The 72,089-nt window shown below is 41.8% G+C and overlaps 1 protein-coding gene across 1 annotated transcript; it reads right to left on the reverse strand.

Annotated features, from left to right (window-relative positions):
- Nucleotides 1-34,186: 34,186 nt before the first annotated feature.
- LOC128111613 (keratin-associated protein 11-1) lies at nucleotides 34,187-34,708 on the reverse strand. The gene has a single exon (XM_052739867.1). The coding sequence runs from the start codon at nucleotides 34,706-34,708 to the stop codon at nucleotides 34,187-34,189; it is 522 nt and encodes a 173-aa protein (XP_052595827.1).
- Between the last annotated feature and the right edge of the window lie 37,381 nt (nucleotides 34,709-72,089).

The raw sequence follows: 72,089 nt of genomic DNA on the forward strand, positions 1-72,089 counted from the left end.
TTACATATACAGCCACACTTACTTCTGAACTGGTGGGTTAATTTACTTCAATAAGCATACACATGCATTATAAGACTCCTAAAACAGCTGGGCGGTGGTGGCGCACGCCTTTAATCCCAGCACTCGGGAGGCAGAGGCAGGCGAATCTCTGTGAGTTCGAGGCCAGCCTGGGCTACCAAGTGAATCCCAGGAAAGGCGCAAGGCTACACAGAGAAACCTTGTCTCGAAAAACCAAAATAATAATAATAATAATAATAAGACTCCTAAAACATAATTTTGAAAGCAAGAGGTATGGAAATCAGTAAACTGATGATAACAGATTCCTGAAGCCAAGTTCCTGGGTAGTAAGCACAAAATTGAGCTTCCTGGCAGGTTCTTTTTAAACTTGACTATAGTTTTAGATGAGAGAGGTGAAATCTAAAAGGAGTATAGAATCCAATTGATTTATCAGTTGTGGTTTAGTCAAAACTGGAGACTATGAAAAGAACTCATACTGTGCTTCAGTCAAAACAGTTTGTCTTAATCTGCTTTAAATGGGGGTGTGTGGGTATTGCAAACTCAAACAAATGAAAAAAAAAAACCTTATTATAAACACTCAATATAGTATTGACTCCAAAATCTCCATTTAAAGTAAGTGGCCATGAAGTCCACCACATTACAGAGGCTGTTGATGGTGCTCAGTGACCTACATGTAAATGAATATTGATGACCTCTTACATTTGGATCTACTGACCATAAAACATGTACATAAGATTTTGACACAAACACAATAATAAGAGCCTCCTTCACCAGGACCTCTGGCAGCTCTTGAAATGTATGCTAAGCAAGTGTTTGCCTAAAAGGGAAACCATTGCTGCCTGTATCCGTCTGGGGAGTGTCAACTCCATATACTGATAGGAAAACCCAAGTCTGAATTGGTACCTAAGACAAGCCATCGTTCATCATTGTCTTCCTTGGGCCTGTAGCAAAAATTGCAGGTGGTTCTATTCCTTGTACAACAGTTCCAGATAGAATCAGACATTGAGTCATCTTACCTAATCTGGCTATGGCAACAGTCTTAAACTTATATAGACCCACTGAAGTCTTCTCAAAGGTCAGAGAGAGCCTGAGCACATGATCATGGTCATAGCTGGAAATTGTTTCTCCTTATCATGTATTTTACTCTCTCTTTATTAAAACTGACCTGAAATGTGCTGAGTAGGGACAATAAAAAAAAATTAAGTGTGCATGGTCACCTCAGGATATGCAGTGACATGACCACAAAGTCACAGCACTTAAGAAGGAAGAACCACAGAAATAATTAAGGTGACACCCTCAGGATTTCCTTCTACAAAAGTGAACTCATTCATCAAAATAAATGAAGCTCAACCTCAACAAATAAAGAAATTTTGACAGCTGCAGATGGTGATTTTTGCATTGAAAGGAACAAGAAAACAATTTGTCATTTATGGAAGCCTAGGAAAATATAAAACAACAGTGCCAATCTCCATAAAGCAGTAATCCTTGGAATCTACAATGTGCATTTGGTGGACACTGTGAGCTCAGATTCAAATGATGATTCAATAACTGCCATGTCAGAGCCAAATCCCCAGCCAGACAATCCCCTTGTTAGCACTTCTATGTCTTCTTTTTTCTTTCCCCTAGAATTATGATTGACTGAGCCAAGGCCACACACCATTAGAACTAAAGCCATCAGATCCAAAACTACATACAGCTTGTGAAAAATAATTCAAAAACCCATAGTTAGAAAAACACAAGAAGTCCCACGCATTAAGACTAAATACAGAAGAATCAAAGAAAGAACATATCCTAGACACCAGAATAGACTCTCCCAGAAGAGGTTTGGGTTATCATGTTGAAAGCATTAGATGAACCCTTTGAAGATGCAAATTACCAGAGGTTCATACTTGTAAGAATGGTTTATGTGAATATACAGTATGTTAGAAGTCAAATCACTTGTGATAAATTAGGACTGTCCCTTTAAGGAGTGATATGTACTAACCGAAAGGTACAGATCTTTGGGGACTTAGTCAGTTTTCCATTCTTGGGAACATGCTGGGAGTATGCGCTATATGGATGTGTCTGTGGGGAAATTGTGTTGCTGTACCCATGTGCACAATCTTGTTTTTTGTGTTCTATTTCAGTAAAATTTGCATTTTAAAAGCCAAAGGGCAGATGCAAACTTGCAATTCATTCCTCACTGGAGTAATTTCAGAACATTAAAGCATTCTTATTCATTAACTCCTATTAGCATTTATTTAATATGTTTGGCATATATCTCACTCTACTTAAGTCTTCCCCTATCACTAATAATTTCAAATTAACATCTGACTGCAACATATGGTAAAATGGCGCCTGGCTGCACATATTTCTTATCTATATAAGCCAGATACCATAAAGCATTGCACAAATAATAAACAATGCATCCAAGTGGCTGCTAACTTGGGCTCTGGCATTAGAGTTTCTGAATTGAAACTTTCTACTCCACTCACTGTGCTACGTTAATTGGGGCAGTTATTTGTCCTCTTTGTAAATTTATATCTTTGCAGTAGTGATAATAATAGTATTACTTTCTCTATAGGATTGTGGTGGAGATTAGTTAATTTACAGACTGAAGGTCAGAGGTTTAGAGCTTGCCTGGCATGCACAAGGCTCTTGGTTCTATCCCCAGCACTACAAAAATAATTATAATAATAATTAGTTATAATTAATAAATCTGTAAAAACCTCTTAGAACAGTACCAACTCATGTTAAATTCTACAAGCACCAGCCACTGTCACTCATGTAAATAGCATTGTTATATATCTTAGTATCACCATTTTGCTAGTGAATTTCATAGATAGGGAGTCAATTTTTCAGTTACTAGAACAGGGCCAGACAGAATGATACCAGAAACATAGATGGTAAAGGCCTTTTATATGGTCCTATGTCACTGGACAATGAAAAAAAAAGGCTATTAAGTGACAAAATTTAACTGAATTTTGTTCATGCTCCAGTGTTCTATGGAAGATAGATAATTCTTATGAACAATGAAATTAGAAATCTAGCTGATGTTATTGCTAATCAAAGTTATAAAGTATAGCTTGGCTCCTCCTGACTAGTCATGGCAAAATATGATAAAAAAGAGAAATTACATAAGAACCAGATTGTTATTCCAAAGAGAAGCCAATCAGATTCTGAAAAAATGCTAATCTTAATCACACTACAGAGTGAGAGAGAGAGAGAGAGAGAGAGAGAGAGAGAGAGAGAGAGAAGCATGTTCTAGAAAGATCACTAAGGATATAGTTATGTTCCTTTCATAGAGAAATTAGTACGAATATGAATCATGGCCTTAATCAGTCATGGCAGCTGGATGCCAGTTTTAAGGGAAGGGGAACAAAGCTCTAGCTGGCTGAGACTGTGTGCTGATCCTCAAGAAATGAGGAACCTCAGACTTGACTCTGAATCTTCAGGGTTGATTCCTAATTCTCAAAAGGGGGATTGATGCCTTGCTTTCAACATGCTAGAATGTCTCTGACCAAAGCCGTCAAGGTAGAGTCATTTGCATGGAGTGACTCACCAGAACCCTGGACACATAACCCCTTTCAGGTAGTACTGTAAGACTGAGGCCTTCACAGAGCATCTAGAAGATGAAACCCTGCCCCAGTGAACCCCCATAAGTCTGGTTCACAGAACTAGGTCTCAACCAATGCAATTTTCCTTGCAGTTTGAGTGGGACTGTCAATCTCATACTTGTGTTTTGGAAGTATAACTTATGTGGATACACAAAGTCACACCTGGAGAGTAATCTGCCTCAGAATTAGCTGAATATTGAGTCTCACTCACATCCAGCTTACTGATATTTAGATGCAAGTTTAGACATTAGCCTTCAGAGTTGATGCTGAAATGCATTAAGACTTTCAGAATATTGAGATGCAATCCATTTATTAAGCATGTGAGGACAGAAATTAGAGAACAATGATAAATACTATGTTTATGTCTGTCCAAAATACATATGCTGAATTCCAGACTCGCAGTGTGAAGGTACTAGAAGGGGGTTCTTTGGGAGATAATTTTAAATTTGATTATCATTATTATTAATGACAGGACTGTTTTATTAATGGAGTTGTTATTATGAATGGGATTATTTTATAAATGGGATTACTGCCATTATGAGAAAAGTGTAGTGGTTTGAATGAGAATGGCCCAATAGGCTCAAATATTTGAATGTTTGGTCACCAGGGAGTGGCACTATTTGAAAAGATTAGGAGGTGTGGCCTTGTTGGAGGAAGTGTGTCACTGGGGGTGAGCTTTGAGGTTTCAAAAGCTAATGCCAAGGCCAAAATCTCACTCTCTTCTTGCTGTTTACAGATCCAGATGTAGAACTCTCAGCTACCTCTCCAGCATCTCGTCTGCCTGCATGCCACCATGCTTCCTGCCATGAGGACAATGGACTGATCCTCTGAAACAGTAAACAAGCTCCAATTAAATGATTTCTTTTAAAAGAGCTGCTTGGATCATGTTGTCTCTTTACAGCATTAGAACAGTGACTAGGACAAAAGACCACAGAGAATACAAGCAACACCTTACACTGTGTGAGAGCTCAGTGAGAAGGCCCCATTGGTGGTCTAGAAAGTGAGCCCACACCAGTCACGACTTCTGGTGGTGCTGCAATCAGAAGTATGAGAAATAAATGATTCTCATTAAAACCCCATAGCCTGTAGCACTGTGTTATAACAGTCCAGGCCAACTATACCAACATCACAGAGCAGCTCAAAGACAGCAAACTTGGAAAGAAAATGGAAAATGTTTCTTCACATGTTAAAACAAAATAGAAAAGCATCAAATCTGTGAAAGAAATTAGGACATGATAGAAGAGGAATCCAGGGCCATTCAAAGTATCATGTTATTGTAAACAGGTAATAACATGATGTAGTTTATCAAAGATGTAAAAGAATTTCCCAAAATGGAGTGAAGAAAAAAGAAAAAGAAGACATGAAAGATGATTCCAGAATATTCTGACCTAACTGACCCATCAAATGTTATGAATGGTGGATAAGAAAAAAATGTTAACTTGTTATTTCAGTGATCTGTTGCTACATCAGATCCTAACAGTTGGTGATGTAAAACTACAATCACCGCACTGTGTTTCTAAGCTGACAAGAAGTCACAGTCCAGTTTCACTCAAAAAAAACAGGACATGGATTTCTCCCCTCAGTAAGAGAAGTAATGATCTTGGCAGCCATGTTACAGAACTGAAACTCCTATATACACACTGTGGAATTTCATATCAACGATAAAAGGAGTACCTAGACGCTTCCAGGAAAGAAGGGGAAAATGATCACCTACAAAGACACAAAGAGAGAGCAAAATTGTCCTCATTGTGATACAGAATTACTTTGAACTTAGTGTTCTATATCTTCCATTCAGATACGAATGCATAAGATGCATCCACCTAAGAGTTCACAAATTTTATGCCCTGTGTATCCTTAGGGATTACTCTGAGAATTGTTCCAACAAAACAAACTATTGAGCAAACGAGGAAATGGTGTGGGATCAATCAAACTACAAGACCAACCAGGAAGAGTAATAGAGTGGAATCTGAGAGTGACAGCTGAAAATAGAAATTAAACCAGTTTACTGTGAGGAGAAATTAGAAAACAAAAAGGAGGAGGGTTACTGGGACCCAGGGCAGTTTCTCATAAAAAGGGAAACAAAAAACAAGACATGATAAAGGCAAAAAATATAAGTCGCATATAATGAAATGAGGAAAGGTAGAAAACAGTTAAAGCATGTAGGCTACTTTAGTACTTGGCTCTTCAAAACATCTGTATAGTCTTAAAGACAGATGCTAATTAAAATATGAATTAAATAATAAATAACAAAAGATTTTTGCCACTTAGGGTGAGTCACACCAGTAGGATAGACAGAAGAGGAGCAGGCAGGAAGATCATAAAATAGGAACTTTGTTGATGTGGTCACATAAGAGACCAAATCTTTATTGTCAAAGTAAAGAGTCAATAGATAATAGGATATAAAAGTGGGGGGATGTCATATCAGTTAGAGATCTAGCTGCAACTCAGCATAAACTACCTAAACTACATCAGTGGCATAGCTCCTGGGAGAAAAGGTCTGAGAACAAGGGGGAAATGGGACATTTACTGTTGGTTTAAAGTCATTCGACTCAGCTTAATGTGTTAACTAGTTTAAAATCTTCATATTTATATTGGAATTACAATATTAGAATGATGGAAATCAAAGGAAGGCATTGAAAGGATTGTGACTTCATGGAACTTTATAAGTTTTAAAATACAGATACACTGCCATTTATTTATGAGTTTGATATACAACAAATGGGAAATTACTAATACACAGAGGAGAGCAAAGCATGACTGAAATAAATGGTGCCGAGATAATGAATTTACATTTTGAGGGCAGGAAAAGACATCATTTTAGATCATAAACTGTTGTGTTGTTAATTGACTTGAAGAAAAATAAAAAAAATTTCAAAACTTAAAAAGCTTAGAAAATAAAGGAAAATAACATGAGTGCCTTCTTATTAGATAAAAATCAGCTGAAATGTCTTAAAAGCCAAATTTGATTTGATTACATGAAATCATAATTATCTTGAAAGGACAAAATGAGATGGAATAGATGTTTGCAACATAAGAAAAATATTTAATTCATCTGATGTCTTCTCAAATTTCTTATACACCACATGAGAGTAGAAAATGAAATATTTCAATAAGGAAAATTGATAAACTAATTTAACACATCAGAAAAATTGATGTTATCATTGCACTGCTCCATATTTCTCAAAAACTATTTACTCAGGGTCTACATTATGCATAGTATTTTTAGGAAAAAGTGAAAATTGCATGCCTTTTTGAGGAAAACACAGATCTAGTATAAGAAAGTGCACTTTGTGGATATTTTATTTCTGCCATTGATGAGGGTTGATTCCTGAATATTGAGCAACCATTTTCCTTTCTGTGTCTTTAGAGATGTTGATAAAGAGCTAAATGATTGAGTCTAGAAATGGCGAGTTATTTCTGGTTGTCATGTCTTTCCTGTTCTATGAAACAATTATGATGACCAAAAATTATTCCAATCATGAAAATCTGCTGCAAAATAAATAAAGGTGGCACACGCCTTTAATCCCAGCACTCGGGAGGCAGAGCCAGGCGGATCTCTGTGAGTTCGAGGCCAGCCTGGTCTCCAAAGCGAGTTCCAGGAAAGGCGCAAAGCTACACAGAGAAACCCTGTCTCGAAAAAAAAAAAAAAAAAATTATCAATATATGTGTTTTATTTGACACAGAGTAATTATACATATGTATACATATACATGAGCTCTGGGATACCTTAATCCACATGTGTAATATGTAATGAGTAGATCAAGATAACAGATGTCACTATCACTTCAGATATACATGAATTCACTCTGTTGGGAACAACTGCAGTACTTTCTAATAGCTCTTTGAAGTGATTAATTATTACCTATCATAATTATCTCACTTTGCATTAGGAATTATTTCTCCTACAAGAACTATATCCCATAGCATACATTAACTATCTTCTCTCCATACCTCCCTACGGGATAACCTTCCCAGAGTCTCATAACCACTATTACATTATCCATTTCCTTAAGACAAACTTAACTTCTTCATTGACATGAGAACAACTGGTATTTTTCTGCAGGTGCCTCATCTGTTCCATTTTACATGATTGCTTCTGGGCCCTTCACTGTTGCTGCAAATAGAAGACATTCTGTCTTTTTTATGATTTTAATCAAATCTATAGTTGTGATTGCTTACTTTGGGTTTCTCTTTGCATGCTATACAGTTTTCCATTGTTCTCTCTCTTTCTCTATATGTAGGTGTTAGATGAGTAAGTTTCTCGCAGGTATCTCTGTTCAGAACAACTGCAATACTTTCTAATAGCTCTTTGAAGTGATTAATTATTACCTATCATAATTATCTCACTTTACATTAGGAATTATTTCCTACATCACTGGGTCTACTTTTTTTTTTTTTAGTTTATTCAGCAAGTATATGACTTCTAACTTGGAAATTTTATCCCTTTAGATTCAAAATTACTATTGATAAATACTCATCATTTTGTTAATTTTTTAATTTGTTAATTCTGATTGTTCTATGTGCCTTTTATTCATTTGTCCCTCACTTGTTGACGATCTTTATTTTGACTCTCTCTTGAAAGCCTGCTCTATTATTGAGTTTTGGATTTTCACATATCTTCATGATGTTTCTTATCAAAAATATTGTTGTGGGATATTTGATCACACTCTGACACTCCCAAGACTGACACAGTTTACCTTGAATCAGAGGGAAGAGCCAGCTACTAGCTGACCAGAATTAGCCATAGAGGTTTTGGAGAACCAAGGACATATAGACAGACACAAAAAAGTAGTAGGAAGGGGTTTAGAAAGACTTGTGGGGCCGCTTTTGGATCAAGGAAAGAGAGAGAAGGTCACTGGTCACTTCGCCAAACTGTATTTATTAATAGAACAATATAAGTATTTGCCTCGTCTGGTGTCCAGTGTAGGCAAAGGCTCACAAGGCAGCCGTTTGCCCCCAGCTTTGCAGCCTCCAGAATCACCACTGGAAGCCAGTTCTGTCATCTAGGTGTCTCTGTGCTCTTAATTCCTGCCGTGCGGGTTTCTCCTGTATGTCCCCGTGTCCACTTTTCAGGCGACACCCTTCGTATCCCTGCAGGTTGTGGGGCTTTCCTGGACACCATCCGGGGCCGCCATAGTGTCAGCCCACCACCTCAACACCCACTTGCACCTGCTTAGTCTTCTACGGCTACTGCCACTGGCACACATCCTCAGTGCCCCCCCACCCAGGCTACATGGGGAGCAGCTGCAGGTGCCCTCAGCCTAGCCAGCAGAGTAACCGCTGTGATCACGGGACCCACTGTGCTAGCCTGGCTGCCTGGGCACCCTGCCACCCTCACACACACACACACACACACACACACACACACACACACACACACACACACACACACACACAGAGCCAAGCACTGCCATCACAGCTGGCTAAGCTCACACAGCTTGGCCTTCTCTGTCGTCCTCAGCAGATCTCATGAAAGACCTGGGAATTCTTAAGGGGGGAAATTAGGTTTTTTTTAAAGTTTTTCCCCAACATTAAGAATGGGGAACAATATTATGATACAGGGAGTTAGGACTCCATATGGTTCCACAATGGATGGTTTGGAAATGGAAAAATTAAATGAAGGGATAATCAACTAAGTTGGGATTGACATAACATCAATTATAATTATTATCAGTTTGGTAATTCGTGTTTTATCCTTAAAAAAGTGGTTTGATATTCATGCCAAATGTGAAAAAATGACTGATAAGATAAAATACTTAGAAAGACCTACTAATGAAACTAAGAAAAACAGAGAGAGAGGAAGAGAGAGAGAGAGAGAAATTTAGAGCAGAACCTACTGCACCATTGCATTATGAAACTGAAAAGAAGCAGCCCAAGGTTATTAGACAACCAATCTTAATGTATCCAGTTACCATACAAGAATGACCACTAGATGATAAGCACCCCCAAGGCTATGCAGACATTAACTGGTGCTCTGAAACTGCAGTAGACCTAGGCCCTCTGCATGTGTGTGACATTTGTATAGCTTGGTATGTTTGTAAGGCTCCTAGCAGTGAGATCAGGACCTGTCCCTAGTGCTTAGCTGGCTTTTGGGAACCTCTTCCCCATGCTGGATTATTTCAACCAGCCTTTATGCAGGAGGATGAGCTCGATCCTACCTCAACTTGATGTTCCATGCTTTGTTAGGCCTATGGAAGACCTTCCCTTTCTGAATGGAGATGAAGGAGGAGAGGATGGGGATGGGGAGTAGATGGGAGTCAGGGGGCAGAAATGGGAGAAGAGAAAAAAATAAATTGAAAAAAGAAAGAAAGAAAAGAAAAGGGATTGTCGGCAAGTCATTCCTAGAAATAATATTTTTTTTCTGGAGATAATCCAAACAGAAGGCCCCAGCTTTCTGGAATATGCAAAAGGTGTGGCAAAGGCCAGTATTGGACTAATGAATGCAAATCAACATGGGACAGGCGGGCTGGAGAGATGGTTCAGAGGTTAAGAGTACTAGCTGCTCTTCCGGAGGTCCCGAGTTCAGTTCCCAGCTACCACTTTATGACTCACAAACATCTGTAATGAGATCTGGCGCCCTCTTCTGGCCCTCAGGGATAAGTCCAGGTAGAACACTGTATACATAATAAATAAATAAATCTTAAAAAAAAAAAAAAAAAAAAAAAAGCCGGGCGGTGGTGGCGCACGCCTTTAATCCCAGCACTCGGGAGGCAGAGCCAGGTGGATCTCTGTGAGTTCGAGGCCAGCCTGGGCTACCAAGCGAGTCCCAGGAAAGGCGCAAAGCTACACAGAGAAACCCTGTCTCGAAAAACAAAAAAAAAAAAAAAAAAAAAACATGGGACAGGCAAGGTAACCCTTTTCCATTGGGAAACACCTTAGGGTGCCTCTCACAACCCCATTGTCAAATTTGGTTCAATCATTCCCTGTCACCATTGGGGAAATTCCTCCACAGAGCAATTAAAATACTTAATGCCTGTTATTAAAAATCACACTACTCCAGATGACAGAACAGCTTCAGTAGATAAAATAGTATTTTCAGGAGAGACCATAAAACAAGTATTTTGTCAAACTTCTATAAATGACCAAAGACCAAAGCTGAAAACACAAATAAATGGCATTATAATTGAAGGTTTACTAGACACAGGTATGAATGGAATAATAATTTCACCAACATCTTGGCATCCAGATTGGCCTATTCAGGAGGTAAATATTCAGCTTCTAGGGATTGGAATTTTATCTTAGGTAAAACAAAGTACAAGGTAGGTCAAGGACAGATAAGGAAATTAAGGTCATTTGTGGCTAACATAGCAATGCATTTATGGGGATGTGATCTGTTACAACAATGGAAAACCCAGATTAACATTCCTCCCATCTCAGAAACAAACTATAAAATAAAGAATGCTTCTGAGAGAAATATTAAAAGGTATTATCAAGAACACTCACAGACCATTAAGTTTGTACATAAGCAGGACACAACAGCCATTGATCTTTCAGAGGTACCAACAGCCATACCTTTAAAATGATTAACTGACAAACCTGTCTAGGGGAACAATGACCTTTGACACCAGAAAAATTGCATATATTAGAACAGCTGGTACATGAGCAACTAAATGTTCAACATATTAAAGAATTGACCAGTCCTTGGATTCTCCTATATTTGCAATGTAAAAGAAATCTGGAAAATAGAGAAGAGGAACAGATTTAAGAGCTATTAATAGGGTGATCTAGCCAACAGGCTCTTTACAGCCTGGAACTCCCCTGCCTTCTCTATTTCCTAAAGGATGGTTTATTACATTTTTTTATTTAAAAGACTACTTTTTCACTATACCTTTACAAAAACAGGATAGAGAAAAATATTGCCTTCACAGTGCCTTCTTATAATTCCCAGCCTGTTAAAAGATATCAGTGGAAAGTACTTCCACAAGGGATGTTAAACAGCCCCACCTTGTATCAATATTTTCTACAACAGCCATTGGAAATAATTTATAAACAGTTTCCTCAACCTATAATTTACTGTTGTATGGATTATTTCTTACTAGCTGATTCAGACACAGATATCTTAGAAAAAATGTTTGAAGAAATAAAGAAGTTTGCCTTGTTGGGGATTGCTCCTGAAAAATACAAAGAAGATATTCTTAATTTCCTGGGATATAAGATAAGTTTACTAAAAATTCAACCACAGAAAGTATAAATCACGAGAGATCAATTATGAACCCTTCATGCTTTTCAAAAATTCTTGGGAGATATTAACTGGTTATGACCCACAATCAGAATAATTACTCAAAAACTAAGTTATTTCAAATTGTGTAATGTGATAATGACTTAAATACTCCAAGAAAATTATTAGCTGAAGATGAGAAAGAATTGGTTTTGGTAGAAGAGAAATTTCAGGATGTACATGTGGAACAGTTGGATCTAGAGCTTGATTGCATCCTGGTCATACTACCTTTTACTCATTCTCCTACAGGAATTCTTATGCAAAGAAAAGATAATATCTTATAATGGATATTTTTAACACACAGAGTGAAAAAATTAAAGACCTATGTAGAGAGGTTTCTGAGTTGATTCTGGAAGGAAAACTGAGACTTCATCAATTATCAGGAATAGATCCAACAGAAATTGTGGAACCTTTTACTGATGCTGAAATTGCCTCATTTTGGGCAGGAAATGAACACTGGTAAAGAGCCTGCAATAATTTCTTGGGAGAGACTAGCAATCAATATCCAAAAAGCAAGAGACTTCAGTTTATAAAAAGAACTAATTAGATCTCCCCTCACATAAGTAAGAGGAACACCAATTTCTGGAGCCCTATATTCTATAATGATACAAATAAATCAGAAATGTCAGGCTATAAGTCAGGAAATTTAAGTAAAGCAGATTAAAGAACTCATGATTCTGTTCAAAATTCAGAATTACATGCTATTCTCAAGGTATTTTTAGATTTTCCAGAACCTCATAATATTGTTACTGACTCTCAATATGCAGAAAGATTTGTTATTTTTATAGGTCTTTCTTTGCCTTGGGGTGTGTGTGTGTGTGTGTGTGTGTGTGTGTGTGTGTGTGTGTGTGTGTGTGTGTGTGCATTTTCTCTTATATTCTATATTGTCAATAGTACAAATGTGGGCTTGCCTAATGGTACCCCACAAACTTCAAATGTGCTCCTCATCCTTTTAACATGTTTCTTTTCACTCTTATCTGACTTAGTTATTACAAAATACTTGTTTACAAGATTTATCCTCCTTAATCTAGAATGCTGTTAAGGCTCTTATGTGGATTTTTTGTTTGTTTGTTTCATTTATTGAGTTGTTTTGCTCCAAGATTTCTGATTTATGACCTCTATGTCTTTGCTGATTTTCTCATCTATATCATGAGTCATCTTCTTAATTTTCCTACACTGTCCATATTCTCTTTATTCTTGTTATGTTCCCTTAAAATCATTCTTCTGTCTGAGCCAGTTGAGAGCTGGGGGTTGGTTTCCAAGCCTCAGGAAGTGGCAGGGGTCTTGGACAGATGGGCATTGGGGCAGGGCATGTAGCTTGCAGGGTCTGCTGGGAGTTCTTGGAGAAGAGGAACCTTCCCACAGGAACCCTGCCAGCTGGCCGGCAACTGGGGCTGAGTTGGGCAGATGTTCCCCGAGGAATGGCTGGCGCCCAGGGATGGGTCCTAGGGGCAGGCCTCCCTGGGTGGGAATAGGAAGAAGCAGAGCACTAGAGAGGTCCCCAGAAATCCACAAAGATACCTCCACTATAGACTACTGGCAATGGTTGAGAGAAAGGCCCGAGCTGACCTACTCTGGTGAATGGATGGCCGAACATCCTAACTGTCATGATAGAACTCTCATCCAGTGTCTGATGGAAGCAGATGCAAAGATCCACAGCCAAGTCCCAGGTGGAGCTCCAGGAGTCCAATCATCGAGACAGAGGAGGGATTATATGAGCAAAAGATATTGAGACCATGATTGGAAAAAGCACAGGGACAAATAGCCAAACTAGTGGAAACACATGAACTGTGAACCAATAACTGAGAAGCCCCCATGGAATGGGATCAGGCCCTCTGGATAAGTGAGGCAATTGATTATCTTGTACTATTTAGGAGGTCCCCAGGCAGTGGGACTGGGACCTGTCCTTAGTGTATGAGCCGGCTTTTTGGAATCTAGGGCCTATGCTGAGACATTTTGCTCAGCCTTGGTGCAGAGGGGAGGGGACTGGACCTGCCTCAACTGAATCTACCAGGCTGAGCTGAATCCCCAGGGGAGGCCTTGCCTTGGAGGAGGTGGGAATGGGGGTGGGAATGGGGGAAGGCTGGGGGTGGGAGGAGGGAGGACATGGGAATCCATGGCTGATATGTAAAATTAAATTAATTATAAAATAAAAATATTTTTAAAAAATCATTCTTCTGTATTCTTTTTCAAGCACTTTGTCAATTTCCTTTTCTCTGCAGTCTATTGATACATACTTTTCAGGTCCCTTTAAAGATATCCTGTTACCTTGCTTTTTAATTCCTGTTCCCCTACATTGATATTCTTTGTTTGCAGTTTTTGAAGGGAGTTATAGTAAAGAACTTCCTGCTGGGTTTGTTCCCCTGGCTGTTGGTTGGCTAAGCTATACTGGTTTGGTTCCAAATGATTATAATATTCATGTAACTTCTCCAGTTGTAAGGAACATACATGAGCGATGTCTGTGGACATCTCAGTGTAATCTGTACAGGCTGAGAGACCACAAACCAGAAGGGAGCCATCTCCATGAAATTAATCCATTGGCAGTCCTTGAGTGCAGCATGCTCTGGTGTAGTCATGAGGCTCCATCATATTCTAAGTGTTGTACCTGATCTGGTAAGCTCAGGTGATACTCATCAACAAATAGTGTGTTGAGGTTAATACCATTGTATGAGGGCTTCACTGGAGCTGGGTCACTCCAAATGGTCACCCATCAATATGTGAGTACTACATGATGCAACTTGCTCAGAGTGCTGTCTAGATGCTTCCCATAGCTGGGTATGGGGTTGTGGGGTGGTCTCATTCTCAGGGGTTCATAGACTAGTCTTATGATGAAAAACTACTGAATCAGTTTGAGGGTTCATACAAAGTTAGCTGAATTGCCTACTTTCTTCCAGAAGGCCTGTCAGCAGCCTGAGATATTCAAGAAAGGCCACTAAGATGCTTCATAGGGTCAAAAGTTGGGGGACAGATTCTGATTATTAGAGCTTTGAAAAATGAACAAGGCAAGCTGGCTGTAGAGCAGTAGAACTACTCTTTTAATACTCCTATGGAGGCATGCCACTTAGAATGAGACATCCAGGAGATTTCTGGGATATGAGAGGTCTGTCAGGGCCTCCTAGATCACAGGTCTTAGTTGGTTGAACTGGTGGAGGGACTGAAAATTGTTCCACGGGACCCTGTGTTAGAGGGCAAGGTCTTAAGATGGCCCTGTGCAATAAGAGCCTTTGTTGGAGAGGACAAAGTATGGGCTCTTTCTACAGGGCAATGTAACTAGAGTTTTTCTCTCTGGGTCCCGCCAAGTCCCGGCAGTTCTGTAGCCCACTTATAAAATAAACATACAGACACTTATATTATTTAAACTGCTGGGCCATTAGCTCAGGCCTACCACTTTCTAGCTCTTACTCTTATACTCAGCCCATTTCTGTTCATCTATATATCGCCACATGTTCCATAGCTTTACCTGCTGCCTTTACATGATGCTCCCTGGATGGCAGGCTGGCATCTCCTCCTCTCCGCCTTCCTGTTCTCTCAGTTCTCCTCTCTGCTAGTCCCGCCTATACTTCCTGCCTAGATACTGGCCAATCGGTGTTTTATTTATCAATCAATCATCCACAGCAGGGCAATACAGCAATGTTAGTACACTGGTAGCCCCTCCCCCCAAACTGGGCTTAGGTGGTATGAAGGCTGCGGAGTTCTCAAGCAGTAATTGATGTGTCTGTAACATAAGTGGTAGACTTCCAAGGCCCTCCTGCTTACCCTGTTCCTAATGAGTAACGTCCCTCTTGGTGTAAGGTTTACCTCGAGGCATGGAAGTGTAGAAGCTGACTGCTCATTCCTTTCTTTATAAAGCAATCATATTTCCACATTGTACATGTGTCTGTCACATCCGCTTCATTTAACTACCTCACACATTACACTAGACAATTTCTGTTTCTTTTGTTTTTTGTTTTGTTTCATTCTGTGTTGATATGAAGTCTTGCTATACAGCACTCACTAGCCTGGAACTTGATGGGTATACCAGGCTTGTGTTGAAATCATAAATATTCTCCTGCCTCTTCCATCCAAGTGCCAAGATACAAGTGTGTGCCACAATTCCTGACTAAGCTGTTGTCTTTTCCTTACCATGTTCCTTTGTTGAAATAGGAAGCAGACTCCACTCAGTTGTCTTTTGATATTGCCTTGAGATCTCTCTTTATAAAATTAAATTCATAACATAAAAAGGAAGACTAATTTTCCCCCTTCAAGAGCACAAAATACCACACTCCTCTAGGAACAGGGAGTTCAAAAGCAGGAACATACAATAGCATGTTGGTCAGATTGACAATCTCATCGGTGAGAATATTAGGAAGAGCATTAAGAAGTATGATGAAGAATATACTCGCTGTCTTCAGTGTTATCTAACTTGAATGTTACAAATACTTTCATCTTGAACTTGTATTACCTTCTCTGTCATTTGTATCCACACTTTTCTTTATTATAAGCATCATCTGGGGGCTGGAGATAGGGCTCAGCAATTAAGAGTTCTTGCTGTTTAATCACGAGGACTGGAGTTCAGATTATAGTATCTAGATAATAAAATGGGAATCTCAAAAATGTTTGTATCACCAGTTCCAAGTAATCTAGTGCCCTCTACTGACCTACATATTTGCACATGTATTTACACACACACACACACACACACACACACACACACACACACACACACAACGTGCACACACAAATAAATATACAAATACATGTATGAATAAATCTTTATGAAAATAAAAACAGATAAATAAAAGCATCCTCTCTTCTAATTAAAATGGTCTTTGATATTTTGAACGCTCATTGTAGTTTTAGTATTTAAGGATTCTATGAAGAAACTGAGATTGTCTCTGTTTCTTGTTCCTTAATTGATTGTTGGTGTCTCCTACTAAGTTTCATCTCTCCAAGAAAATATCTGTGACACCTTGTCTTGCCATTTCCTGAATACTAGCATTCTCCAATACTCTGGAAAACTTAGCTACATTTCATTTTTTTCATCCAACAATGAACTGACACATGTTTGAATCAAAAACCTACAGCTGAGCTGGCATACAGATGGCTCAAACTTAACATACTCATCCCTTATACAAAATCCTTGTGGCCGAAAGAATCCCATTTCTCTGGTAGTCTAAGAATTTATACAACCATAACAAGGTACCTTGGATCTGAACCCAAGTCTAAGTGCAAAATCAACTCATACTTCACACAGCCTGGAGGTGATGTGATGGACTGGGCACAGAAAGGTAAAACTAGTCAGGGAAAGCTGGGTGTAAATGTTTCCCCTTATGGCATCGTGTTAGGTGCCAAAGAATTTTTGGATTTTGGAGTATTTAGAATTTTGAATGTTTGGGTTAGAATGTTCAGCTCATTAATATGTTGCTGTTGAGACATGTCAGTAAAAACTCTAGAAACCACCCTTTACCCTTGTCACAGACTCAGTGTGGCTTTAGAGTGACTGGACGAGGAAAAACTCCCCCTCCTTCAGCAGTTCACACACTTCTCTTTAACCATCAACTGACACAAACCACACCTTAAACCTGAAACAACAACCCCTCCTCTCCCTGTCACCTTATCATGTCCACACCTCCAGCCAAAGCCCCCTGTTCCACCAGAGGCCACTCTAGCACCCAGGTCCACAGAGCCCACACAGGCACCAGAACCCCAGAGGACCCCCAACTAGACCAGAGGTCACTCTGGCTGCCAGATCTCCAGCACCCAATTCGGAATACTAAATTTTAATTGTTCAATTTTAAAGAATTGGGAGCCAAATGCTGAGGTGAAAACCTGTTAGTTCAAAGAGACAGAGCAAGTACCTGGCTAACCTTCCTCCTCTGCCAACATCCCAGGAAGAGAACTTTGTCCTATGCTGTCTCAAACAAAACATTAAAGGCTACCAGGTCCACATGTCAACAAAAGCCATTCAAGTAAAATTGAGAATATAGAGCCTTAATGCAAGCTCTTAGAGAATGTATTTAATAGGTCTCCTATATTGCAACTTACTTTAGGAGGAAAAACAAATTTTATAAATTATATGTATATTATAGTTTTATATATACGTTATACATTTCATTCCATACTTAAGACGTGTATATGTTAGATAACTTAGAGTTGTTTATTCTCTTGCTTCCAGAGAACCAATGCTCATGTGACACCGTTCGGATATTTTGTCACCTGGCCCTCCATGATAAGGACTTGAAAGAAAATGCCTTTCTCCGAGCAAGTGGCAGTCATTGGGCACGCCGTACGAGACAGTGCAAATAGATGATAGTATGTGACAACCACATCAACTTAACGGAAGCCAGGGCTTTCATCGAGAGAGACAGTATTATGCACAGGAGCTAGGAAGCCCACGAAATGGAAGGGAAAGGGGGGAAATGCTGGCAATTGTTAAATCTGTAGGATCACCTTCCAATATTATGCAAACTGTGTGCTATGTGACTAGCACCGGGATTCTTAGCACAGTGAAGGAAAGACTGTGGAACAACAGTGTAGGGATCTAGATTTGAAGAGACAAGGAAGAGTGTGAAGGTTGGTGCTGGCATGGTTTTCAATAGCTGTCAATTTCAGAAAACAATATGGAGGCAGAGACACAATCGCCATGCTTTCCTACTTAAACATCTTAAACCTGTAGGTCTCAGAAGTAAGAAAGGTCCCCACAGAAAAGCGTGTCCATCTATTCACTCACGTTCCCATTTACTCTCATGGTGCATATTTATGCTCCCATAAATAAAGCAAGTTTATAAACCCCAAACTCCGAGCAAGTTATAGGGTCCAAGAACAAGTCTCCATGTTGGAAGAGAAAAACAGGGGTGAAGAGAACCAATTCCTTGTTTCTGTGTCATTTTCCCCAGACACAGGCATAATCTTTTCTTCATTAAAAAGTTTGACTCTCAGCCAAAGGAGAAGGTTTGGGGTGTTCTCAGAAGAAAGGTACAATTCCCCTCCCTTCTTTTTTTCTGTTTTTGATCTCTTTCTTTTGGATTATAGCCAGAATCTAAGTATGAAATTTCTGATACTTTAGGCTTCTTGACTCTTTTTCTAAACCCTGTTCCTGTCTGTGTGACTGTTTGCACCCCATGTGTCTGCCTTCCATGCCAACTTAAACAGCAGAGCTATTTTTTTTCCCTTCTGTACATTCTCTCCCTTGGGCAACTGCTGAGATTTATAGCTCACCTACCCCAGGGTGTTTTTCTTGTAAACACTATTAAAATTGTCCTCAGGCTTCAAAAAAATGTTTATTTCTGTTGCTTTAACTTTGGCACAGTGGCTGCTCCTGATCTACTGCTATTTCAGCCAGCAATGGCAACTCTACCGTTACTGACCTGTTTCTCTAGCAGTGGCCTGGCTTCTCAGGCCACGGCCTGGTGGGAATTCTGTTCCTGCAGGTACCAGCTCTGTCACTGCTGTTAAAGGTAGCTTTAACTAAATTTCTATCATTCTATTTATAAATAAGACTCGAGATTCAAAGGCTGGGGTGAAAACCTGTGAGCTCAGAGAGGCTTGGTAGTAAAAAAGCTAACCTTCTCTCCTTGTTGGCATCTCTGAAAGACCTCTGTGTCTGCTCTGCCAAACCAGAAAAAGCTGTGCCACTCCAAATCCCTCATAACTACTTCCTGTGTCTCTCTGTCTCTCCTGGATGCCCTCCGATGCTCTATGATTTCTTTCAGTCAACTAATTGCTCACTCAGCCTCCTGACCCAAGGTTAATTTTATTTAATCAACACAAATGGAAACTCAGGGTTCACAGTGGGATCAAATATCCCCCAACACATTCCAAGTACTCTGATTTGATTATGATTCCATGCATAGATACACCAAAACATTACACTACAGCTTATATACAATACAATACAATACAATACAATACAATACAATACAATACAATACAATACAAAATACAATTATTGTGTGACAATAAAAATAAAACAAACAACAAAAAAAAACCACACAAGTGCTTAATCACCTAGGAACCTTAACTGTCAAGGAGAATACTAAGTGATTAGAAAAAAACTTTTTTTCCAGAGAGGCTAAGGAACAAGAAGAGCTCAAGGGGGGGATACATGAATATCCCTGGGAAGGAGGAATAGAATAGATAACATGGGTGGACTTGGGGTAGGTGGAGACAGGAACAAAAGGGACCAGTGAGAGAAGGATGGAGGGAGAGAGTACTGGGAGAGACAACTGGACTTGGGGGCATTTGGGGGACTAGCTAGAAACCTAGTGCAATGGAATCTCCCAGGAATCTATGAGGGTTACTCAAGCTAAGTAAGACTTGTGGTAATGAGGGATTTGGAGTCTGAACAGACCATCTCCTGTAACTGGGCAAGGCTTCCAGTGGAGGGACTGGGACATCAACCCAGCCACTAAACCTTCGACCTACAATTCCTCTTGTCTACAAGATGTGCTGAAGTAAAAGTGGCATAGAAATTGTGGGAATGGCCAACCAATGAATGGTCCAGCTTGAGACCCATCCCATGAGAGTAAGCCCAGCCCTAACATGGCCTGGAGGTCCAGGAACCAGAAACTGGATAGCCTAGAGACCTAGGATAGAACCAAACATGACCGGCCTGATTCCTGATGATATTCTGCTATATTCATAGACAGGAGCCTAGCATAATCATCATCAAAGAGGCTTCATCCAGCAACTGATAGACACAGATGCAGAGACCCACAACCAAACATTTGACAGAGCTCCTGCAGAAGACAGGGAGGGAGGACTGTAGGAGCCAGAGAGATCAAGTTCACAGAATCAACTAGCCAGGGCTCACAGGGGCTCATAGAAACTGAACTTACAATCAGGAAGCCTGCATGGAACTGGCCTAGGCTCAACTGACTGGTTGAGGAGCTTGCTTTTCTTGTGGGACTCCTAACAGTGGGAGCAGGGGCTGTCTCTGACTCTTCTGCCTGCTTTGGGGACTCCTTTTCTCCTACTAGGTTGCCTCAATCAACCTTAATATGAAGGGAGGTGCCTAGTCTTATTTGCAATTTGATCTGCCATATTTGGTTGATATCCCAGGAAGACCTCCTCTTTTCTGAAGGGAAACGGAGGAAGAGTGGATGGGAGAGGCTGGAAGGGGAAGAGGGAGGAGAAACTGTGGTTGGGATGTAATATATGACAGAAGAATAAAAATACATTTTAAAAAAAGAAACTTTTCTTTGACTTCAAGTAGTAATGCTTTCTAGCTATTAAAATTTTCACTTAATTTTGCACAGAAATTGAAATATTCCCAGAAACGGTAGATACGGCTAAGCTATGAAACTCATACACTTTGACATTTCTCAAAGGAATATGCTTTGTGTGTCATTGCTGAACCACTGTCAACCTAATGTCTTATATTCCCCATAGTATACAAAACTTACTTGACTTTGAGAGGAGAATCACGTAAATTTCTTTCTAAATACTGCAAGTGATCAACAGATACAGAACCAGCCCTCCCAAGCAGTTAAGTTCCAACACCAGACAAAAATATCAAAGATAAAATTAAAATGCCCCCTTAAGGAGCATGTATCATATTTCATGAAAAATATAATGCTGTTTCTGTTGGAGGTGGGGGACTGGAAGGAGAGGGGGAAGGGGAAACTGTGCCCAGGGAGTAAGTTAATTATTTTTTAAGTACACTGAAATTGAAGTAAGATTGTCCACAGCATTAGACTGTAGTCTGCCCCATGTTCTCAGGTCTTCAGATCCCAGCTCCAGCAGAATAGATGTGCACAGGTTGGCTGAAAAGCTGTCACATCTAGAATTTGGAGCTAAATTTTCAGTCCAAGGGAATGTGCCCTCTTTTGTCTCCCCTCCCTCTAATCCACACAAAACCACTCTCCTTCACACACACTAAAAGAACCTTGTGATTTCATGTTTGTTTTCTTCCCTTTTTTCTATGTATGTGTGTACACTATACATATATATTTCATATATAGATTACCCACATACAAATAAATGCAAACTATTCAGTCTGTACAATGTTACTGATATATATTGTTTGCATATTTTCAGGGTTTATCATTCTTTCTTTTTTTCAAAACAGAACCTTACTATATATTTGAGGCTGGTCTCCTGTCCCAGCTTGCCAGATGCTGGAAAAACAGATATGCCTCATCTTCCCCAGATCCTGTGACATTAAGAAGCAATCTGAAAGAGCTGACTGGAAACAAGGGGTGCATTTCAGGGTCAGGTAGAAATCTAATGCAAGGGAAACTCCCAGGAATCTACAAGGATGACCCTAGCTAAGACTCCTAGCAATAGTGGACATGCAGCCTGAACTGGCCACCTCCTGTGACCAGGTAAGACTTCCAGTGGAGGGACTGGGGCACCAACCCAGCCGCATAACCTTTGACCTACACTCTGTCCTGCCTATGGGATGTACTGGGGTAAGGGTAGCACAGCGACTGGGAGAGTGGCCAACCAATGACTGGTCCAGCTTCAGACCCATGCCATGAGAGTGAGCCTACCCCTGATACTGCCTGGAGTGCCAGGACCAAGAGGCTGGATGGCCCAGAGACTTAGGACAGAACCAAACAGGATTGGAGAAAGAAAAAAAATGCCAGCACAATGATACCTAAGTATAATCTGCTATACTCATAGATTGGTACCTAGCCCAAAAGTCATTAAAGAGGCTTCATTCAGCAACTGATAGAAACAAATGCAAAGACCCACAGTCAAACAGTAGGCCAAGCTTGAGGAATCCTGTTGAAAATAAGGAGGAAGAATTGTATGAACCAGAGGGGTCAAAGACATCCCAAGAAAACCCACAGAAACAACTAATCTGGCCTTATAGGAGCTCACAGAGTTTGAACTGACAACCAGGGAGCCTGCATGGGACTGACACAGGCTCTCTCCATGTACGTGACAGTTGCGTAGCTTGGTCTACTTGTGAGATTCCTAACAATGAGAATAGGGGCTGTTCCTAATGCTTTGGCTGGCTTTGGGGAACCTATTCCTTATACTCAGGTGCCCAGCCTTAATACAAGGGGAGGAGCTTAGTCCTACCAAAACAGGATATGCTGTGCTTTGTTGATACCCATGGGAGGCTTCCCCCTTTCTGAACAGAAACAGCGGAGGAAAGGATGGGTGGGCAGGGGAAGGTAGGGGAAGGGAATGGGGGGAAAAGAGAGAGAAAAAACTGCAGTCGAGATGCAACATCAATAATTTTTCTAAAAACAGAAGCAATTCAAATATTTCCCTGAGAACCCCTCCCATATGTCTCATGAGGAAACAAAGTGATCCTACAAATCCCATGGACCCACTTCCATCTATAAATGCATGTCCACATCAGCATCTCTAGAGTGGGCTTTCATGTTATCAGGTTATTTTTATGGCTGCTTTTCCACTGTATTAGAATCTTTAGAAGAGGGGAAAGGCTAGTTAGTATCAGATGTTCAATACGTATTCTTTGAATGAAGAAATCCCTGAAGAACCAATATGCTGCAAAGTCATCTGAATGTCCCCTAATTTCCAATGTGTCAAGCCACCTCAGAGTTCACAGAAGATCCCTTTTGATGTGTCTTCTGAGGTAATCTGATGCATCTTATCAGGACAGGTATGCAAAGTTAAGAGATAAAATGAGAAAGCAGAGCCTTCTGTTAAGAAATGAAAGAACGGGAAGAGGAGGAAGGGGATTTGATCTAATTCTAAACATCAATCTCCCCATGACCCTGAACAGACCAGTCAGCAGCTTCAGAACATCACTCACTCGATAACATCTACCCAGAAATACATTTTCCAAGGAAGGAAACAAGAAAAAGGTCATAAACCAGTCTAAAAGTCAAAGACTTCGCCATTGGCGTCCACGGCATGTGAATGTTACAAATCACCTGGTGACGTCCAGGTTTCTCATCTGAACATTACAAAGCTTGGTCAGCTGCATTTCTTCACAAATTAATCTTTCATTTCCAATTGCTATGGTACCAGAGATATGTGCGAATGATGGATGACACTGAATGGCACTTGTATAAAGCACATAAGGACACTGGAGCTTGGCAGCCTTGATCCTGAACCAGAGTCTGATCCCCTAGCCTGCTTGACTGATTGTGGCACTGGATACATGTGATAAGCTGATTCAATGACTCTTGGAGATCTCACCATGCTGGGACCTGTGGAAGTCATGACATTTCTACTATGGCTCCTAAGAATCATGTGACTTACTCTCCTCATCCTTATCTCACAGAAGAGATAGAACAGAAGCTGTTGTCTGGGTTGGCATCTGACAGACTCTTTTTCTGGTCTTTTCTGAAGTGGCAGATTTGACAAGATCCGGTGGATAGGTCCACAACCATACACATATAGGCAACACTAACTGGAGTAGTGAGCTACCATAAATAATAATGAATTTAGGGAACATGAAGTTAGAGGGGGTTCTGTTGAGAGAAACTTGTAGATGAGTTTGAGGTAGGAAAAGGAAGAGGATATGACCATGTTTTGTTATATACATATGTGAAATTCTCAAAGATGAAGAAAAACTAATGTTTAAAAAATAAAAAGGTTTTCACAGGTTAATAGTCTGTGATAAAACTGCCTCATGGTTAAATACACACAAGATGCACACAACTAGGTGATGTGTTCCTCTAGCAGAGATTCCTAGTCCATAACAATAATGTTAAAATGTGAGAAAAAAAGGAAACAAATCACGTTAAATGAACTGGATCTGAGTTTCCTAAGAATCTGCTCTTTGGAACCTGCTTTTCAGTGCTACTGTTGACATCACACCAAACAAGACTTTAACAGGTAAACTACAGGAACCCAGTTACATTTGCATTTTGATACACACCAAAATCTGTCCCAAATACTTATTCCAAATGGGGTATATCAATACTTAAAGACACAGAGCAAGACTAAGCCATCAATAGTGAGAATGTGATGTGGTGGGGGGCAGGGAGGGAAGATCGTGTGAGGATGCACTGAGGGGTAAAAAGAGCAGGTGAAAGAGGGCAAGACGGTGACAGGCTGACTCCTCAGCCAGGACTGTTTGCAGGTGTTCATTTGTGTGGCAGCTCAGCCTTACTGCTCCACCATCTACCTTGAGAGGTAATATAATCATGTCAAACAGGGTGGAGAAGGTACCAGGAGGAGGTGATCAGACCATTGTAGTTAACCATGCACTATATCCTCTGGAATAACAGCAGTTCCTTCAGTATGCCCTACCAAGGATGGCCAGAAAAAGCCAATGTCAGGAGAGAACTCAACCACATCTGAATTTCAAGAAAGGAAGACACAGAATCCTGCAGGCCAGCTGCTCCACTACCACTGCCACCCATTGGACACTGCAACCTATAAGACACACTCCTCCTCCCAAACCCACCATCATCCTCCTTGTGGCCAACCATCCCCCACAACATCATCAGCCCCTAGAGGCACAAGTGCCACTTGCACCAGTTGGAAAGACAGGCCCCACAGGCACAACTGATACCAGTTGGAAAGACAGGCCCCACAGGCACAAGTAAAGCCCACATCAGCCAGAACTGGATGATACTCTGGATCTAGGCACCCAAACCCCCATAAACCTCAGCTGCGACAACCCTATTCAACCTGACAACCAGACAATCACCAGAACTCTTGGCCATTCAGGCCAAAAGACAATAAAGGAAACAGACAATAAAGGGACAAAAGACCCATCCAACAAAGACATCAGAAGAATCAACACCTGAACCTATAATTATCTCAAACCCAGATGGGTAAAAGACAGTGTAAGAATACATTCAACAATATAAAGAGCAGTGTGGCACCACCAGAACCCAGTGGTTTTACAACAGCAAGACCTGAACATCCTAATGCAGAGGAAGCAGAAGAAAATGACCTTAAAAATAACTTTATGAAGATGATAGAGGCCCATAAAGAGGAAATGAAAAATTCTCTTAAAGAAAACAAGGAGCAGGGCAGTGGTGGTGCATGCCTTTAATCCCAGCACTCAGGAGGCAGAGCCAGGTGGATCTCTGTGAGTTCAAGGCCAGCCTGGTCTACAGAGCAAGATCCAGGACAGGCACCAAAACTACACAGAGAAACCCTGTCTCGAAAAACAAAAAAGAAATCAAGGAAAACAAACAAACAAAAAATCGGAAGAAATCAAGAAATTCAGACAAAAACAATGATGACAGCTTATGTTGGAGAGGATGTGGAATAAGGGGAACACTCCTCCACTGCTGGTGGGAATGCAAACTTGTACAGCCACTTTGGAAATCAGTATGGCGATTTCTCAGAAAAACTGAGAATCAATCTACCTCAATTGCCACTCTTGGGCATATACCCAAAGGATGCTCAATCATACCACAAGAATACTTGCTCAACTATGTTCATAGCAGCATTATTCATAATAACCAGAACTTGGAAACATCCTAGATGCCCCTCAACTGAAGAATGGATAAAGAAAATGTGGTACATTTGCACAATGGAGTGTTAGTCAGTGGAAAAACACACACACAGCAACATCATGAAATTTGCAGGGAAATTGATAGAACTAGAAAAAAATCATCCTGAGTAAGGCAATCCAGACCCAGAAAGACAAATACAAACCGTCGTCTAGTAACTGGTGGAAGCAGAAGCAGAGATCCACAACCAAGCACTGGGTCAAGCTCCAGAAGTCCAGTTGAAGAGAGAGAAGAGGGATTATATGAGCAAGGGGGGTTAAGATCACTACAGGGAAACCCACAGAGACAGCTGACCCAAGCTCATGGGAGCTCACAGACTCTAGACCAACAGCTAAGGAGCCTGCATGGGATCAACCTAAGCCCTCTACATGTGGGTGACAGTTGTGTAGCAGGGTCTGTTTGTGAGACCCCTAGAAGTGGGGCCAGGGTCTGTCCCTGGTGTATGAGGTGGCTTTTTTGGAAACTATTCCCTATGGTGGGATGCCTTGCTCATCCTTGATACAGGCAGGGAGGAGCTTGGTCCTGCCTCAACTTGGTATGCCATGCTTTGTTGACTCCCTTTCTGAGGAGTGGATGGGGGCATAGAAAAGAGGTAGGGAAGGGAATGGGAGGAGAGAAAGGAGGAGAAACTGTGATTGGTAAAATGAATAAAAAATTTAAATATATAAGAAATATTATATAAACCCCCCCAAAAAAAGAAAAAAATGAAGAGACATGGAAGCCCCTGTCAAGAGTATAGAGTCTCATAGTGATGATAAGTAAACATGACATCTCTGAACAATCCACTTACATAGCCACTCATCTGAAAATAAGAGTGACCATGGAGCCAGAAACTCACAACAGTGACACCTGCATATTAGAGGTCCCTTATTCCTATAACTGGATTTTATTTGAAAAGTAAGTCACTCATTGCCCCTCTGTTTCCTGATCCATTAAGTGTGGGAGTTATATAAATTAATTGTAAGGTCTCTGCCTTGATACATACCTTAAAATATGAGGTTATACACCATAAAAATAAGATCCAGACTAGATAATTTGAAACAAAATTACATGGCTTATGTGTCCCAGAAGAAAAGGGAATAATAATAATAATAATAATAATAATAATAATAATAATAATAGTAATAATAGAGTACCTGTGTCTCATTCATGAAGCAGGTGCCCCCATCAACTTTTATTTCTATTTCAAGTCAAAACTGTCTGAATTCTTTCCAGTTATTACAGCCAGAATTGGCTGTTTTTAAGTGAGAACCAAAGACTAATAAATTATGTTGCAATTTTTTGTCTAGAAATATTTTCCTAGGGATTTGAAAGTAATGTCTCCTAGAAAGATAGGTCCTTAAACATCACTAGCAATCCCTGAATTTAGAGGATTAGTGCACACGTGGATCCTTCCTGGAGTTCTGTTTCCTAAAACAGGCTTCCTTTGGTGGATGATGGCGAGAGGAGTCTTTCAGACCGATATAACACTGGGATGCCTGCTACAGCTGGAGCTCTCGCAAATACTCCTTCATTCTTCAATCACATGACACAGGGTGGCAAGCACAAATTAGCCATTCACAAAACCCATGTCCTCTTCTTCTTTGCCCACACCTAGCCTGTGTGAACCCAATTCCTCCCTCATAAGCCTGACCTAGTGACTGGAAACCTGCCCACACGACGTGAGAAGACACAGCACACCTTCCCCATGCTATCTCCTGTACTCTGAGCTCCCGAAGCTACCTGGGAACCTTGTGGGGGAAGATTGGAAAAGAACAAAACAAAGGGCTGACACTTTTAAGTCGTCTAATACGAAGCAGGAACACACCTTCACAATTCGAATGCCCAGAAAATAAACTCCTGTTGTGCTAAACCCTCAAGACTGTGAGGTTTATCTTTGGCAGCAATGAGTCTCACCTTGGCTAGTACTTGAATTAGGCGTTAATATCCCCATGCCCCATTTACACAGGAGTGGCCAGGGATTCAGAGAGATTGCCGGGCGGTGGTGGCGCACGCCTTTAATCCCAGCACTCGGGAGGCAGAGCCAGGCGGATCTCTGTGAGTTCGAGGCCAGCCTGGGCTACCAAGTGAGTTCCAGGAAAGGCGCAAAGCTACACAGAGAAACCCTGTCTCGAAAAACCAAAAAAAAAAAAAAAAACAGAGAGATCAAAGGACTTGCTTTATTGTCAGTGTGGTTGAATTAAATTCAATACAAGACCTTCTGCCTCTGAGTTTTGTGACTTTTATCAAAAAAAAGTCCCTCACCCCAAATTCTTGATTTTCAGAAGATTATATGTGCTTTGCATACCACGTGAAGACTTTATTTCATAAATGAAACATTTTCCAGCCTCATCCCAGAATCTCACGCAGGGGTAAGAGACAAGTCTATGTATGGACTCCCGGCTAGGCAAGAGCTACCAGATAGCTTCAGTTCTGTCCTCATTTTAATAAATCCGTTTGAAAATGAATACAGCTCTTAATCCTAGGATCTGCAATTCTAACTTTTGTCTCTGAGGTAAACTCTAGGGGAAATTCCCTTTAGTTTCCAGTGAATGTTGCTTTCCTACCCACTGTCAGCAATGGAAAAGGAAGGGTACCTATGGAAGCCATTACCTAAACCAGTTTGGGAGACTTTGCCACAACAGCTGCGGTAAACCAATCTAGACGCACCTGGTGGTGCTGTGAAGAGAGGATGAGACCGGAAGAGAAACACTGAGGTCAGATAAGGACTTCATCATAACACCCAGTGTAAGATCATGGAGGCCTAGAGGGAATCCTACCACGGAGGGGCAGAGGAAATGTAAAGCAGAAGACTTGGAAGAATCCCTGTTGCGACTCAGGAAGACGGAAAAACTCTTGTTGCTTCATTACACATATGAAGCTGTATCTGGTATTGGTGATAGACAACTTGACAGGTGGTGATTGGCACCATTAGCCAAAAGAAGACAAACTGGTCTGGTGGAGGGTTTTAAAGGACATTTCCTTATGACAAAATGGTCTTCTCCATCACTGTCCAATTTGTATGTTACTGCCAGGTCTTACAGATTTTAACATCTTGTTTGCATGTTCTTATGAGATTTGGGTTTATTAAGAAAGGATATTGCAAAAAAAGAAAGAAAGAAAGGATATTGCTATGCAGCCCATCCATCCTCCTGCAGTGGCCTCCTGGGTGCTAGGGTTACAATAAGATGCCAAAATGCACAGTCATAAAAAATGCCCCATGAGGGCCAAGTGAGATGGCTCTGCAGGTAAATGGACTTGCCTCCAAGTCTAACAGCCTGAGTTCCACCATTGGCACTCACATGGTAGAAGGAGAGAGATGGTATTACAAACTATCCTCAGACCTCCACACATACACTGTGGCATGCACATGCACACACATGTGCCTATGCACAGACACAGATAGATGATAGATAGATAGATAGATAGATAGATAGATAGATAGATAGATAGATAGATAGATAGATACAAATACTTAGTGGAGAAATAGCATAGAGTTTCCAATCCAAATGATTAAATTCCATTTTATGAAGGAGTCTCGTTAGGACATTCATTTGGAGGGTATGGAGGTAACTATGAAACCTGTAGATCAGCAGATAAATCCTCTAGATCAGAGTAATAGTCTGTATTTCTTCCTCACACCGATTATCACTAACAGAATTTTAGCAATCTCATCATTTTTATCATTTATTCTTACAAGAAACCATACAACTACTTGCTTTAAATAGTTGTACCCATGCTAATATATCCTGCTTCCCAATCATAACTGTTTTATAATGTGAAATGTACTATATCAATTACACCTAGTTGATAGATCAGACTACACTGTAACCAAAAATCCCTCTGAAAATACCCATCAGGCAGTTCAATTCAAAACCACACATTCTATGACAGAGATTGAAGCCAGAGGTGATAATAAGAAAAGATTCCAGATTCATAAAACTAAGTATAAAATCTTTCATGAAAATATTTATGTTTTTAACCATGGGTAAATTTTTCCTGAAAATCCAAAAAGATAGGATGAGTTTGTACAAGGCCAAGGTCTTAATAGCAGATCTAACCTGGTCTGCCCTGAGGGTAGTTCCGGAGCCCACTCTGAGACTCCTGTCCTTTGGCCAACTCTATATGTTCCTTTGACTCTTCCTATGTCTTTTGTATGTAAAGTCAAATACTCTAGAGTAGCATATGCCTTCAGTAATTGCTGCGTTTTAAAATCAGCAAGCATCGTATAAGAAAGACAGAATGATGACACCGTACACCAAGAACTTGTGTGATGCATCTTCGAAAGCATTTGTACGCAATGTTAAATGAAGCATTTGAAAGGGAACCAGCAAGCCTATGGAGGGAAACACACAGAACAGAGAGAAGTCCTAGCAATGACTCTCTGACCCTGAGCTCCCTAAGGCCCAGGAATCATATTTCTCTTTACTATCGAAGAGTTGATCTCAGAAGGACATTAGCATTTGCTGAATGAAAGGCAGAGGGGAGAGATGAAAACAGGGAGGAAGGAGGGAATAATTGAGTTCTGAATTTGGCAAGAAAAGAAGATAAAGGCCAGGGTGGATCAGCATGAGAGGATAAAAAGTATCCAAAAGTGATCAGTGGCATAGTATTGGGAGTGTACTGAGTACCACAGTAGGGTGACTGTACTGAGTTCCACAGAAAGTCATTTTAAAGTATTTAACATGGTGACTTCTATGCTATGTGTATTTTACCACGTGCAATTTTTATCACATATTTTATAACCAGAATATAAATGACCTCTATGTCCCCAAACTTGCAATGAAGTCTTTTGGACATGCCGGCACCCAAGTGCCTTAGGGGGTGAATTTACTGAAAATCAAAGGAAGTGCTGTCAAATGTCTGGATGAGGGCGGCCTGAACAGACACAGAGAGAGAGCAGGAAGGCACTCCACAAAGTGACATAACCCTTCTAACATAGACAGTCAAGACCACAGAGAAGGGAAACAAGCCACTATCCCCCAACCTCTTTCCCAGAGCTTTGGGGGCAGCCATGACTTGCTGTGGGATGGTCTGTATGTCAAATGTGTTGCTGATTGGTCAATAAATAAATCACTGATTGGCCAGTGGCCAGGCAGGAAGTATAGGCGGGATAAGCAGAGAGGAGAATTGAGAGAACAGGAAGCTGGGTGAGGGAGACTCTGCCAGCCGCCACCATGACAAGCTGCATGTGAAGATGCCGGTAAGCCACGAGCCATGTGGCAAGGTATAGATTTATGGAAATGGATTAATTTAAGCTATAAGAACAGTTAGCAAGAAGCCTGCCACGGCCATACAGTTTGTAACCAATATAAGTCTCTGTGTTTACTTGGTTGGGTCTGAGTGGCTGTGGGAATGGCGGGTGACAAAGATTTGTCCTGACTGTGGGCAAGGCAGGAAAACTCTAGCTACAATGACTTAAAAAAAAAAAGAAAGAAAAAAAAAGCAAAAACACCCGACTCCCAACAACAAGAGACAGCTCAGTGAATTTCTGTATCAAAGGATAGATGGCCCCCTTGAAACCTGCACATATTATTTTAGACTCTTCCTGAAAACAGAGACAGGAGATGCTATCATTGCTTCTGGTTCCCAAGTGAGCTAAGGGCTGAGGAGGTAAGCAGACCCACACAGACCAGCAAAAGCGACACTTCCCACAGTGATGGAATGTTGGGTACAAATTGCATTTCCAGACCTTAGGCTAAGAATCATCACATCTCTATCTTTAAGATTGTTCTCCAAGACAAACTTAAAATTTACTACGTAATAAAGCAAAGGATGGAGAGAACTTCCAAAGTTCTAGTATAAATAGAACTGTTATAATAGCAAAAGCAATAATAGTAATTCTCCGAACAGAAATGAAGGTCAGCAACAGCTTGGCAAGATTGCTCCAATATACTTGATTGTTCATAGGGCAACGAACAGGCCAAGCAAAATACTGTCATATCAGACTATAACACCTATCTCAATATGTATTATGAATATACCACTCTTATTTATAAGTATTTATTAGTCACATAAATAAAAAGAGAGGACATATATTCATTGGAACCTAGAAAGCAGAAAGAAAGAAAAGTAAAATAAAATAAAATAAAAAATTTTAAAAAATTATCTATCAGCCTCTGAATTTTCCAAATCATATGCAAAGTGAATAAGAGAAACAGAATTTGAGAGTCACATTAACTGAAACAGAAAGGGCCATTTAGAGCCCCCCCCCCCAACACACACACACACACACACAGTGATCTGTACTTTAGAACAAACCGGGACATTTTGGAAAGTCAGAGTAATTCTTTTAAAAAGAAAGGACAGGAATGAGCATGCAGCAAAAGCCATGTCTTGCTTTAGTGAAAGATGAATGTGAGTCATATCCAACATTTTTTGATAAAGGGGACATTTGAAGAAAAGTCAGCAGAGGGAGAAATTGAAAATACTGCATCTATATAGAAATCATCTATACGTTTTTGCCTCTGAAAAGCCATTGGTAAAATAAGAAAAACACTTAGCACTGACAACAGAGAATGATGCGTGGAGCCTCCACAAAGCAGCTCTTGCTAGGAGAAAAGGCATCTGCCACTCCCGGCATTCACTGCATATGTCTCTATTTTAGCTAATGATTGTTCCTTTCTGTGTCTGTCGGAGCAATTCTGAAGAGAACATATTGAGATGTGCTTCTGGACATGACAGATGAGAAGGGCGAGAGCAGCCCCACTGGTAGCTAGCTCTCACATTTCCCTGAAAGGCGAAAGAAGCTGGCACATGGACTTCCCACCCATCCAGATGGCTTGGTTCATCAGCATATGGACTGCAGGAAAGAACAAGCAAGAAGCCAGGTTATGAGGGTTAAAACAAACCAATACCAGAGCTGGAGCTGAGCCTCAGAGGTAGAGTATTTGGCTAACAGACACAAGGATCTTTTGTTTCAGTCTTTAGCACCACACAAGCACAAAAGAAAAAAATTATTAAAAGATAAAACAATGTTCCTCAAGTTTTTCTTAAGTCTCTCCTGCAAGATATATATACTAAATGCCATTGACTAAGCATGTCTGGGACCACAGATTGGTTCCAGGGAACGAGAGAAGGTTATAGCTAGACTTGGTTCTTTGGATACGGTGATTCCCGAGGCCTAGAATCAACTAGACTTCCTTCTTCATTCTCCCTCCAGCCCAGCTCATCATGGAGCGGTCATTTCAAAGGTTACCACTTAGGTCTTTTGATCTTTTGATTAGGAAAGCAAGAACCCCGGTCCTCTGCTCTACTGTTTGCTTCACTGGGCAACTCCCTGAACTCCTTTGCTTCCTAAACAGCTTATCTGTTACCTCCATGGACGCTGTTCTGTGGGCCCCTCAAATTTTCAAGGAATTATAGAGGTCAAATCAGTTGTCAAATCTCATAGTGTTTCACCACAGCCCTCACTCACCCACATTCTCCTAACAAGGAAACACAATGTGATTTCTGACTTGTCTGGGAACACAGTCACTATGCCCGTCCCCTGTGCTCAGAAAGGAAAAAAGTCAGACCCTGATCCATGAAGGATTCTTCACAAATAACAAAACCTCACAAATAAAAAACTTGACTCAGACATGTGGTTGCAATGCCAACTAATGCAAGTTTATTGAGAATTACACAGAGCGACAAGCTCCCTTTATTAGAGACACAAAAGCAGAAGCCAGGAGATACAGGAGCAAGGTGAAGACGTGGGCTGTTGGCATTAGAGCCTCTGGAAGCATCACGAGACCTCGGACTGGACTGAGGGTGGCGAAGCCTTTGACGAAGCATCAAGCAGCTTACACAGCACCAGAAATCAAACCTTAAAGTTAATCTGTGCTGGTAAGAAACATTTTAGAGTGTCAAAGGCAGCCTGCACATAGCTAGCAGCCAGCAACTGGGCAGTCAATAACGGTCAGTGATGAAGTATTCAGGCAGCATACTGGAAGATCCTGGAAACGCAGCTGGCAGAGCATGGAGACTCAACTGGAACACCGGCTCCTACGCATTTAGCAAGTTCTTCGGCAGCTGGATACACAGGACTGCTGGTATGTCCTGGTGACTCCACAGGTTGGTTGGCAGACAGTAGAGATGCCTCCCACTGGTTGGCAGGCAGTAGAGATGCCTCCCACGGGTTGGCAAGTGGTAGAGATGCCTCCCACGGGTTGGCAAGAGCTGGAAATGCCTCCCAAGGACTGACAGCCACTGGACACAAAAGTGAGTGGCCGGCTACAGGGAGTTGAGCAGGGATTGGAGACACAGGTAGTCTGTCGATTGCAAGTTACCTGGACAGGGGTGGAGATACAAGAAGTTCTCTGGTAGCATGTTGGCTGGCAGACAGTGGGCTCACAGCATGACTCCTGACAATGGTCCAGGAGCCAGGAACCAGTTTGGAAGGAACTGGGCAAGTAGATGCCACTCAGGCAGTCTGCATCACGGGCTGAAGCTGTGGCGACTGGACCTGCTGGGACGGTGTACCGTCCTCCGACTGGCCTGGAAGAGCAATTTCTTGTGGAGCAGTTGAAAGACATTGTGGCAGAGCGAAGGCTACGTGTCTCCTTGAAGTTAGCCGAACTGTGAATGCCACTCCAGGCTCCCGGGCTTTTATATACCCTTGCTCATGGGTGGGGCCCCCATGCTTGTTGCCTCGGCTTCTTTGGCTCACACCCCCTTGCCTTAGAACATCTTGTGAATCTACAAGTTAATTGTCTCTCGGGAAGCCTCCTCCCTCGTAAAGGACGTTTAGTAGTTTGGTAACTAAATCATAAGTCTCCTGCACTGTACTTAGTCTGGGTTAAGAATGCTGGTTTGGCGGCTTCAAAGCTGTGGGTCATCCTTACCCACATTTTATCCCCCCCCCCCCATTTATCTTCTTGCATCCGATGAGTGTTCATCCAGCCACAACTCCAAACATGCCACTGTCCTGCCATCACACTCTCTCTCCCTTCTGGCCAGGACTGATTACCAGCTCACACCCTGCTTGGTTTGGCCATTGGCGTTTAATATCCTTTAAACATGACTTAATCAGTCACTCTTCACAGCTAACGGGGCTTCTGATGAAGGGAGTGGCCTCCTTCAAAATGCTTCGTGATAGCAGTGATAAGAAGGGCCAAGGAAAAACGACACAAAGATTGCTCCAAATCAGGAGGTGGTCCTCAGCACGCCTTAACGGACCAAAGCAGGAAGACCAGGGGAATGGGAGAAGGCACTGGCATCCTTTCTGTTTCATCAAGACAGCAAGTTAGATGCTAATTAAGTGGAACTACATTCCCAGCCAAGACCCTTTTTAAATAAATTGGGTAAGAATTATCCCTAAAAGTTTTACTCTAGTAAAAATGGATCACAATTACTCATGAGCCTCATTAGGATGCCAGGAGACAGGCTTCATTAATTTTAAAATTATTATAATGTTAATTTAAAAGGCTACAGCGTCTTTCTCCCATTTTGCTCAATATATTTGAAACATATTTATTTTTTCACAAGTCCTTATAGATAGGACGCATTTTAATCACGACTAAACTACAGACTCTCCAAGGTCATTGTCTTTATCGCAAATAAGGATAGGCAAGGGTGGGAGAATCAGGCACTTAAACAATGCTTGGTAATAAACGGAGATATGAAGAGGTTCCTGAAATATTTAATTATTCCTTTTCTGCTTGGGAAACCATACACATGGTATTCTCCTTTGCTTCATCTCAGTATAATGTGGTTGGCTCTGTGCAAGAAACCTGACTGTTTCTTTAGTCCATCTGTACACAGGTAAACCACCTGCTTTGGTTAACAAAATAAATCCCTCCAACACAGCTGAAGTGATCAGAGATATTTCTACCTCAAACAGCTGTAAACTCTGACCAGTTTTGAGACCTGGCTTACATAAGGGACAACAATTGACTGACATATATTTGAGGGCTACAGGCAGGGCCACAAAGAGGACAGTTTTACGCCAGACGTCATCAGAAGTCTCCTTGCAAGAGCATCATTCATCTAATTGGAGGCTAATGATGCACTCAAAGAAGAGGATGCTGGGCTGTGGTCTGCGTTAGAAACCTCGAGGATCAGCTTCAATGACTCCAAGAATGTTCTCAGGAGCCGGGGGAAAGAAATTAACGAGATGACTACTTTCCACAATGTTGTGACCATGCTCTTTCCACCACTAAGAAGGTCCCAGATGGTGTTTGAAGGTCTGAGTGCCTGGCCAGAGGGATGGGCCTGCTTGTTTTATAATAGGTGAGTCCTTTACAGGCTTCTACCAGATGAGGACTTGTAGGACACAAGGGAAGATAACTCAGTGGTGCAAATTCCAAAAGAATGAAGGCAGGAGACTCTGCCAGTACCCATTACCACATTCCTGGATGGCAGAAAAATTTTTAAGAGTGTGTGTGTGTGTGTGTGTGTGTGTGTGTGTGTGTGTGTGTGTGTGTGTGTGTGGTGCGGGGGAGGGGTTTGCACGTACACACAAACACTTGTGTCATCGTGTGGAGGTCAGAGGACAACTTTCAGGAGTCTCTTTCCACCATGTGAGCTGAGGACATCAGGCTCAGAGGCAAACACCTTTTCCATCTTCTCATCAGCCCCTGACTGAGAATTTTAAAAGTCATTATTGGTCTCTGTTCAACTTTTCTACTGAAAGTTGAAAATCACAAGAAAGGAGTCCTAGAAAATACCTTCAGTGGGCTTCAGGAGGAGAGCAAGTGGGTGTTGTAAGAGCACGTCATTCTCATTCAGCTGGTGAGTTGGAAGCTTCCTGTACCTTATCTCACCAGATCCTTCCATTACTTCCATGGAGGAATGAGGCATCAGGCCTCATGACAGATGCAAAGTTCAGTGAGTCTCAGTAGCCATCCAAGCCATTTAGCTTGTATCTTACTAAGGGAAAATTCAAATAGAGCAAAGCCTAAGAGCATCCAGGTCGTAATTGGGCTATTAAAACATGTTAGGATGCCTTCACTAAAGCGTGATGAAAAATTTATTTATTTAAAACAGACCATCAATCCCACACTGATGACAGTATAAAAGATATAGTAAGTCATCTCTCTTCCAGGTCATTAACTATTTAGCAACAAAATAAATGAAGGAAGTCATTCTGCATACCATTTAATACTTTTTATTTAACTTGAGTGAGATTCAAGGTCATTATAAGCAAAGGAAAACAAGAGAGCCATCATAACTTGAGACTACAGTTCGAACTCACAATTATTTATAATGGCTATGTTCGTAACTAATTTTCAGAGAATAGCAGAGCAGGGAATTGACTTGTCCATTTTCCACGAAACCTACCATTTTGCAGATGTTAAATGAAAGTAATCGGTTGAATGGGTTCCTTGGATTTTAATTACTGAATGAAACTACTGGTTTGTGCTTACATTGTGGCTAAAAGCACTGAAATCTTATATTAAAATGTTTTCAGCATTTGTGAGTCATGTTTTTCAGACAGGCCGGGACCTTGCCACCTAGAAATGAAAACTCTGTTCACATCTCTGCCATCCTCTGAAGCTCTCTCTGTCCATGGTGTTAGGAAAGCTACTTCACATTTGCATGCGATTTTTTTACAGAAGCACACACCTTTTATTTGATTTTTCCTTACTCGGAGTTACAGAGTACAGTGTCTGCTATGGTGTCCTCAGAGGGGGCTCTTACATTGAAGGCTTTGTCTTCAGTGCAAGGCTCAGATCAGAAGCTTTGGGGGAATGACTGGATCGTGTGGGTTAGTCCATTAAGATAGTCATAAGTGAATGGACTATAGGAAGCTGTAGAGACTGTGCATAGTGCGGCCTGATGAGAGCTCAGGGCCATTGGGAACATGTCTTCGAAGGGATTGTCCATGGATTCTTCCTCCCTCCCCCACTTCTCACACCTCTGATTCCAGGCTTCTCTCTCTCTCTCTCTCTCTCTCTCTCTCTCTCTCTCTCTCTCTCTCTCTCTCACACACACACACACACACACACACACACACACACACACACACACACACACAAGCATGCACACCACAAGGTTTTCCCTCACTATAGTCCCAAGAATAATGGAACGAGCTGAATGCTGACAAAGTCTATGAGACCATGAGCCAAAATCGATCTTCCTCCCTTAACTTACTTGCTCAGAACAATGAAGCAGAGACAAATACATCCACTGACAATCACGTGATGCTTGAATAAAGTCCAGAGAATTCCAATTTTAAATGGAATAAATTAATAATACTTTCACTATAAGAAGGGAAAAAAACTTATTCAGCCAAATAGCCACTATCACTCCGTAGTCTGTGCCATATGAAACTTCAATGCAGGGGAAAAACCCAGCTTGCGAGGATTACTTACTGTCTCTCATTTGCAGAGCACGAAGTGAGGGGAGAGTGTGATGAGAGCAAACGGAGAGAGATCAAAGAGCCTCTGCTGCCCATTGTCTTCATCACAGATGGTAATTTGCTCTCATTTGTAGAGAATGATCTAAATCTTATACAATAATTATCACTGCCTGGAAATGAGCGGTTCTTTCACTCAAAATGAATCACAGCAATCACTTGCAAGGCCAGCCACTCGGGAATAAAATGAGTTAGGCAGGTGTGGGAGGCTGAAGGCTTAGTATGCAGAGAGGACACTTTTCATCAGAAAGTTGGGAATAAGGTTGACCAACACCAGTCCAGAGAAAAGGACTAAGTGACTCTCATCAGGCATGGTGAATTTGCAGAAAAATTAATAAATGTAAAACAAAATTTGGCCATTCTCTGCTTTGAGGAAATGATCATCTTCTCAAAATGAAGCTACTCATTGCCTCTTGAGAAGTATAAAAGAAAATTCAAATTTTTATGGGGGAGAATATTATGGTTACTGTAAAACTTAAAATTAATTCTATCTTGACTGAGTAACTCTGCTTTTCTTTTGACTTGACATGGGCTCTAGATTGAGCCTCTAAAATCCCTACTAACTGAGAAATTAGAAGCCCTTGAGGCTTGAGTGAGGCACACCACAAAAGCTGAAATCCATGCTGCAAACTCTCTTCAAAAAGCACCGGTTATAAGACGAGTAGAATCTCACATGCCAGTGCCAACAGCAGAGACAGAAAGCAGAGGTGAGCCGGGCGGTGGTGGCACACGCCTTTAATCCCAGCACTCGGGAGGCAGAGGCAGGCGGATCTCTGTGAGTTCAAGGCCAGCCTGGTCTCCAAAGTGAGTTCCAGAAAAGGCGCAAAGCTACACAGAGAAACCCTGTCTTGAAAAACCAAAAAAAAAAAAAAAAAGAAAGAAAGAAAGAAAGAAAGAAAGAAAGCAGAGGTGAAAATAAGCCAGCGACGTCTACCAAGATGATTTCATGGATGCTGCTTTAGGAACCGGAAGACAGCCAAGAGCAGCTGCGTGCATAAAGAAAGCAAAGCCTTCAGAGGATGCTGCCAAGGTTGTGAATTCCTGAAGTGGACCATTCTCTAGTCATCCACTTTCAAGTTCATGTGGTTTTCAGTGTGTGCTTTTTTTTTTTTTTTTAAACCATGGATCAAAATGAAGGTCCCACCAGTGAAGTCCAGTAGAATCTCTAGGGTTGTTGTTTATTTGTTTTGTTGTTGTTTTAAGTTCTCATGTGGGAAGATCCATGTGCAGCTGGCCTGTGCTCCAGCCCTGTTAACAGAAAAAACAGCTCCTCCCATGTTAACAGAAAAAAAGCACCTAGGGAGGAGACATCAGTAAGTAATACTATGTACAAGGCCTAAGAGAGAAGACTTACCAGATCCCTCACTGTGTATCTTGCCCTGGTTGAGAATCATCCCCGACCTATGAGGTACTGCGCAGAGATGGGATGCTAGAAACCACAAAGACACAGAAGAAAGGTCTCTTCAGGTCACCCAACTATGGACATGTGCTTGTACCCTTTCAACACAGCCTTCCACTGTTTGATCTGCCTGTCTAGGGGACTCGAAAGCCAGTGCTGGGCCAGCAGGGTCTCAGATTCCTACAATACTAGAGTAGGATTTGAAATTCCTGCAGCACTATTTGCTTATCTGGCACGTGAAGGGTTAGAAAAAGCGAAGCCCCAAGGAGGGCTTTGCAGTGTGTCACAATTTCTCGTGTGCTACTTCACTGGGCTCATCCCACTTCTTGTAGTCTTTGCGCAAGCGTCAGCCAGCCTCCAGGAAGTAAAACCAAACAGTGAGCCTTGCCTTTGGGGCCTTTCACATCCTTCCTGCTTCTTGCTGGGTCCCCTCTAAAGCAATGGCAAGTGAGTCCATGCTAACTTGCTCTAAACTTATATATATCAATGAGAAGTGGTGTCCTGCTTGGACAGTAAGGGCTGCACACCTGAAGACAAGGTTCTATCTTTCCTCCTCTGGGTAGGCTATGTGGAAACTCATATCAGAGTCTTACAGAGGCTGACACTGTGACCTGCAACAGTGACTAGCTTGGTAGACTGTAGTGATGTTGTGTCCCCCAATATATTGTGCACCCTAATAAAGTTATCTGGGGTAAGAGAATAGAACAGCTGCTAGACAGGCATAGAGGCCAGAAAATGGTGGCACACACACCTTTAATCCTAGTGTTCTGGAGACAGAGATCCATCTGGATTTCTGTGAGTTCAAAGCCACACTGGAAACAGCCAGGCATGGTGGCACACGCCTTTAATCCGAGGAAGTGATGGCAGGAAGCAGAAAGGTATATAAGGTGTGAGGACCAGGAACTAGAGCCTGGTTAAGCTTTTAGGCTTTTAGCAGCAGTTCAGCTGAGATTCATTCCAGATGAGGACTCAGAAGCTTCCAGTTAGAGGAAAAAGGATCAGCTGAAAAGTTGGCGAGGTAAGGTTATCTGTGGCCTGTTCTGTCTCTCTGATCTTTCGGCATTCATCCCAATACTTGGCTCTGGGTTTGTTTTTATTAATAAGACCTTCTAAGATTCATCCTACAGTAGACCCTTGGGGTGGGCAGTGATTTCCCTTCTCTCTTTGACTATCTCTGTGACCAGTTCCCCACAATGAAATATCCCCTTCAACTCTACTGAGTTCTGAATTTAGAACAATTTAGATTCTAGTACTAGTATAAACAAATTCTAATAATAAACAAGTCCTAATACTAATATAAACTAATTAGACATAATAACAAACCTTTTCATTCCTAGCTCGGTGCCCGTAAAGGTACACTCAGGCCTATCCATGTAATCCAGAAAATATCTTAGACACAATCTGAGGCTCAAAATGGAGACATTTCTTAAATGACCAAATAAGAAACTGTGGGAGTCTTTACACACATTTATATTGTAGTGATTATTAAACTACTTCAAAACAAAGAGAATCATGTTTTTCTTTTCCTTATCACAGGCTGGTATCTAAGCACTGCCTTCCCAGCTACTAAAGGATTGTGTAACTAATATCTTCAGTTTGATGTCTTGATTGTTTTCCAAAGTAAAAATTGCTTTGTTTTTCCAAAGAGAGATGTACATCAACTGTAGAGTAGGGAAAAGATTTTAAGCAGTGAACGGGTGAGTCTACAACAGCTGTGAAAGTGTACACAAGGTCTATGTAAACTCAAGCCAGACAAGATCCCAGTATGGAGAGGGGAGGTGGCCACAAAGTCCCACACTAAGAAGTTATTGGCAATTCATAGGTGCTACAAGGAGGATATAAAGTTGGGTGGATAGGAAAGGGGGGATGGAATTGTGAGGAATGGAGAGGGTGAGTATGATCAAAATGCATTGTACAAAATTGTCAAGTAACTAATAAAAATGAGGAAAAAATAAAAATTTTAAAGTCAATTCAGGACCAGCAAGAAGACTTAGCAAAGAAAGGTACCTAAGGCCAAGCTTGAGGACCTGAATTTCATACCCCGTACCCACATAGTGGAAGGAGAAAACTGACTCTCACAAGCTGTCCTCTGAGTTCCCGCACATGCACTGTGGCACATGTGTGCATGTGTCTGTATGCATGCACACATATACACATACATACAATCAACAAATATAGTAAAAAAATTAAATAAACTGATAGAAACATTATAAAATTAATATAATATAGATAAATGTATTATTTGGATAACATTGATATAGAATATGACAATTGTTTAGACAAAAATCCAGTACGTGATTTAATATTTAATGGGCTTAATATATTTTTAACAATAAATATTTTAAGTGGTTAATTAACTTTTTAATTTTTTGAAAGTTGCTCTAGTGCAGAAGACTGTCCAATAAATAAGACTCAGTCACACCCACTTCATACTCCCAGCACCTGCCACCTCTTCTGATCATCAGTTTCTCTGTAATAAATTGCTTCCACACTGACTACTACAAGACACTCATTTGTTGTGCCCATATATCTTGAGGCTCAAGGATTTGGACAAAACACAACAGGGAAGGTTATCTCTGCTCCAAGACAGATGGGGACAACCAAGAGGCTGTGGAGACTCACTCCCTCTCCTGTTCGGCACTTAGGGCTTGCTGTCAGCTGGGATACTTCACCATTTGGCCAGGACATCTCCAACTCGGTGACTTATTTCAAGAGGGAAACCTGGAAGGGGAGGAGCAAGGAGACACTTCTACCCAAAATTCAGAAGCCATGCAGTGCTGTGGATATTGATCTGTATAAATAAAATGCTGATTGGCCAGTAACCAGGCAGGAAGTATAGGTGGGACAAGCAGAGAAGAGAATTCTGGGAGGTGGAAGGCTGAGGCAGAGGGATGCTGCCAGCCACCACCATGACAAGCGAGATGTAAGGTACCAGTAAGCCACGAGGCACGTGGCAACTTATAGACTAATAGATATGGGTTAATTTAAGATATAAGGTCTGAGTGGCTGCAGAACTGGTGGGTGAGAGAGATTTGTCCTGACCGTGGGCCAGGCAGGACCAGGAAAACTCTAGCAACAATGCAGCATCATTCTGCCTTCTCTGTGACAAGATGTCACTAAAGCCAAAAGGCAGTGGAAGATTTTGTTAGTAAGAAAGGGTCACAGTCCTGCACGAGGATGTTGGTCTGTGAGATGCAACTTGCTGTCCTTCCCTGAGTTTTCAAGGCATCAGCATGACACTTCTTGAGGTAGAGTTTATTATCTTCAGAAAATCAGAATTTCTTGTTTCTTCATGTTAGGGGTGTTCAGAATAGACAGAGGCCTCATTATCTAGGAAGGGTGTGAGGGATCTGACAAGAATTCCAGGTCCCAGCAGAGTAACCCTAAGCACAACTTCAACTTGAGATACCAGCCGCTTGCCTTATGGTAGGCAAAAAACAAATCTGGCTAAGGAAATCAATTCTCACCTCTTTCAAGTAGCTTGGGCCATACCACAGCAATGACTTCTCTGCCAAATACTGTGAAAGTCTTTGGAGAGAGTGTGTGATCAGGGCACATAGCAGCTCTCAAAAGTTACTTAAAATGATAAGCACCTCACTAGTCTGGAAGGCTCAGTTCTTTGAAACTGTGCAGTCTTACATTTTTAGAGAAGTTTTGCAGTTTGTTGTATGATTGGTTATTTTTCTTGTGGCTGTGACAAAGTAGCTGGGTATCAACAGCTTCTCAGAAGAAAGATCTGTTTGGGCTGGGTGTTCAGGGGCTTTACTTTATCACCGCAGGAGAGGCATGGCGAAGCTCATGGCAGCCGCCGGAGGAAACTGTCGGCTTCTTCACAATAGCAGGCATGAAGTCAAGAAAACAGCCCAGAACTGGCAGGCAAGGGCTTCAAAGGCCTGCTCCCAGCAATCGGCTTCTGCCAGACAGGCTTCAGCCCCTAAAGCTTCCCTAGCCTTCAAAACCTATCAGCAAGAGCTGGGAATTGAGGCTCAAAGCACGTGTCTGGGGAGGGGAGTTTTGCAATCAAACCGTGACAATGAGTAAAAATTATGAAGGTAGAGTTAATATTTTCTCATAGTCAGCCAATATCACCCTCGAGGCCATCTCATGATTTGGTCCCCACTCTCAGGTTCCCTCCTAGTTTTCTGCATTAATTTGTTACGGTGGATTTGGCCTCCTTAGAATGCCTCTCGGGGTTACTAAATCGCCATTATGCAGGGTGCTAATGTCAAACAAGACATTAACCTCTAGGGAGAATTTATTGTAAGTCACATGGAGGTCATCCTGGCACATGTATGCCAAGTGACAAGGGAATTACCAGGCTTTCCCTCCATGCATCTTGGCAACAGGTAAATAAACTTACAGCTCAAGGCAAAGGCTCTGCTGTGAGATGCTAACCACAGGGATTGGTCAGTCCTGCTTGGCCTATCGCAAGGTAGTTGACTTTGGTAACGAGCAAGAGAGCCTGAAGTCAGCAGCTGCTTTGATGAAATAACAAAAGAAATAAACTGTGGATGGAGTGGACTCCCAGGGAAAAGAATGGTCTGGGATAGCTGTTCTGTTTCATCTTTCACTTCATAGTTTAACATCAGCACCAGTTTTTCCCAATCAACACAGCCACAAGCTTGTCTTTCCTTGTCCAAAATCCCACTGTGAGCTCCACAGCAACTTTCAATTCTGAAGAGTCTAGATTTGGATACTACTGTAAGGTATTGTAAAATAATTAGAAGAAGCCAAAAGAAACCTGCAGTGTGAAGGATTGCATCTTGTATTATACTATCAAGAATATTAGTAATTCCAAAAGTAATTTCAAATTTAGTACTGCCCTGGACTCTGAAGTTACGTGTCCAAAGAAAGTAACGAGAATCAGAATAAAAGCAAAGACACAGAGTGAATGTGTGGTTTCTTCAGAAATAATCAAGTTTTGTAGGCATGGCTTCTGAACCAGTGGTTGCCAGATGAGTGTGTTTCCCACATATTGGCACCTAGACAAAAGCATAACTACAAGTACTGAGCTGGTAGTCTAGCTAATGGGAACTCTACAAGGCTAATGTTAGCTTCATAGAAGAGGAGAACCCTGCAGGGCACACAATCCATCAAGCAGATGTTCTCACTGCCCACTGGGAAAACGTTTGGGTTTTTTCACATGTAATGAACGTGACATTCAGATGAGCCAACCCTTAAACAAGATTGCTCAAATATCAGTCTGATGTTAGTTTTCCAGCTGCTTACTAGAAATGAAATTTCCTAATTACTCAGCACAAACATGCCAGTGTGACTTTAATGTGACTTACACGTACACCCTTGTTCATGTATCAGACTCTCAAGTTTACCTAACTTGAGCTGAGGAGGTGTCTCAGGAGATAAAGTGCTTCCTGCCCAAGTGTGAGGACCTGAGTTTGAATCCCCAGAACACACGTAAAACCTGGACCTGGTAATGCAGGTCTGGAATCTCAGTCCCCTTACAGTGAGATGAGTGATGAGAGATAAGATAAGAGTGAGGCAGAGATAAGAGGATCCCAGGGGCTTGTGGGTCAGGTAGCCTGGTGTCCACAGCAAGAATGAGACCTCAAGCAAGATGAAAGGAAGACCAACACCCAGCATAGTCTCCTGATACCAACACATATGTCATGGCTCTCTCTCTCTCCCCTCTCAGATACCAACATCATCCCAAAAAAAAAAAAATGTAAGAAAGAATAATAAAAGCATCTTTCAGTGAAGATCTACATGTCACATAGAAGGGCAAGAAATGAACTCCACCTGAAGAAGCTTCTCTGCCATAATGTTCCCACAGGGCACATACTTCACTCTACAGCCTAGAGGTCTGCACTGCCCTCAAGGTCCACCTGTGGAAGGTTAGATGGCCCATTCTGTTCCAATAGCCTCTAGTCAGAGATTAGGCGATATATAAGCTAGTGGGTGAGAACCATAAGGAGAGAGGTCGTTTGGAGAGGTTTTGGTGTACAGAGAAGAACCCTCACCCACAGACCATTGCGCTCACATTTCCAAGAACAGTGTTATGGACTATTTTATGAATAAATGTGGTTACATCTGTAACTAAAAATAATTAATAAAAATAATTTATAAAGTCTCGCTAATTTGACTCTCTCCTCCAGAACCTGTTAAGCCTGAGTAAAACTAAAGCCTCAGCAGCCATGCAGATGGACTCCTGTGGGGACTCCCTGCCCAGCCCCCATCCACATGCAAACACCAGCTCCAATCTGTGCAGTGGATCCATCTGTCAGCAGTAAACCACATCATCCCTTACAGACAGGGTGCATAGTTTCTAGCAGACGTTCTTCTACATTATTTAATGAAATTTCCTTTCCCCTAAATACTAACAAAGAGATTTTTTTTTTTTTTTTTTTTTTTTGAGACAGGGTTTCACTGTGTAGCTTTGTGCCTTTCCTGGAACTCACTCTGTAGCCCAGTCAGGCCTCGAACCCACAGAGATCCGCCTGCCTCTGCCTCCTGAGTGCTGGGATTGAAGGCATGTGCCGCCGCCACCACCACCTGGCCAGGAATTATTTTTAAGTTTAATGGTTTAAGTATAGCAGAAGTTGGACAGACTGAATGACCTCTATGAAAAGTGTTTCAATGTATTTATGAAGACCTAAAAAGCATGATGTATACTTCAATTTTTTCCCCATTTATCTTATGGTTTTAATGTTCTCACACACACACACAAAAGAAAAAATCTTAAAATTTACTCTCTATTGTGAAATATTAAAAAGATTGGAACATAATCCAACTATCATATTTAGAGATAGGACTTTTGAGAAGTAAATAAGGCCAAACACATAAATTCATAGTCTAATCCAACAGGGCTGGGGGTTCATGCACACATGCTGATCAATCTTAAGGGAGAGATAAATTGCAATGCAATGATATTAGGAGTTTCTACTGCCCATTCTGATCAACGGGCAGATTATTCAGACGGCAAATCCAAAGAGAACATAGGGTTCAAAATATGTGCTGGAAGAAATGAAATGGACCTGAGAGGCAAACAAAACGTTCCATCTAACACACACACACACACACACACACACACACACACACACACACACACACACCACATTCTGCAGCATCCAATCAGAACAGAAACAAACAAAACAGAAAATAGAAAAGACTGACGAAGATGTGGGAAAGGAGGAACGGGGAGTCTGTGGTTGATATGTAAAATGAATGGAAAATCTCTTAATAAAAAAGGGCGTGGGGAAGAAAAGGAAAACAAAATCAACAAACCCTTAACCAACAAGGAAGAGAGGGAGAGAGACCTCCAAGAATAAGATAGAAGAAACAGGAGAATTGCAAGTGCTCCCACGGGACTACAAAAAACATAAGATATTTCGCCTGAGCCCCTCATTCATTTTTTTTCCTCCTCAAAAAATTTCAAACAGTGCTACCATATGAGCTCTCAGCCCCACCGAGACTGTATCTAAAGGAGATGAAAGCAGTGTGCCGGAGATCTAGCTGTGTCCCAACTCCGTCAAAGATCTAGTCACAACAGCCACAGCGCCCAACCAGCCCACACACCCATCAGCTTGCAAATGGATAAATGAAATGTAGTGTGGATACACAGTAGGATATTCAGCCTTAAAAGGGAGATGCTGTGGTTTTCAGAATGCCCATGAGCTGGGAACTAGCTAGACACAAGCAGCTCATGGCATCACATTGGAACAGAAAAGCGTTGATCTCACAGAAGGAGACAGTGGAAGGGCAGCTGCAGTGGGAGGGTGTTTGTGAGCGGAGAGACGCACTGGACAAAGAGTGCATACGGATAGCTTAATCAAAGGAACACATTTAGGAGCTCTGTTGCACAGCATGGTGACCATGGTTGATGATATATTATAATCTTCAAGCATGCTGAGAGTGGATGCTATGTTTTCACCACTAAAACGGTCACTCTGTGGTTGGTAACACATTTGTTAAGTATGAACAGCTACAGCTACATGCAACGTTCCACAAAGTACATAGACTGCAAGGCATTGTGATACATGCTAGGTGCATGCAATTTTGTCTATCAATTAAAAAAAAAAAAAAAAAGCTTCCATAGTTCCTTCCCCAACTTTCCCACTGACTCACTGCCTGACAAGAGGCTTCCCACTGAAGCTCCCTGGATCTGTTTCATGACCGCCTGTAAAACAGGGATAATGGAGCTGCCTCACGGGGAGCTGCAAGCACCAAGTTATGGTGTGCAGGGCGCTTTGTGATTCACACATAAAAGGCGCTACCAGAGAAGCAAACTACCGTCCGGCATTGCAGTCCTCATCCCATTATTTTTAAAATTTGAAGAGATGAATATTCCATCCATTCAGAAGACACAAAAGCAGCCTGGTGGTTCCCAGATGGGGAGGTAATGGCTGATTTAGCCGTTTGGTGGGATCTAGAGATGCCATGGTCAAGGCCAAGCCAAACTGAGGCAGCCATGGAGTAAGCAAGTGGTTCAGCAATCTAACAAGAAGAGAATATTTACGTTCAAATCACCCACTGGAACTCAGCCCAAGAGGACTGTAGATTAAAAACCAAACCCTCTTAATAGTTAGCCCTTGAGCCACATTCCCAAATGTGTGATTACTCTAATGCTTCCTAAAGTCAGGGTGATGGTTTTCACATCTTAAGGTTTAGTGAGGTAAGAGTTAATACTTTTAGATTTGTTCTTATGCTAGAGGCCGTTAAAACAGAAACACTCAATCCTAAACTGCATGAAGTGGTCTAGCTGGACTATAAATTGCCTACAAACACCTTGGAAGGAAACTCCGGGCAAGGACATTATTCACTGCTTATAACGTTATAATACTTGACACCAACTAATAATTCTATTTATCTGTGTTGTGCTCACTCTCACTTTTAAATTATAACCACACAGGGGAGGAATAAAGTTTCTCCGACTATCATCTGGTGGACTTCCTTGTTAGCAGCCTCCTGGGCACTCTTGGCACTGGAAATTGCATACTGATAATTACAATGATTAACATTCACCCTCCTTGGTTAAGACAATGCTGTAACTGAAATGACCCTCAGTTTCTTGGGTATGATATAAATAATGGGGTGAGAAATTAGCAAATGAAAGGTGATAAAAAAAGAGAAAAATATTTTCTAACCCAAAAAAATGGCCAAGACTAGAATGGGATTTTAGGATGAGGGAGAGAGGAGCATGTGTGAACTACAGATGAGCAAAAGATGCAGGGTGACAAAAGGTAATGCCTAAAGACATATTAAGTTTTCTAGATTCTTCATTAAAGAAGACCCAACTCTGTCGCGCTCTCTCTCTCTCTCTGTCTCTCTCTGTCTCTGTCTCTCTCTCTCTCTCTCTCTCTCTCTCTCTCTCTCTCTCTCTCTCTCACACACACACACACACACACACACACACACACACACACACACACATACTCCAAAACTGTACAAGGATGGAGGACGAGAAAAAAAACACAGAGAATAAGAAAAACAGGAAGAAAAGGAAAGAAGTAGAAAGAACGGAGCAGGGAGGTGGAAAGGTAGAAGACACGGGGAAGGGATGCAGAAAGCAAACAGTGAAAGAGAAACAGAAGCAGGGAGAGATCCAGGGGAAGCGCCCACTTGGTTTGACATCATCGGCGATGCCTCTGAGAACACTTCAGGTGGAGCTGTTTCCTGCATGTAACATTTATCCGAGGTGTTTCTCGGGAATGAAAATGCCAGCTCAGATTTGAACAAATCTTAACTGGTTTATTTAGTTGTTTGCAGAACTGATCCCTGTAACTCAAAGCTCTTTTACCTACTTTACAACACGTGATGCCCGTCACTGCCAGGAGTTACTAACTGTATTACCCTGCTGAGGTGAAAATAGCATGAAAAAGTTTTTAAATTCTAATATTTCACCCAGAATTTTCACTCCTAACTAAGGGCTGTTTAATATGAGCCACCAAAAACCTTTTTCAAAGTGTACTGTTGTAGTGCAAGCTGCTTGTGGATTGTGTGGTAGACAATCTTCAATGTCAACCTGACTGGATTAACAACCATCATGGTGCGTCTATGAAGATATTCCAGGAATATTTAACGAAGAAGAGAAGACCCACTGTGAAAGAGGTTGGCATCGTTCCACAGATGAGGGTCCAGGACTGTACAAAGAGAAGAAAACAAGCTGAATGTTGGTCTCCATCCCTCCCTGGTTCCTGACTGTAGATGCAATATGAACAAGTGATGTCCGCGTTCCTGACTGCTGTGCTGTCCCCACCATGATGGATTGTAGCTTCGAACTGTGACCCAAAATAAAGCCTCCTTTCCTTCAAAAAAAAGAAAGAAAAGAAGAGAAAAGAAAACTCGACTCTTCATGCCATGTGTGGAATTTAGATGAAACAGGGGAGGAGGGCCAGCTGCCATATTATCTCAGAGTTTAAATTTAAGAATTAGAAGTGAGAGGATCGCTCTACCGCTCACCTCCCTGTGATCTTGAACACAGCATTCACCGTCCTCAGACCTTTTCCTTAATGTTAAGTAGATCTACCACAAAGATATGTAAAAGGGTTAAGTACGTAATGTGTGAGACATTCAGAAATTCAATATGTGATGGTTCTCCACTCCCTCTCCTTTTCATTTAAAACAAGCTGTTGTCAGGGTCTGATTTTTAGCAAACAACAAAAAAATGTCAGTTTGTTTAAAACTATGGGAGACACCTAGCCATATACAACCTTGTAGTGCATGCAGTTAATACAGAGCCTAGATCTGCAATATTTAGTTGACACGGCTTCCCGATTGGGAGTCAGGAATAGACTCACAATTCCAACCCAAATCCTTGAATTCCATGACAGCTGTGATTAAATGTATCCCATCTCCAGATATTCTTTTTAGCTGTAGCCAGAGAAGCTCAGTAGGCCATTGTCGGTTACCATGGTGACAGAGATAAAGATGTTTTCTCTATATTGCAGAAAGTAAAGCCCTAAAAGAAGATTCTTCTGCCAGGCAGGTACTGAACACCTATAATCCTAGCACTTGAGAGGTAGAAGCAAGAAGATCAAGGAACAAGGTCATCCTTGGCTATATAGCCAAGTTGGAAACCAGCGTAGGCTACCTACGAGAGACCTACCCTATATCAAAAATCAACACGAAGTTTAATTTTTAAAATCTGATGTTAAGAGACATCAAATCGCCTTAGGAAGTACTGATGGAGCTGAAGGAACCCAAGGAAAAGGTGGAACACTGGTCCCCTCACAGCCAGCAGCTGGTTCTGCATAATGAAAGCAGCACTGCTAACTGTCCTGCACACTCAACTGCTTTGATCAATTCCTTAGGGCAGAAGAGAAGGTTCTCAGAGCATTCACTGTTCCCAGCAGAAACTAGGGCAGCAAACAGGCAGCTAAACTGCTCTGCCGCGGGCACCAGATGAATTCCTGGGGAAGAGAGAGAGAAAGTGCCAGAAACCAGGAGAGGGATGACCAAGAGTTCTGGTGGGGAAATGTGAGTCAGTCCCACATATTAAGGTGCAAGTGACACACAGAAAAGGACCAGAAAAAGCTCCTCCAAAGATACTGGTGGGAAAGGAATTCCAAAAATCAGGGTTTCTGTATTTCAGTGTGAGGATGTTCAAGTTGTTGATATGCAGACATTGTAGTGCCTCCTTTTTTTACAGGGACACAGGTCAGGGACCCCAGTGGGTGCCTGAAACCACAGGTAGTACTGAACCATATAAATACTGTTTTTCCTGCATTTAAATATCTACAAAAAAATTATATGTAATTTACAAATTAAGTAGAATGAGAAATTAACCTCAGAGTTTAGCAGCCACACAATATGGTGGAGAGAGGAGAGATTCATTCTTTGTTTAGAATGTGCATCTTTTCACTTAAAGAGAATATTTTTAGAGCCTCTCTGGCATATCCCAAAATCCAGGTTACTTGAACACAACCACTGCCACAGCATAGCATTTGGTCTGACAAGTACTAAGCGGTTAACAGAAGGGTGTGTGTGCAGAAGCCAGAGGTCAATGTCAGAGATCGTCCTCAGTTTCTCTCCATCAGAGCTCACGACCTATTCTACTGATTTCACATCTATGATCACAATAATTGATTTAATTGTACCTAATTTTTAATATTCATAATTTCATATTATTAAAGTAGAACCATTTAAAATTTAGATTTTTGTTTATAATTTCTCTTAGCTTCAAAAGTACACATTTTTGCTAGCTAGTATTTGAAAATGGACTGGTTATATTCTCACATAACTATGAACCAAATAAAGAACAAAATGTCTTTACTCAAAATTATGAGTCTTCCTCCTTCTCTTCCAACTCCTCCTTATCCTCCTCTTCTCCTTCTCCTCCTCTTCTCCTTCTTCATCTATTGAGACAGGACCTAGAATTCACAGAGATCATCCTGCATCTGCTTCCCAAGTGCTAGGATTAAACATGAGGCGCCATGCCCAAGCTAACTCATTTCTTCTTGCAGTTACTACTTTAGAGGAATACATTGGAGTCCCATGCTCTTCTCTGCACCATTCCATTCAACATGCTGCTTCCCTTACATCCCAGAATTCCAGGACAAACCAAAGATCTCTCCCAATCTCCTGTCTCTGTGTCTCTGTCTGTCTCTCTGTTTCTCTTTATCTCTGTCTGTCTCTGTTGTTCTCTGTCTCTCTGTGTGTGTCTCTGTGTGTCTTTCTGTCTCTGTCTCTGTCTCTGTCTCTCTCTCTCTCTCTCTCTCTCTCTCTCTCTCTCTCTCTCTCTCTCACACACACACACACACACACACTCACATCTCTTTATCATCTTCATCCAGATGCTTGGATACTGGAAAACTTACAATTATCTTCCACATCATGGTTCATTGTGTCATAGAAGCAATGTTTCCATTTTAACACTCCTCATTCTGACTTTAGTCTTTCTTGTGCAAATTTGAAATCAGCTATCACTTTACTATCTTTTTTGCCACATCCGAGGCATGGTATACTTTTGTTCTCTCTCCTCCTCTCTCCCTGTCTTTCCAGCCCACCTACATCCCTCCCTTCCTCTCAGCTGTCTCATTTTACTCTCTCTTATTCTCATACTTTTCAACATTTTCTGGAGTCTTTGTTGAAATAAAAAAAAAATGCTTCAGTTTAGTTCTTTGTCTCCTGGAGAATGTTTATAATGAACACTTCCTCTTTGTCCTTTCAAATTTCAGAACATCTTCCGCGATGCCACATTGAGGCATTGTATGGTAATATTTCCACGCTGCATGAGGTTCACCTTAGCTCTCTGCATCCGTCTCACTCACGTTAATACTGTTCTTAAATTTTTGCTCTTTAGATGTTAAAGCCCCATTCCGTATATACATAGCCATTCCTGAGGCTATTTCTGGCTAGTGATGGCTCTAAGCCCCATTCCATAAATACATAGCCATTCCTGAGGCTATTTCTGCCTGGTGATGGCCTCTACAGATTAGTTTGAGGTCTGGTTTCATTTATGGGTTTGTTTTCTGTTTGCCTCCTCGACAGTACCAGATAAATGGCCCAATCCACTGCTTACCTCATAGAATGGAAGAAACAGATGTGTCTAGAAGGCATCTCCCTCACTGGAAGCGTTCTGCTTGAGCTCAGAAATCTCCAGTCCCACATATTCATGTGTTATTGACCTACACACAATCCTGAGGGAATCAAGAGCATACATTTCCCCTTCTGAGGACATGTCCCCTAGCTGGACATGTCCAGCCTCCTAATGAATCACACATGGATTTCTGAAGATATCAGGCAGCCCCAAACCCTCCTTGCCTTGTTTCATTTGCTTTCTTACATTTAATTTAATGTTTCATTTAATTTAAAAGATTTTATTTAACATTTGCTACATCAAACATTAAAGGAAGGAACCCAAATTCCCAGCTTTTAACAATGCCATCCCACGCTTTCCAGAGACAATGTTCTGCTTTTGGACGTATCTTCAGCCATTTCAGTGAGGAGCAAATGTAGGTGGCTCATGTCGCACAAATTGGTAGTGCTTGTTATCCACAAGTGTTCATCATACAGACATTTTTAAATCAGATCATGAGATGGAAGTTTCTAAATTTTCTAAACAGGTCTGTCTTGAGGGAAGAAAAGTAGCGTACAGGAGGCAGAACATCTTGACACATTTTACCTACAGCCTGTCTCACATAGTACGTGTGTCATTTGGGTAAGCCAGCTTGTTTAGTCTGCTTTTAGCTCAATTTTCAGGTGAGTCACCTCAAACCTCACACTGCCAAATGGCCCAGCTGCAGCAGGGAGCGATGACGCATCCCAGAATCTTATAAAGAAGGTGATTCGTGAGTACAGTCACACAGACACTATTTTTGGGGTGTTATTTTTTAAACTAATTTGCTTTTTTTGTTGTTGGTGGTCTTCCTGATCACTTTATCTCAGATGAATACATGGAGCTCTGAATGAAGGTATTAATGCTAGGTAAGAATCTAACTGTAGTGTTAAAATATCCTGGTGAAAGCTATATGGGAAACAAAGGGGTTTATTTAGCTTACAATTCCAAGTTATAATACATCACTTCAGGACAGCCAAGGCAATAAGTAGCTCAAGCAGCTAGTGCATCCCCATCCACAGTTAAGAGCAAAGAGCAAATGAACACAGATTGCTTGGTAATACGTCCACATTACATGAGGTTCACCTTAGCTCCCAGCATCCCTCTCACTCACATCAATATCGTTCTTTTTTTTTCTTTTTAGACTTTAAGGAGAAAGTTTAGCGGCTCTAAACTCCATTCCATGGATCTGTGGCCATTCCTGAGGCTATGTCTGTCTGCTATTAACATTAACCAGCACGAGAGGCCAAAGAGTTGGCTAAGCAGATAAAAGCACCTGCCACCAAGCCTGATGATCTGCGTTTAGTCCCTAGGACACACATGCCAGAAAGAGAGAACTGACTCCCACAAACTGTTCTCTGACTTCTACCTGCATACTGTAGCACACATATGTGCTGCATGCATGCACATGTATGGGCACACACACAATAACTTAAAGCAAGTGAAATCCATCTACATAAATATATTCGTACTTGCATATTATAATGTACAGTTATCACAATGGAATTAATCATCTTTCTTAAAGCTAGGAATCTTAAAATATCAACATTTGTATCAGACCACTGGACGGCCTTACCATTCCACTGGGAATGACCTGAAGAAAGCCTTGCCATTCCCATGGGTCTGAGGCACTGGAGTCCTTGACATAAGCTTGGCCATGTCAACAATACATATGCACTGAGGACTTCATCCCCACCCCACAGGAAGTGTGGCATCTAAGTGTTAGGGCCTAATGAAATGAAGCAAGATCCTGGAGGAGAGTACCCTTGAAGAAGCTATTGGAAATTTGGCTTCCACCCTCTCTTTTCACTCTCTAGATATCAAAAACGTGAACAGACCTCCTCTACCATATGCTCCCACCAGGATGTCCTATGTCACCACAGGCCCAAAGCAATGAGGCCAAGAGATCATGGGCTGAGTCTTCTGAAACTGAGCCAAAACAGATCTTTTCTCCTTGTAAGATGCGCTCTCTCTCTGTTAAATTGCCATAGCAACATAAAGGCAACTAACGCAATTGCTATATTAGTTACTTTTCTTGTTGCTGTAATGAAATAACCCAACTAAAGCAGTTTAAGGTATATAGATATAGATATAGATATATATACACACACACTTGGGTTCAAAGTTAAGAGGACACAGTCAGTCATGGCAGCAAAAGCATGGTAGAAGGAACATCTCACAGCTGTAGTAGAGAGCTTGCTCACATTTGAACACTTCTGGACCAGGAAGTAGAGGGAGTATGATGAACTATAATCCCCAAGGCCCATCTCCTAGAGATCCACTTCCTCCATCTAGGCCTTAGTTCCTAAATGTTCAATAATCTCCCCAACAGTGTAACTAGCTATAGACTAGGTGTTCAAATCCATGAAGCATACAGCCTGGGGAATATTTCACATTCGAACCACAACAGCAGGTGAGAGGGATTCTGGCAAAACCCGTCTGATAGGATGGATTCTTGCTGAGTTCAGGCCAGGAAGTCCAGACATCTCCTGAAGGATGACAGTGGATGAGAAACTTGATCAATGTCAGGAACAGCTGTCAAGGATAACCAGATGTCAAGGGTAGATATTCTTGCTAAACTAGCTCAGCAGAATCCTTTGCTAAAAAAACGCATTTTACAAGGAAGGGGAGAGACAGACGTGGGGCAGGGAGTGTTCAAGGCTAATTGAAGTTTATTCCAGTAAAGAATCTTTATTATCATAAGCTCTTCTAATTTACAGTCTTGTACTTCCAAGCAGCTAGCCTTCAAATACCATGAAGTTCCTCTCTGGCCCATTCTGACCCACTGATGAGGAAAATGGATGAGTCTGTGAAGCACTACACCACCAACTGAACAAAAAAACAGGGAGGACAGGGGGAATCTATGGCTGATATGTGAAATTAAGTTAATTATAAAATCAAAATATTAAAAAAACCACGAGTTTTATTAAGAAGAAAATACTTTGCAAATAATATACATGGTTTGGGTTTTTAAAAAAAACCCCAGATGCTAACCATCTCTATCAGTTGTCCACAAGAATGCTAGGTGGCAAACCACCTCAAACCTCGGCAACTTAAAACAGCCAGAAGTTGATTTGCCCAGGGGCCTCTGGGTTGCTGATCTAGGCTGGGTTCAGCCCAGAACTTCTGGACACAGCTGAGCTCCCCCTGGTATTTGGGAGTGGCTGCCAATGGCTGATCATAACACCCTTGACTAGGAGGTCTGGAACAAGTCAGCTCTGATCCATGAGCAAGCCAGATGGGTGAATCTTCATACCAATCACAGAGGAGCAAGAAAGTGAGCAGTCACTAAGCATCCATTTATGCATCTGCTTGGGTCACAGCTGTCAATAGTCCAGTGTGTGTCCTATGTTCAGGCCAAACTTAAGGTGTAAGATCACCCATCCTGGCCAGCAGGCACTGAAGAATTGCATAGTAAGGGGCTAGAGAGATGGATCAGCAGTTAAGAGCACTGGCTGCTGTGGTGGTATTGTGTTCCCCCAAAATATTGTGTACCCTAATAAACTTATCTGGGGTCAGAGAACAGAAAAGCCATTAGTTACTTAGGATAGGCAGTGGTAGCACACGCCTTTAATCCTAGCATTCCAGAGGCAGAAATCCATGTGTTCAAGGATACAGCCAGGCATGGTGACTCACGCCTTTAATCCCAGGGAGTGATGGTAGAAAGCAGAAAGGTATATAAGGCATGAGGATCCGAAACTAGAAGAATTTGGCCTGGTCAGGCTTTTGGCTGGTTAAGCATTCAGGCTTTCGAGAAGCAGTTCAGCTGAGATTCATTCTGAATGAGGACTCAGAGGCATCCAGTCTGAGGAAACAAGATCAGCTGAGAAGTTGGCCAGCTGAGGTTAACTGTGGCTTGTTCTGTCTCTCTGATCTTCCAGTGTTCACCCCAATACTTGGCTCCAGGTTTGATTTTATTAATAAGACTCTCTAAGATTCCTGCTACAGGCTGCTCTTGCAGAGGATCTAGGTTTGATTCCCAGCACACACATGGTGGCTCACACTATCTGTAATTCCAAGGGATCTGAGGTCTTCTTATGGCCTCTGTGAGCACTGCATGCATATGGTACACAGACATAAAGACAGACACTCATACACATAAAATAAAAATAAAGAAAAGAATCACATGGTAAGGGAGAGGTAAATGGATTGAGTGCTGTTAGTGCAATCAACCTTCCATATGTCTTTGTTGCCATCTTGTTTACTAATTGAGGCAGTGATATCCAGACTGGGCTAATTGCCTTCTACCACATCTAACATCTGCTTTAGCACCTCAAAACCTTGAAGTACCAACTCAAACGACAATATCTACTCAACTATGCAAACACAATGGAAGCTATGCAAACACATTGAATAATTAGATTAGACCAATAAAATGTATTTACTGGTCACTACAAATAAAATCAAGTCATGTCCCGGTAAGTCAGAGATGATGGTGACTGTGTCTTTGTTCTGCTGCTCTGCAATGAAAAATTGCTCCCCACCAGAGCATCAGATTTTGGGAATTCTTGTGGTTAGATCTGCACTGGATACTTTTGTAGCAAATTCTCCCCACCCTCATAACCTTCCTCATGTTAGGAAAACAGTAGTTGTGTGTTTTTATTTGTTGCATAGATTTATGTGAGATCTAACTTTTTCTCTGAAAGCTACATATCAATCAGGTATCTTGAATTACATGAATTTATGAGTTACACTTTAGAGTGCAGTTCTCATTTCCATATGCTGAGAGAGGAAGCCCAACTTGCTTGATGGAATGTAATAATTGTATTTCCATAGGAGAAATTGGTAAAGTAAATCCGTAATACTTTCATACTAAATTCAGTAATGACCTTCCTTGGCCAATGCTTTAGTTACTTTTCTATTGTTGTGATAAATACTATGACCAAAAGTGATAGATGGGGAAAGAGATCATTTTGGCTTGTGGTTTTAAGGGGAGAATCAATAATGGCAGGGAGCATGGAGGAGGCAAGCAGAGCAGGAAGCTGGGAGATGACATCTTCAAAAACAAACAGGAAGCAAAGAGAGTGAACTGGAGGTAGGGTGTAGTAAGAACTCTCACGGTGCACCCCAATAATGTATTTCTTCCGGCAAGTCTACACCACCTCCCACACAGTGCTACCAATTGGGGACCAAGTGTTCAAACACCTGGGCCAATTGGGGACATTTATCATTCACACAGTCATTGAACTAGTCTATGCTCGGTTTGGTCCGTTAGTCTGATCAGATGTTTTGATTATTTCATCAGATGTGGTGTATAGAGTTACATTTTGCAGAGATATGTAAATGAAAGCTGATTGGATTTCTATAACTCTTCATTATTCCTGACTCTATGAGCAAAGTCACAGTAGATATAGCTATTTTCCAACCCCCAAAGTCTATGAATTTTAAAAATTCTTGTGTTCAGGCAGTAGAATTATACTTCATTACAGACTCAGCTCCTTTCTGTGGTGGTCTGTGATGCTTCTGGTTTGTGATCTGTTGTGTTTCTCTGTCCAGACAGAGACAGAATTCTAAATCACTACAGCAGTACCACTTCTTAGCCCTTTCTGCCGTTTCTTTTCTTCTGAGGCTGAAACGTGGTAGTAGGCCCCACAGTCCAGATGAGCGGCATCCTCACAGCTGTGGGTACCTCTCACACAGGTTCTCTCTTAATCAGTGCCGAGGCTGTATTTCCAGCCACCTGGGATGAGGCACCGCAGCGTCCACAGAATACAGCCATCTCCCCACCCACTGAGAAGTCTATGCTATGCTAGGAACATAAAATCTTTTCAGCCGTCATATAAAGGAGAACAAAAGACTTTTGCAAGTGTCTTCCCTTTGTGAGGCAGAGATGTGCCCTGTTTTCCCTCCTTTCAATCCGCATTGTCACGTGGAATAAACAAGACTAAGGAAACAACTTTGCCTGGAAGAGTTTACTTCACCCTCCATTTAATGTTTGTGCAATGTGAACAGACAATCAAGTAAAAGGTAGAATCACTCGTTGTTAGAATATTCTGAAAAGGCATCCAGAAAGGAAAAAGACGACAAACTGCTGCTTTCCTGTTCCTGAATGGAGGTTTTGCCTGATGGCTCATCACGGACCACAATAACTAGAGGAGCGAGTCTTTCCTCGCTGTTATTCTCACAGCAAACTTACCTGGGAAGTGCTCCTTCTTCCCCTCCAGACTTTCCTGCCTTGGCCTGCTTCTGCCTCGCTGTTACTGCTGAAATTGTTCTTGGGAAAGTCTCCAGGAAGTGCTGTTTGTGTTTACCTCATTTCATAAACAGTAAAGCACGTAAGAATGAAATAAATAAATCATAACAAAGGAAACACTTGTGTAACTACAGCCTAGGACAAGAAACAGAGCACAGCGGACACCCTGGCGAGCATTCCCACAGGCCCTCTTCAGTCTCCAGGCCCACTTCTTCCCTGGAGTTATCTTGTTTCCTCCCTATACCCAAGCTGGAGTTTCTTTTGCCACATTGGCCATGTTTTATGAATGGTCTCACATGTCTGCCATGCCGTGGGAGCCCTTGGCTTATCTCTCCAATGATTCAGTGGTGAGATGCCTCTCTGCCTCTGGGTGCAACCATGGTTCATTCATTTACGTGGCAATACATGCTGTTCACTCACAATTCATATTACTATTAGTGGATATTTAGGTAGTTCCTAAGAAATAATGCTGCTATATAGGGTCTATGTAGTCTATAAGGGGTGTGTGTGTGTGTGTGTGTGTGTGTGTGTGTGTGTGTGTGTGTGTGTGTGTTGGTCAATAAGAATAAAATTGCAAGACCAAGGGAATCCATACACAAACATATACTAACATTTGGTAACTTTAGCTCTGGAATTTTAGCCATTCAAAGCTTTACATTGGACTTCTCACAATGATGTCTTAGGAAAGAAATGTCTTCCATATTGGTATGGCCATTTGGATATATTCTTTTTAGAATGTGCATTCAAATTACTTGTATGATTTTTATTGTCATCTATTTTTAAATATTTTCATAAGTCATTTGCAAGTATATTTACTTCCCAAAAGCATATCTTCTGAGTAAGTTTTCAAAATTGTAAATAATATCTATAAATATATATATAGTTATGCATATATGTCTACATAGATATATGAATAGATATATACATATGTATATATAAAAATGATGCAATACTCCATTCCATCACAATATGGTGTTTCAATAAAAGTGTATATTATTGAATGATTAAATAAAGCTAATTAATATAACAATTACTTTACATGCTGATTTTTTGTGTGTAAGTATTAAAAGTCCTCTTGCCAAGTTGAAATATATATAACACTATTACCTCAGTCTCCAAGTTGTGTAACAAATGTCAAAAAATCCCTAAATGTGCTGAGGGATGTCCTACATGCTGTGAATATATGTTGCTATGATTGATTGACAAATAAAATGCTGATTGGCCAGTAGCCAGGCAGGAAGTATAGTGTAGGCGGGACCAGAGAGAGAAGGCTGGGGAGAAGAAGGCTGAGTAAGGTGACGCTGCCAGCTGCTGCAATGAGTAGCAAGATGTAAGCTACCAGTAAGCCACGAGCCACGTTGCAACTTACAGATTAATAGAAATGGGTTAATTTAAGATATAAGAACAGATAGCACGAAGCCTACCACAGCCATACAGTTTATAAGTAATGTAAGTCTCTGTGTGTTTACTTGGGGAATGCTAGTAAGAAAGATTTGTCCTGACCATGGGCCAGGCAGGACCAGAAAAACTTCAGCTACATAAATGAATGTCAAAACTCTAAATGAATCTTTGTACCCTTCCCTAATCATCTTCCAATCCAGTGCTCCTCTTGCCTCCGGTACCCACCATTCTACTCTCTACCTAGAGTCGATAATTAACTGAGATCATGTAGTACTTGTCCTTTTATGCCTGGCTTCTTTAACGTAAAACAATGCCCTCAGGTTTATCCATACTGTTACTTGGATTTTTCTTTCCTTATTTTTGTCACATTACACATTTCCATTGCTTTAATTTCCTTATACTCTTAATAGACCTACACATTTTATATCCCCTCCTCACTTACTCTCCAGAACTTTGCTCCTTTATACACAGTTGTACAGTTGCTTTTGAGTCACTGTTACCACAATGAACAGAACAGCTTAAGGAGGCTTCAGAGAGTTCCAGGCCATCATGGCAGCAGAGGTATGGTAATGAAGAAGCTTGATTCGTGGCAAGGGGAGTGTGCGGCAAAGGCTAGTCACATCACAGTGGGCTGAGAACCAGAAAGTGAAACAAGAAGCAGGCAAAGATAACACACCCCCAAGGAGAAACCCCACCTTCAGTGGTCTACCTCAGCCTGCTGGGTTTGAAGCCCTAAGGTTTCACAGCCTCCTGAAATAGAACCACAAAGTGGGCATGAAGAATGCCAACACATGGTTCTACAGGGTTTGTCATATTCAAACCATTACAGCAACCCTTTGTATTAAGACATCTTTAAGGACCAATGTTCCCTTTATGGATGCCCCTTCAATAAATGAGTCTACAACTGCCACTCAGTGGGTGACTTCAGGATCCTTTATGCACATAGGTGATAATTTTAATTATCTAAAGACATCTCCATTTAGATATCCCATCACTGCTTCTTAATTACTGTACCTGTCATCCCTCTCTCAACTCAACTTCTCAGCCCAACTACACTATTTTGAAGTGGCCCAGGCCACAGCCAAGGACAGGGAGACAGACAGAGATAAGTCTGATGAGAAAAACACTTTCAACTGGCCAATGACTTCATGGACTCAAAATTAGAGACAATTCAAGATGAGGCCAGGTCTCTAAAAGATGGAGTAGCGCCTTCACTAGACCCTAATTAGCAGGCTGGGAAAAGAGCTGCTCGTGGAGCAAGGTGCTGTGCTCTTCTGCCTATTCATATCACCCCCCACCTGACCAGCCACTCACTATCGTATTATTCTTCCTAGGGTATGTTTATCATGCCACACCAAATATTAACAATCCAAAGCATCTGTTAACACCCTCGTTTACCAACTCCAAACTTCTTGGCTTAATTTTTAAGGCCAGTTATTACCTACCACCATTGACCTAAGACCTAACACCTTCTTGTGATGCAGCAGTAACTCCCTTCAAATAGTTTGTGTTGGTTAGTCTTATATCGACCTACAGAAGCTAGAATCATTTGGGAAAAAGACCTCTCAAATGAAAAAGACTGTTCAAATTTGTGGATTTTCTTGATTGAGTTATGGGGGGGGACAGCTCACTGGAGGTGGTGCAAACCTGAGCTGGTGGTCATGGATGGCATAAGAAAGCAGGCTGGGCAAGCCACAAGGAGTACACCAGTAAGCAGTGTTCTTCCGTGACTCCCGATCCAGTCATGAAAGACTGGAACCCTTCCTCTGGGTTCCTGCCTTTGCTTCTCTCAGTAGACTGTGACCCAGGATATGTATGCCAAATAAATCCTTTCCCCCTGAAGTTACTTTTGGGCCATAGCGCTTTATCACAGCAACAGAAATCCTAACTAAGACCTACCTCATCTTCCCCACTTGAAGGCCACTCCTGCTGATGTCAAGCATGGAAGGTTTTCTATGTCTCCTCTATTCTTTGATAAGTCTTTATTATCCTCAGGGCAAAGTGCAAGCTTTACTTTTCCCATGAGCCTCTGTGTCTATATATTTGTAAAGTTTGTTGAGTCAAAATAAATGCTATGATTCATTCTTAAAACAGGTAAAATCATGTTCAAGAAGTTTTCATTTAAAAAAAAATTTACTCCTTGTCAAGATTTTTCATCTATTCTCAACATCAGTTCATTTCAAGCTACACTTAGAATAGCAAAGCATATAAATTTTACATTAGAAGGAATGAGAATATACAGATATTGCTTCAGATGTTTTATTAAATGTCTGTTTTGAGGCTTTGTGTGCATACAGACTACTGGAACGTGTCACCATTTAAGCTACTACCTATGAAAATGGGGGTTGCTAAGATTTATAGCAACTTGGATTACATCATATATGTGCTAATAAGTAAAAATAAGGATTTCTCTGTTTAAAACTATACTAAACAAAGCAAAATACTAGAACACAACCTAGTGGGATGTATTACACAGGACATTGGAATAAGCAAAGGCTTTGGATATGACCTCAAATGCATAAGCCATGAAGGCAAAGTGTGGCAAATGGGAATCATTCTGTCAACAGTAAGAAACTCTGGAGAGCAAAAGAAGCACTTGGCACAGTAGAAAAACAACTTGTAGAATTAGAACAAATATCTGTAAATAAAAAAGTATTTCTCACAAGACGTGTATATCCAGACTAGATAAGCAACTCAACACACACCCACATACAAACACCACACATAACCCAGATAAACTGGGCAAATGACCTAAATAGACATTGTTCCAGAGAAGACAGTGAAGGCTGGAGGTACAGCTCCCAGTGATTGTCCAGAAAGAATGGAGCCCTCCGTTTGATTCCCAGCACCACAGAAAACAAAAGCAGCTATGAAAATAAAAGACAAGTCTATAAAAACTGCTCAGCATCACTCACTATCAGGAGAAAATCATTCCAAAATTCTAAGAAGAGATCAACTCACTGCAGGCTGACCGTTATCTGAAAAAGCAAAGAGAGTCGGAAAGATGAATGACTCAGCAGATGGAGGTACCTGCTGCCAAGCCCGACAGCATGAGTTCAATTCCCGGGACGTACATGGCAGAAGGAGAGAACTGACACCTACAAGCTGTTCTGACCTCCATTGGCAAATCTTTTGGACTCTAGAACTAGAAAGGCAATGGCTGTGCCAATTGTGGAAGCCCAATTCCTCCAGAGAAAGAATCAGGTCAAGCAGTACACAGCACTCACCCGACAACAATTTTCAGGTCCATTGGGCATCTGGCCTAAGCTGACCTCACCTGCCAGAGAGGAGATTTCTTTTGTGTTCCTCCAAAAAAAACAAATAGGCTAGAATTTGTCTGAAATTGACTCAACAAGATAGAGAATAAGCTTAAAAGGCAGCTAGTGCTTGGAGTGGTTGAAAGCAGACAGAGCCTGGTGTGATCAGTGATGTTGTTGAACCACAGGCTCAAAGAGCCCGATGCCTGCCCTGTCCATAAGTAAACTTCATTACTGTCTAAAGCTATGCAACTAGGATTTTCTGGAATCTTTCCCCATTGATACAGGCCATCACCTCATCACTTTATAATGCTATCACTTCTGCCAAGAATCATGATGTCAGGAACCCAAACTCAAATGCACTGACTAGTCAACAAAAGTCAATAAATATGGAAACTGAAGCCACAGACTCAACTCTCCAACAATCCGATACAAACTGGACAAAACCAGTGAAGCCTCCAAATTCCCAACAATGGATCCTGAAATAGAATTTGTGAAAACAAAATGATAAACTAAGACCTGAACAAGCTCAAGCTCCCAGCACGTAGGAATAGGTAGACTCACATTCTCACTCTTAGCTCAGAAGCTACTGGTGACTGACAGCTACAGGGAGAGGGAGAGTCAGTTTTCTTTTGGGGGGGGTGTTTTTGAGACAGAGTATTCTCTGTGTAGCTTTGGTGCTTGTCCTGGATCTCACTCTGTAGACCAGGCTGGCCTCGAACTCACGGAAATCCACCTGCCTCTGGGATTAAAGGCGTGCACCATCAGTTTTCTTTAAGAGTACAGCCCCTGGTAGGGTGATCACCCTCTAGTGGAAGACCACTCATCCAAGAATATATAGGCAGCACCAACTGTAGGTGATGGCTTTAAAAACAACAATGAAAAGGACACAAAGTTGGTTGGAGAAGGAGAAAGGAGTGGATCTGGGAGGAGAGAAGAGTCAGGAATAAATATAATCAAAATACATTGTATGATTCTCAAAGAAGTAATAAAAATGCAATATAGATACAGATATAAACCAGCACTGCCCTCCTAGAGTAGAAAATATGAGATTCATCCACTGAAGGGACATCAAAGACAACTTTTGGATCACCTATCTCTTGTAATTATGTCTGTAAAATAAGTTGAAACAGGTCATGTGACCAACAGTCCCAGCTAATCCAGGACTGCAAAGTTGCTTTGACATAGATCTTTCCAGTTGCAGACACGGTTGGATAGTTCATTGCTTTACTAACTGAACATGCCTTAGACCAGAATCTCTGTCAAGTAGATTTTAAACTTTACTCTTTGTTATATTTAGGGAAAGCTGGATGGTTAATTTCCTTTAAGAATCACACATTATTGGTCTCACTTTGTGATGATATTTAAATTGCTTTCTTCAGAGGATTTCCCGGGTGTGCTCTCTGCTGGAAAAATAAGGTTCATTCCAACTTCCTTCAAACCACCTTTTGGCAGTCACTTGAAATACCCATTTTCCCTTGACATCGTTTCAAATTCCATGCTTATGAAAACTCTTACTCAAGGCCTAAAAACCTCCTCACTAATTCCTTGACCTGCAAACACTTTCAGGTGGAAACCGAAACACATTTAGATACAATAGATATCCATGCAGGTGTAGGTGGACTGAACACGTGCCCCCCTACTGTGCCCGGTGTATACCCCTCCTAAGAACACATTAAGAGGTAAATTTTCTCCTTGGTCACATAATAATGTAATGCATAAGTGGCCTAAGAATGTGTTTATGCACAAATGACATCAGGGAATCAGAGGTAGCCTTGAAAGGGCCATGTGTTTCCCAAGTTCCAGAGACATCTTCAGTTTCTCTATGCCTAAGGCAAAAAAGGGGAAATTAACAGCACTGTTTTATGAAAACAAAATGCTAAATTTATTTGATCTGTCTTGAAATTATAAAAGCATCAAAAGGATAATTATACCGTTTATGTTTGTCAGCATTAATAAGACAATTTAGGTTTACAGCACCAGTATGAACAGAAAAGAATTGTTACTTCTATATAATCAACTAAAACATTGCTTTCCTGATTCTGAGTCTCTTGTCTTCTCACCCGACAGGGCAGGTATGACATTCTGAGATTTGCTTCAGGTACAGCTAAAAGACAACTGCTAGAGAGCGCTGGACATGGACATGAGCAGGTGGACTGATGTGAACATCTCCCTGCACAATTCGGGGAAGAGAGTGCTATGCTCTTCTGACCTCTAAAGTCCTGCAGAGGACAAGCTTATCTATGTCTCCAGTTGGTGATGGTGCAAGGTTGGTGAAAGCCTATTGAAGATAAGACCCCCATGGAGGAAAGCCAGCATGACAGGTGCACACAGAGACCATGCTGCCCAAGGGCAGGGTGAAGAGCAATATCCTCAGAGCATTAGTGGTTGCAGCAAGTCCACCAGAACTAGGTGGGCAAGTAACATCTAGGTAATCTTCGAAATGAGTGCTGAAATTCACCCACTGATCTTCCTCATCTAGGAGAATCTAGATGGTAAATTAAGGATGCTCTTAATACAATGGGACAAGTTATATTCAAAGCTCCAGAGGATATCTCCCAAGAGAAAAGTATATGAATCTACAGCCTATTGAGGAGCCATTGAGTCGGGGGCCTGCATAGGGTTAGTGTGTAAAGAATACCTATGGGGTGTCAATAGACCCTTAAGGGAACCACCTACACAGTCTGAATCATGCAGTAGCAGAGAGAACATGCCCCCCCCCCGTGTCTGTTCATCATTGCTAGTTCCCTCCATGTGTTTGTCTAGCACACTGCTGTGACGTCTTAGTTCACACCAGTTGCCCAGATTCCCCACCTATAAGATGAGAGTTTCAACTCATAGATTCTTTTTTTCCTCATATGTATTTTTTTATCAAGAGATTTTTCTATTCATTTTACATACCAACCACAGATTCCCCTGTCCTCCCTCCTCCTGCCCCCAAGCCTTCCCCCATTCCCACCTCCTCCAAGGCAAGGTCTCCCATGGAGAGTCAGCAGAGCCTGGTACACTCAGTTGAGGCAGGTCCAAGCTCCTCCTCCCTGCACCAAGGCTGCACAAATAGCTGAGGAACCCCCATGGTACTGTACTATTCCCTCAGGATAAGCAAGACAGTTGTTTAGATTGAACTGTTTAGGCGGCCGCCAGGCAGTGGGATTGGGACCTGTCCCTAGTACATGAGCCGGCTTTTTGGAGCCTAGTGCTTATGGTGAGACAACTCAGATTCTTTGGTGCCCTACGACTCTATAATCATGTGCTCTTACATTTGAAGAACTTAAAAAGATGCTTTTGGGTTGGTCCTTGGAGCAGATAATCCTTAGACTTGATCTGATCTTGCAAGAGAAACAAACTCCAATCAATAGGAAATTCAACAGACACAATCTCCAGTTTTGTTGGTAACTCTGTGAATGCTCCAGAGAAATAGCAAATGTGCCACATAGAAAGGGTGAGGCGGATTGTCCCCATCTGTCCCCAAGCTTTCACTGAACCTGACCATAGTCAAGGGCAGGCTTCTGTGTCTGACCTTCAATAGAAATAAGATTTGGGCACTAAGCAGGTGCCAACCCTGGCACACACTGGAGGTGCACAGCTTCCAGGAACTGAGCGTTCCCACTACCACCTGGGCTCACACAGACACAGTCAAGGTGCCCTGTACCCCGTCAGCAAAAATAAACAAGCCCCGCTGTCCTAAAAGTGGGATGCATTTCTTGTGTTACACAGGACAGACCTTCATCTAGGATGAGACAAGCAATAATTAGAACATGAAATCTAGAGAGAGATGTTCTACAAATGCTGATGCAGCCCTAGCAGGGCTCTCACAGTGAGTGAGAACCTGCCTAAATTCCCTGCTCAGAGCACCCAGCTCTTCTGGTTGTGTAAGTACAGGTTCCAGACTTGCATGACCTCGTCTCCTTATAGTTTATGCCCCAGGCTCTGCATTTGTCTCATCCTGCGCCAGGCCTTGGTGCTGTCATGTGAAGTGGTATATTTCCCCCTGAGGACACCAGTGTGTGTTTATCTTTGCGGAAGCAAGACAATACAAAATGCACCTGAGTCCAGAAAGTACAGTGCTTAGATCAGGGCATCCTCCCTGAGCGTGGACCTGGCAGCTGTTCAGTTCTGGTTTCTTGTTTATAACAAAACTCAAAGCTCCTGCCATGTGGACCTGCAGCGTGCATCAGGCTACAGTGGCTCTGCACAGCCCTTGGGGCTTCCATTTCCTCACTCCTCTCAATTATTTTATTACTCTGGCTGATAGGTTTAATTGGTTACTGAAAGAAAATGTAAAAACTGAGTGTGGTGGATGGACTCTCCTCATAGGTAGGCTCAGATGTTTCAGTGCCAGGTCCCAGTTGGTGGCACTGTTTGGAGGTTTAGGAGGTGTGGTCATGCTGGAGGAAGTACGTCACTGGGGGAGGGCTTTGCGGTCTCCAAGCTGAGTGCCATTCCCAGTTCACTTTCTCTCTGTTTCCTGCTCACCGTTCAAGATGTGAGCTCTCAGGTCTCACTTCCAGCTCCAGCCACCATTTCTGCTACTTGCTTCCGTGTTCTCTCTGCCATTGTGGACACTAGCCCGCTGGAACCATAAGCCCAAATAACACTTCCTTCTATAATGTGTCCTACCCATGATATTTTATCACAACAAGAGGAAAGTAACTAATGCACAGAGCTTTGGTTAATACAAATTTATTTTTTCAAACTCTAAAATAATGATTGTATAATGTGCACATGCACACAAAACAAAAATTACTTGAGGGGCATCTTGAAAGTGCATATTCCTCCCAGGTAAGTGCTGCAGTGGCCATGATAAAGTAGCAGAGACTGTCTTAAATATTTTTTTAAATGTGTTTTTTTTCCTATAGCTATGGAGATTGTGTTCAAAAATTGGGGGTCAAAGTTCAGTTTCCTCTGCAGGCTCATAGACTTGCAAACGGCTGTCTCCTCCTGCATCCACACAACAGCTTTTCATGTATCTGTGTCCTGATCCCTTCTTATAAGGACACCAACCATACTAGATTCGAGCCTACCTTAAACAGTCTCATTTTAACTGAATCACCTTAAAAATTTATTTTGTTACTTATGTATTTGTGCTTCCGTATATGTGCTGTGTGCATGAAGTACGACAGAGGCCAGACAAGGACACATGATCTCCTGGAGCTGGAGTTACAGGCAGCTGTAAGCTGCCCAGTGTGGGTGCTGGAAATCAAACCTGGGTCATCCATAAGAATAGTAAGTGCTCTTAACTGCTGAACTGTCTCCCTAGCCGTGTGTGTGTGTGTGTGTGTGTGTGTATTTAATTCTTTGTGAATTTCACACGTTTACAATGTTTTTCAATCACTCACACACACACCCTGCCCCAACACACTTTCCTTTCCAACTCCTCCCAGATCTCCCTCAATGTCTCCTGTGTAACTTTATTTCCTCTTTATTTTAAATAACTCATGAGTCCAGCTAGTGCTGCCCATATTCTCCTGTGTGTGTGGGGGGGGGGATATCCACTGGAGCCTGGTCAACCTACCAGGGACTACACCCCTAAGGAAAACTGGTTGTCCCTCCCCTCACAGCCAATGGCTGTCAGTAGCTCATCAGCTGGAGGTGCCAGCTCATGTGTCCCTCTTTGTCCATGCTGGAGTGTTGGCTGGCTGGATCTTGCACAGGTCTTGTGCAGGCAGCCATGGTTGCTGTGAGTTTGTGGATGCACTGGTCCTGTCATGTCCAGTCCTCCCAAACCTCTGGATCTTACGGTCTTCCTGGCTCCTCTTCCATCACGTCTCTTGAGCCTCAAGGGGACAGATGGGATACAGCATTAAACTGTGTCCTAAGTGCACGTCTCTGTACTCATAGACTAGCGTGCCTCTCAATCCTTATCGGAGAAGCGTCTTCGTACAGTGGAGAATGGTTAATACAGAGACTCTCAACTGGTCAAAGCGTGGGGAACAAGTGTCCTTAGAGTGCTCAGCTGTAAAGGGAACTCCTAATTGCCTCTTTGGAGGTCTTATTTCCAAAGTAATCACATTTTGAGAGCATGGGGTGAGGACTTTAGTATATGAGATTTAGGGAGATACAGACTCATCTTCAGGTGAACTCTATCTTAACTCGGTATCTGTAATAAGGCCAAAGATCTTTCAAAGATTTCTTTTCAGTTATGTTCCACAAGCCCCTGTGAGTCTGACTGCATAGGACAGTGTGGGAGGAACTCTTTCTCCAGAGTTTCCCAACAGACTCACCCCACTTCCCTTCCTGCCTCTCATTTTTTGTGGGTCTCCCCTGGTCCCTTCTCCTATAATTTCAAGCTGTACCCAGTGTCTGTAGTCATGTTTTTTAAGTACACAGGAACGAATGAAGCCAAATTTCATCAAGAGAGAATATATAACTCGATTCTGAGTTCGAATCTCAGTGACCCAGAGAATGGGAATAAGAAACACATGAGCAGAACAAGGGAAACCCGCTTCCAATCCATGTGAGGCCGAACCTCCTTTCTTACAGGAGGAGACGCAGATCTTTGAGTGATAAGGAAAGAGCCAAGAAAGCAGAAGTCTCTGTGGGATTCATCACAGTACCTTCCAGAAGGCTTTGTGGCCATACCCACCTCTCAAGGGTCCCCCCTGAACAGTCAAAAACTCAGAACAATGCAACGCACTTGGCTCCCGTCCAGCAGCCAATCAAACACACAACCAGCAGTGACATGCCCTCCAGTTCCGGGCAGAGTTCTTGGAGCCTGCGCAGGAATTCAAGAAAACACCTTCCCGGGAGGCTCCACAGTTCCTGCCCTTCCAGATTGGCTGCAGACTGCCAAGGCAGCACTTTCTCCAGCTGGCGGGCACCCAAACGGGGAAGCAGATCACCCACCCCAGAGGCATCCTTCACCCTGGAAGCTTTTGAACCGGAGCGGCGAATTCATCAGGATTTTAAAGGCCCCATTCATTGCGGCTGCTCACAACATGATGAAGTCTAGAAACTTCTACTTCCTTCCCTCCCCTGTCAAGCTTATCTCTTCACCCCACAGCATCCTTCCAACTGCACGGTTTACTCACATGAAAGCGCTTCACACAGAACTCCAAAAATACAGAAACAACAATCATTTCTGATTTCAGGCTTGGTCTGCTTTGATCAGATTAAAAGAAAAAAAATATTTACAGTGTTTAGATAAGGACAATCAGAAGCAAAACCAAAAACAAGCCAAATAGTATTTCTGATTAAAAAACATGAGATATTAAGATGTGGCCCCATGATAAAATTTAGTGCCTGTATCAAGAGGTGTTCTCAGAGAGGCTTTATTTTCCCAGTGCAATCAGTGTCCACACAGATAAGGGCAAAAAAATATTTCACAGATTCTCTCAAGGCTGTGTTGGAAAAGATACAAACTTCCCCACCTAGGGGATGCCACTGACAGAGTTAGCTCGGCGGGGGAGACAATCCTCTTCAAGGATATCGATATTTTATAAGCCCCAGACAATAGCAGGAGACATAAATACGACTTCTGAGAGGCTCCTGTGATCAGCTTCCTGCCACTGAGACGCAATGCCTCAGAGAAACAACTCAGAGGACACACGAAGGGCTTGAGGAGTAACTGGGGTGCAGAGGACTTACCGACCCTGTTAAAGGCCTGGGGCTCCATACCCACACCACAGGAAAATAGTAAGAAGAAGAAGAATGGTTTCACAGGCCCTGGTCGGCTGGCTCTGTGCGTTGAGGTCTCTGGTACAACAGCACAGGGTGCAGACACAGGGTTAAGTAGAACTGCTCACCTCAAGAGTGACAGTGAACAAAGGCAGAGGACTAGGCTCGATCCTGTGC

This window comes from Peromyscus californicus, unplaced genomic scaffold (genome assembly GCF_007827085.1).
Source record: "Peromyscus californicus insignis strain IS unplaced genomic scaffold, ASM782708v3 Scaffold_16__1_contigs__length_79575227, whole genome shotgun sequence".
Taxonomy (NCBI): Eukaryota; Metazoa; Chordata; class Mammalia; order Rodentia; family Cricetidae; genus Peromyscus; species Peromyscus californicus.

What these genes read in the sequence shown, in the direction of transcription:
- LOC128111613 (XM_052739867.1), bottom strand. Translation starts at nt 34,708, where the DNA reads ATGTCTTTCAACTGCTCCACAAGAAATTGCTCTTCCAGGCCAGTCGGA.